At 40.1% G+C, this 72089-nt stretch overlaps 1 protein-coding gene across 3 annotated transcripts; it reads left to right on the top strand.

Moving 5' to 3' along the window:
- Positions 1-53723: 53723 nt before the first annotated feature.
- NMU (neuromedin U) lies at positions 53724-70330 on the top strand. 3 transcript variants are annotated; one of them, XR_012633480.1, is made up of 11 exons: positions 53724-53899; positions 57165-57223; positions 61088-61135; positions 61234-61293; positions 61833-61862; positions 61965-62015; positions 63958-64032; positions 68625-68678; positions 69316-69353; positions 69454-69493; positions 70017-70330. XR_012633480.1 is itself a non-coding variant. In XM_074903836.1 (10 exons), exons 1-9 carry the CDS (start codon positions 53755-53757, stop codon positions 69487-69489), a joined length of 558 nt encoding a protein of 185 aa, XP_074759937.1. In that variant the 5' UTR covers positions 53724-53754; the 3' UTR covers positions 69490-69493; positions 70017-70330. The 3 variants fall into 3 exon arrangements, 2 of the variants coding, with proteins under 2 accessions (XP_074759937.1, XP_074759936.1); XM_074903836.1 differs by lacking the exon at positions 69316-69353; XM_074903835.1 differs by lacking the exons at positions 68625-68678; positions 69316-69353; positions 69454-69493; positions 70017-70330 and adding an exon at positions 65570-65680.
- The last annotated feature ends 1759 nt before the right edge of the window (positions 70331-72089 follow it).

Genomic DNA, 72089 nt, shown 5'->3' with positions numbered 1-72089 from the left:
GGCTGAGAAAATGTTAGGATACCAACCAAATCTAAAAATGCTGGGGAAAAAAGTAAAGAGTAACTGAATTGCTTGGTGATTTGGATCCAATTTTTTTGTATTTTTGTTATAGTTGCACAAACGGATATGGAGAGCAGGCAGGGTATAGCATCCCAGGAAATAGGAAACCTGAAAGTGCTGCAGCTTTACGATGGAAAACCAACTGACCATGAAATTCCAGTGTAACCTACTGGGCAAGTAGCCACAAGAACGGATACTAATCTGTGAGTGTATAAAAAAGAGGAATATTGAGCAAGACCTGAATTAAAGAATAACATTGAATATTTGTGAAGACTGAAAGATGAGCTGCAGAAATGGCTAAAGAATAGGAAAACCTAGTCTGCCTGCTGTTGCCTGAAATAATGGTAGAGCAGGATTCCCCAGAGATGTGGAGAAATAGGACGAGCCCTTGAAGCAGTGATCTGAGCTGGTAGTCTGGCTCAGGCTGGCTTCCTGCAGGGCTAGGTTTGGTCCCTCAGCATCCATCTCACAGCTAATTTGCACCTGGGCACACTGGTGACAGGCAGGTGTGAGCTGCCTGCGTGAAATATCCCAGAAGTTGAAACTGGACAAATTCAAGTAAAAATAAGGTGTGTTTCTAAATGTCAAGTGCTATTAACCATTGAAACTACCTCCTTGAGCTTGCTTCCCTGCTAGTGGAAATATTTGTAGCAGAGACACTTTTTTTCTTCTTAAATTTAAGAACTGAGGCAGGAATTAATTTCTCCTGGTTTCTCTGTGCAGGTATTTTTCTATTGCAGCTTTTGTTAATTTTGAAAAACAGTAAAAGCCCTTCAAGTAATTATTTGAAAATTTAAATTACTTGCTCTGTAATACATTTCTAAATGAAAAAGGTTTTGCTTTCAAAAATTAGTAGGATTTTTTTTTTTACTAGTTATAACCAATGAGTACAAAAAGTAGACAGTTATATTCTCAACATAATATGTGCCTATCATTAAATTTATTCTACTGTGTTTATGATAAAATTTTTATATTCATTCCACTGCATTATTTATATATATAAAAGTGTAAGGCTTCATGTAATAGTATGTTTAACAACTTTAAAAATAATTTTACTAAGAAACCAGTATCTCATATGATTATTCTATTCTGTCATGTTGATTAATTTTTAGCAATTTAGACAAGACAATTATCATTTAAAATGATGAAATAACTTTAAGTGTAGAAATGCTTAAAATCCTTGACTTTTCATAGGCAAAAATCTACCTATGTGTTAAAACTGACCAAAGCCAAACATCATTCCCTGGTAAATATACAGCCACTGAATACATTTTATCTGGAAAGAACATAAATACCTGAATGCACTGTGGAACACGTTGAAGTGTTCATGATAACCATATTTATGAAGAAATTATGACCTGTGGCACATTTGGCCAAAGTGAATAATGAGCTTGTCTAGAGGAACCAGTGTAGGAACTTGTACTTTCAACCCACACACCCTCCACATTGCTGTAACAAGCTCTCCCTCTGAAGGACGGTAGCTGTCGGTGATAGCACAGCCCTGGGCTTGAGTGCACATGTCCCTTGCAGGCACAGTCAGAGCTAATGTAGTTACGTGGCTTCTGGACTGGTTTGCACACAGATGGCTTGAAGCGTGGGCAGAGCAAACACACAGTTGCATCCATCTGGAGAGATTTGCCCTGTAGTACTGAGAATGGAGGTGCCTGCACAGCCTTCCAGCAGTAGCAGGTGTGGTCAAGCCTGCCCAAACATCTGACTTTGTTCTGATTTGTATGAAACTTGTTGAGCTGATGATTGCAGTTATACAATATCGCTTCCTGGTCTTGACAATGGAAGATGTCGCCCATCTTTTGTCCTACAGAATTTGTTCCTATGACTCAGCCGAAGTCAATGGGTTCAAATACAGTGAGAAGGAAGCCTTGGTATTTTTGATGGCACCAATGCACATCACAGGCTCCCTGCTGCATGATCAAACATAGATTTGAGCATACTGTTGTCTTGCTGGAAGTTAGGAAGCTCTTTCAGGATAACCTCACAGCGGCTTATCAGGGATGTACAAACCTCCAAATAGATGCAATTACACACCTAATTGAATAAAACAGGTATTATTTCATTTCTGTATTACAGAATAAACTGTGGGTAAGTGTGTGTGTGAGCAAGAAAATGAATTTTGCAGCAAAGGTATGCCTCAAGCTTTTCTTTCACAGGAAGAATTTTACATTCACCAGGTCCACTTACTACCAATCTGGCCATGAAAGTCAAAACACAAAATTACTTCAGTTCAGAAGTCTTGCAGACATAATGGCCTCCTCCAGGGTTGGTTCTGCATCCCATCTCCATGGACTGTGAAGGGTACTTCAGATCACCCTCTCTGTGCATGCTATTTGAAAATCCTTCTCCATCCTTCATGCCAAAGCAGGAAGCTTCCCTGTTGTCTTTTCTCACTCTCCCCTGGATTTTATCTCACTTTTGGGAGAAGGGATGGGAGCTTTTTTCACCCAGCATTTCTGAGCTGGTGACACCTTAAAAAAAGGCATAGGTTCATTCCTCTTTCCCTCCAATTGCCACCGTTACCCCCAGAGTCTCCCTTTTTATGCTACATATGGGGGAGGGATTGCCATGGCACCAACCTTTGCTGATTCCTTTTTGTCATAAGAATGAAGTAGTTTGTGAGGAATGACACCAGGAAAATTATCAGATTGAGTTGTCATCGCTTTGCAATGTAATACAGTTTTGTTTAGTTAAGCAGCAGATGTATCACAAAATTAGACTTCATAAAGCCTATAGCAGGTAATTTCTACTGTTATTCCATATTTGTCTGATCTTTACAGGGTGATTTTCTTCCTTTCCATGGTCCCAATTTAATTTAGAACAAAAATAGTCTGGATTTTGTGGGACAGCAGCCCTAAAAAATTAAATTTTTTAGGGCTTCTGGATATTAAAAAAAATTGAATCAGGCACCTTATGAGTACATTGGTCCTTCCTCTGCAGATCTTCTTAAATTTGCCATACGACAGTATAATTTCCAGATACTGCTGCTTGGGTAGAAAAGAGTAGATCACATGGAAAACTGACATATATATAATTATTAATATACAGAATTTTATTGTGACACCATTATAAAACTTCAGTTGTGTTAAAATGGATAGATTTAACAAATGCAGGCAGTGGAATGTATTACGATATGCACACAAATTTTCTGCTGTCATCTCCCCTTTTCTCAGCCTTGTTTTCCCACTGTCCCCTTTCACCCTGACATGGCTGGTTCCAGTAGCAGGGGCAGCTGCAGGGAGCCATTAGCATCCTGAATCCTTTGTGGAGAGGAGTGTGTCAGTGGTGGTTTCTTCCTTCTCACTTTAGGATCTGCTTAGCATAATTTCTGTATGTGCTGTACAGCTTGCTCTCTCTTCATGGGTTCACAAGGCTAATTTGCATCTGAATGAGCTATATATGCTGTGTTTTATGAGTTAGGTGCTTGGTCTCCAGTACCTGCATTTTTATTTTACAGTCACAGTTTGCTCTGCACAAAATAGCTCTTATTGTTACTATCTGTTAGTTATAGAAATATGTACGTGTTGCACCACACACTCACACAAAGCTAAGCAAAAGCTAAATTGAAGTGGGTTATAGTAACCTGGTCATTAGATAATTACAGCTACAGCTAGACAGGTTAAAACAGAGACCCAGGTGGACTGAGATGAGTCTGGACAAAGACATGGGGTCTGCAGGTCTGTGCAAACACCTCTCACATCTCTGAGCAAAAGCTAACCGAGGTGTGGTGGAAAGTGTGGTACTGCCTCTGTGTTTCAAGCCCAGTTCTTATTCTTACTTGCTTTATGTATTATGAAAGACCTGAAGATTCCAGTTTAAAAGAGTAATTAACTTCTATTTCAGTAAAAATGTAATTTTGTCCAAGTGCTTCATAGCAGAGTAGGAGGTTTATTAACAATCATAAAACCCTGTTTCACTTTCCAACAGAAGATTCTCACTGCCCTTGTCAGAAAAAAAGAGACACTTGTTCACTGCTCCTTGTGGAGATCTTACACTCTTGCTAGTAAAATGTAACAAAACCAAATATTAAAAGAATACTTTTTCTTGAAGCAATAGGGAGAATTTGTTAATAACTAGGAGCAAATGTAGCCAGTTCTAATAGCTTAGAAAATCATTGCTTTGTACCATTATTACAGTATTTATCTGCCTTGATATGCCACCATTATATTGCTAACATTTTTCTGGGTTTATACCACAGGTTCTAGCTTTCCAAGTGCAGTGATGCTGCTTCTGATTTACCCTTCTCCAAGTGACTGGAGAACAGGCTCTTAAAAACTCCACCTGTAACTAAAACGTGTACTACATGGCTTCTAACACAGCTACACAAACGAGCAAGGGTATTTTTCTATTCTTGAAACTTCAAATTTCTCCATGAACTGAGAAGTATGTTAAAAAATTGTTTTCAAGTCAGCTTTTTGCAGTTTGCAAAGCACAGATTTCTTCCACTTCTATGGTGTGAAATTGCCCTAAAAAAATTTGAAGATTGCTTTACTTCCAAGAATGTGTTCTTTTTCTGCTTTCTTTAGGACAGGAACAAAAATTATCCCAGAAAATTCAAACGGTCACTCTAATATTGGAAAGTATGATAAAGATACCTGCTTTCCAGAAGGTACATTTAAGCCATTGTAAGGCATGGTATTGAGAATTTCTGTGAGGATGCTAATGAAAACCCTGACAGCCATGAAACTGAAAAGAATAGTATGTGAATGTGGCAAGCAGCAGAATAGTTGCATATTTCAAATGACAATACAGTCCTTGGTGAAGAGTTTTGCCCCTGCTTTGAAAGTGGTCACAAAATTCTGTCTTTTGTTCTGGAGTTTGGGCTCTGAAAAGGAGCTGTGAGTTGGAGCTTTTCATGTTCTGAATGGGGGTGGATGGCTGGATTTTCAGGACAACATATTGTCTTGGTACCAAAGTGGTTCTAAACACCAGGGGAGGATACTGATCCCCTCCACAAACCATCATGTGAATTAAGTACCTAAACGTGAATAGAGGGCTCCAGACTGAGAAGAGGGCAGCAGGGAATGGGCAGAGGAGAAGTGTGGTGAGTTTGCTACTCACCTTTTGGGCCTGATAATGAATTATGTCCTATTTTAAGGCACCACAGACTCAGCAAAGCCTACGCTGGCCTGTTCTGTTCCTGGGTGGACTTAAGTTGTGGCTTTTGTTCTACAATATACCTAAAGTATAAGGAGTATTTATGGTCCATGGCATGTGTATCCTCGGTGATGGGATATTCCTCTTCCCTCTCTCTCTCCCTCCTCCCCTGCACAATTAACTGTTGCATTGCTGTTATCGCAGGAACCAAAATCTAGGTCAGCCCTCCAGCCATATAACATAGGTTACCTGATGAACTGTGATTTGAATGCTCTTCTAGACAATAGGAAATGCAGGTTTAAAGTCTCTTAGGCTGAAAGGATCTCCCCCATTTCCATGTTAGGGCTTTCATATAATGCAGCATCTGCATAGCTTTATGCAGTCAGGCTGAAGGATTTTGCTCATCTGCCCAAGAGCAAAGCCACAGGTATTTAGAAGTGTCAGCACATGGCTACATTTCGCTACTTAGACTTGAAGAACTCATTGAAAACTGGAAGTAGATTTAACATTTCATTAATCAATGATCAGAGGTTTGTTAACTATGAAGAGTCTTTCAAGACTGGAAAGATGATTGATGTTACATCAAGAGCCATTGGGGAAGCACTGTAGATTTCCAGAGCCAAGACTTATGGCTAAAATTTATACTTTGATTAAAGGCTGATTAAAGAGCCCAGAGCATGTGAAAGGGAGAGCATCTTCTACAAACATAAGTGTCCTGGGTAATTAGAGCAACCTCAGAATATAATGCTGGTATTTGTATGCTAATACCGTAACTAATACTGTACCTTTATTTTCTTCTTCATTTAATTTGTTGGGAAAAAAAAATCTATATTCCTTAAAGCAAAACTGTAGGGACACCTGCAGTTATCAGATGAATTCTTGAAACTTACAGAGCAGACTGTCTCATGCAATTTTTTAGACTGTGAGACTCAAACACAAATCAGAAAGTTTTGTGGTTTTAAAATTACTAGTAGTTGCTAGGTTGACCCTCTTGCATGTTGCTGCATAAATACTGATAAAATGCATAACTGTAATGTTTTACTAAGCTTTAGCCTGGTACTAACGTGAGCAGTTTGACTGATTTGGACTGTAAGCTGCTCCATTTGAATATTGCTGAAATAGTGACTCTTTATTATGATTGTGCTTTTTTTTGTTTGTTTGTTTTTGTTTTGTTTCTTAATTCATGCAGTGCTGATGATGTGTATATGGCCAGATAGTGAAGGTGTCTAAGAAATATTAATCAGGTGGCACTTAAGCATATTTTAGGTTGGTATGGAAAAACTGTAAGTATGCTAAAGTTGCTAATAAATCTTCAGCCAAAACCAAACATAAACACACAAATTTTTGGAAAAGAAAAACTTGACTTTAGAAGTCACACAATTATTTGGAATTAATTTTAAAAAATTAATACACTAATTTTTTGCTTGAATGTACTCATCCTATCCTGGTGTTTGAGCTGCAGTATTACACCATGAGAAATAAGGACATCATGTCTAATTGATAAACTGATGCCAGAATTTATTTTATTAGAAGGGAATTAAAAAAGTCAGAGAAAATGAATCATTTCCTAAATTAATTAATGTATCACTTACTAACTGTCATTAAAACCTTGTTAATTTGATCCGGTGACAAAGCTAATTAAGAAGATATACATGCTTCTAAAACTAATGAATATTTTAAGCACTTTGTTCCTTTAACATCTTTGTCAATTGGTTTAATAGACAATGGCAGCACCATGTCATTCTCTGCTGGCCAGAGGAGCCTTCAGTGACCCGGCACTGAGTGGTAATGAGGCGCTGCAGGCAGATCTGATAGCAGGCAACCCTTCTTGGAAGTGACAGCTCTGTTGGAAAGCTGAAGGGTGAAGGTAGAATTTATGTGCAAGGGCAGATCTTCCTCATCATCGGCACATGGCTGAAGCCAGAGACTAGTATTAAGTCTACTTAAATGCAATTATGAAACTATGTAAAACGTAAAAGTCTCGTCTTCCCACTTACCTGTTTAAAATATTGTTAGAGGATTTGTTCTGTTGCCAGTAACAATTTCAACAGACATTTTTTCCTACAGGAAACAGGTCCTCTCCTGTGCTCAGCCTTATGTTCAAGGCCTTATTGCCTTATAAAATAATTCTTTTACCTGTCAAACTGTACAGTCTCTTTTGGGATGTTTTTTTCAGCAATGTAGGTGGACATTTTACTCTGATATTCTCTCCATGTGATTATTTTCACAAGAATTTAAATTTTTTATAAACACAAAAATATGTGTAACTAGGAAGATCTCATATCCAGTTTTGTAGTGTAGCCACATAGAAATCATATAACTATTAAAACAGACTTCCATTTTGTTTCATTTCTACCATAATTTAAAAGCACATTTCACTATTATTCCCTTCTCCTTTTTTACTTAGTTTTTCCCCAGAATAATAAAAAAAAAACAAACAAGACCCATGCGACCCCTCTCTCCTCGATATTACGGGTATTACTTATTGCTTCCTGAACCATTTTTTAAAAGGTTGGATATTATTTTGAGCCTGATGGTCAAAACGTGGATGTTCTTCACAATATTTTATGTACCTAGAATAGCTGAGACATTATTTCTATACTATATGCCTTTCATCTTGCTGAAATCTTCAGGCTTTTAGTTCCAGTGTCTTCACTGACATTAGCTGTAATGCTTTATAGCTGGTGGAGATCTCACCATAAGATTTCGTATGTGCGTGTGAATGTATAGTGAAGTGATCATTTAAGAGAAAAGTCAAATACTAAACAGAATAGTATAGGTTGTTCATTATCAAGATAAGGTTATAATTAGACAAAGCCAATATTTATAAAAATATATATTTATTTGGGTTCAATCAATTTAGGGTGGGAAGCAATAGGCAAAGCAGCGCTGGGTGCATGGAGAGCCGCAGCTCTGCCACACGCATGCCGAGTTCCAAAAAGCAGCGTTTTTTATACTCTTGTGCCGTTGTCTTTAAGCAATCTCCTCCCGTCAGATAGTTGTCCTGCTCTTTTCCATTGGGTCATTTGGGTTGCTGGGGTGCATGTCCTCCTCCTATTGGGTCTTTTGAAAGTCTCGAAGCCTTGGTCTCCTGGTGCACTTTTCTCCTATTGGATCTTTTAAAAGCCTCATAATCTCATCCTTTTGGTGGGCTTTTCTTCAAGCAGCAGTTACATGTCAGCTCTAGGTGGGGTTTCTGAGACACCGTTACAGTGTTCCAATCCGAATGGCCCACTTTACATTTAATTGTTTAACATTTACAGATCATTCAAGTGTACCTACCCACCTTGCCCAGCCTAGCAAATTAGTTACAATAGTTTATTACAATAATAATAACAAACTAGTATAGCTGTTACACATTGAAAAAATTTAGCCATTACCTTATAAAGAAAGTCTTGGAGGAAGAAGATGAATGGTACAACAGTGAGCATATCCTCATAATATAAATAAACTGCAATACTGAATAGGATCTGAAGACACTTCATTGTTTGTGCCATATGACTGGGGCATGGAAACGTCTGGCAAACTAAAGTAACTTGATGCTTTTCTATGTGTCTCACCAGATAAACGTAGAAGTTACAGTCAGATGTGTAGCTGGTGTCCTTGTGCTCTAAATCAAGAACTCAAGAAAATGGCTTGCAAAGCCAAGAGTAACACCCAGTCAGACTTTGATCTGACAGGGATCATACTCCTTCTGTGCTCTCCTGAGAGCCTCCCAGCCCTCTGCATGCACGTTGGAGGCAGAGACAGCTCATGGGCAACCTTGCAGAACTACGGCTTGAACTGCAGGAGCATTCGAGGTCTGCTGCTGCTGCAGTTTGAACTGCAAAGTGAATAACAGGCTATTCTGGCACTTAGTCATTGGTTTCTGAAAGCAGTGGTTTCTACCCCACTAACTTTCTGTATTCCATTTCACAGCATTTTATAAGCCTCTAGAATGTTACCAAGAATGCTGTAAGCCAGAATTAGTGGGATTTTTAGGTTGAAAGCAATTTTGCTTTATTGAGTAGTAAAATAATAAAATGCTTTTCCCTGTGAAGCTTGTCAACATGCATTTAGGTAAATTAGTTTGGAAACTTCTTTGCTCATTAATGGAATGGAAACATTGGTTTTGAGTGCTCAGCTTTTCACTAATCTGGGGAATGTTTGGTTTTCATGTCATCATGACTGCTTTCACAAAACCAAATACAGGCTTGATGGACAAGATTTTTAAAGATGTTTTCTATGTACAGTCCCTAGTGGCTTTAAATGGAAATCTGGCTGTTTGGTATAGCTGAGACTCTGGCCATTTCATCCTGCTTCAGAGACTAATACTTTTGTGAGGAAGTAAAGGAGAGACTGAGGTCTTGCCATTCACTAGTGAAAACCTGTAAGCTCTTGTTTTGCTGATTAGGGATACCAGTTAAACTCAGACACCAGAGTGAGAAGAGCAGGCGTATTTTACTAGAAATAACTAAATAATATTACAGAATAATACAGAAAACATACAGTAAGAAAAGTCAGAATAGTGCACTTAAGTAGGAAAATACAGGGTAATGCATCAAATCGTTACTACCCGAGAGAGAGAATAGTGATTAAGAAAGATCCATCACCACTTGCATACGTTCCCATCACCCAGCCCCGCAGTGGCTGGGCAGCCCCGGTTATAGCGAGGGTTTGCAGAGCCTGTCCTGGCAAGGGGGAAATCCTACGCGGTGCATCCACCCGTAGGTGAGGCTTCCAAAGTCGCTGTGAGAGGGTACAGCCTTATATACCCAAAAATCAGCAAGACAGAAGAGCTGGCACCTTTGTTTTAAGCGGAAATATTTGGTTTCAATCTCACATTAGGTTCCCCCCAGAGCTTGGCCAGGGCTCAAGGGAGAACCCAAAGGAGTTTCTCTGTTTATCTGATGGGATTATGCGCAAGGTCTCACATCAGGCCTCAGGGACAGACAGACACCTGTCTCCATGACTCCATTATTCTATTCACATACAAAGGAAGGGAAAGACACATTGCAGATAGCTACATCCTCCATGCATATTTCATTAAGGATTCCATCCTGGGTTAACAGTTTCGGTTCAGAGCCTGTTGCTCAGGCTTCAACACTCCCACATTTTACATCAGAATAGGAGGTTTATTATCTGTTGGCATAATGGTTATCAGTTATGAAATATACAGGATTCAGCTATAGGTCAACTCTGGCTTGGGCCTATTGTCCAAGCCTTAGCACTTCAACAGGTTTAAGTAAAATCAAATTATATGATCATCCATATTCTATACAGATATTTTGCCGATCCAGTTAGGGCAATTTCCTTGGTTTGAAATGATAGAAGACTTATATATATTCTTCTGAACTGTTAGATTTCAGGCAACGTGTATTTTGCTAGCCAGACTAAGGCACGGTTTAAAGAAAAGCTGCCGTATCTTCAGCTGCAGTTAATTGCAGAGGAGAATTATCAGTCTTCCAAAACCAGAATCTGATTTAACACATGTAGTATCATGGCATTTCTCAAATATTTCTGTGACACTTTAAGAAACCCTGCACTTGGGAGGAGTGAGTGCAGCACATGTGGTAAAATACCAGTGCACTGCACTTCTGGCTACCATGTGGCACATCCTCACATTTCAGATTGTAGCAGAGTAGGGAAAGCTCCTCCTTAAGTGAGACAAAAAGCCTGGTTTTGTAACATTGTTACAAGTAATGTTACTGAATTTTGTGTGGCCCTAAGCAAGCCGTCTGTGGTGCTTCCACCAGGGGCTAGAGACTGTGAAGTGAATACTAACTCACATCTTGAACAATACAGTACGAAGCATCATCTGAAGTTAAAACTGGTAGCAGAAACCATGATGAATAGCTGAAAGATTCACACCACAGCCCACACAGGAGGACCTAGGAAAGTGTCTCAACGTTATTATTTTCAATCCTGCAGTAATTTTTGTTGATGAAGGATAAATTGTCCAAGATCTGGTACAAACACCAAACAAATAAGGTCCATAGTTGAAGTGTTTACAATCAGAAAGGAAGACTTTTTTTTTTTTTTTTTTTTCTCAAATATTTATTTTGGTTGGAAAGGGCTGATTTGTTGCAAGTGAAACACTTCCACTTTGAAAGTGAAAAAGCGCAAAGTGAAAAAAAACAACAGAAAAAGACTTAGGGAGAACAAGGAAGCTAAAATACACTGGTTGACATAGCAATCACATAATATAAGTCTGGCACTAAGTTGTTTTTAGACCTGTATACATGCAATGTTAATAATTTAATGAATATTAATTTAGGCTACAATTTTTGTCTCTAGTTAAACTGATTGATCTCCACTGTTTTATACTTGTTAAAAGAAGGGATATGTTATTAGCTTTTACTTCAGTCTTTGTACATTGAGCATGTTTGTGTGTGTGCTTCTGTGTGTGTATGAATGCTATGAAGAGTTGAAGTGCTAAGGCTTGGACAATAGGCCCAAGCCAGAGTTGACCTATAGCTGAATCCTGTATATTTCATAACTGATAACCATTATGCCAACAGATAATAAACCTCCTATTCTGATGTAAAATGTGGGAGTGTTGAAGCCTGAGCAACAGGCTCTGAACCGAAACTGTTAACCCAGGATGGAATCCTTAATGAAATATGCATGGAGGATGTAGCTATCTGCAATGTGTCTTTCCCTTCCTTTGTATGTGAATAGAATAATGGAGTCATGGAGACAGGTGTCTGTCTGTCCCTGAGGCCTGATGTGAGACCTTGCGCATAATCCCATCAGATAAACAGAGAAACTCCTTTGGGTTCTCCCTTGAGCCCTGGCCAAGCTCTGGGGGGAACCTAATGTGAGATTGAAACCAAATATTTCCGCTTAAAACAAAGGTGCCAGCTCTTCTGTCTTGCTGATTTTTGGGTATATAAGGCTGTACCCTCTCACAGCGACTTTGGAAGCCTCACCTACGGGTGGATGCACCGCGTAGGATTTCCCCCTTGCCAGGACAGGCTCTGCAAACCCTCGCTATAACCGGGGCTGCCCAGCCACTGCGGGGCTGGGTGATGGGAACGTATGCAAGTGGTGATGGATCTTTCTTAATCACTATTCTCTCTCTCGGGTAGTAACGATTTGATGCATTACCCTGTATTTTCCTACTTAAGTGCACTATTCTGACTTTTCTTACTGTATGTTTTCTGTATTATTCTGTAATATTATTTAGTTATTTCTAGTAAAATACGCCTGCTCTTCTCACTCTGGTGTCTGAGTTTAACTGGTATCCCTAATCAGCAAAACATCTGTCTCTAAATCCAAACTTTTTCCTCTATAAGATCAAAATGAACCCATCATTTTATATACAGAAGAAAATATTATTCTGAATGGTAGTGCACTTCAACTTTTCTATCTCTTGTTTATAGATACATAATGCAAAATTGTTAGTTCTTGCACTTTGTCCATTCTCTGATTGGATTTAGTTATAATTCTGGATCTGATATTTGTGCTAAATACAGATCACATGGTGGTAAATGCACATGCAAATTTGAGCACTATTTGACAACAATCATGCATGGGAGTTTCTAGGAAAAGATTTTTGATTTGCTTAGAAACCACTCGTGGTTTGGTTTGGTTTGATTTTTTAAGTCTTCCACACATTAGTGAGGCAGCTGAGTGCACTCTTATTCCTAAAAAAAGAATCCCTAGGAAAACACTATCAAATCCAGATGAGTGACACTTGCCATGATAAACAGCCACCCAACAGAGAGTGTGATTAGTGAAGAGTATGCTAGTCTGAAGGCTGGGAGCATCTTAAAGACCAAACACGTCATTGAACAACTAGAGAGATGCATGTGGCCTTTTTCACCTCAACTTTCTTTTTGAAGCTCTGGATGGTGATTATTTTCTCGGTGAATAGATGTTTTCAGTTTCAGTGAGTGAAAGGGAGATGATGCTCTGGTGTATGCTCATGGGAAATCATTCACTTGTAGGTGTACGGGACCATGGAGATGTACAACGTGCCTGTGAATGCAGGTGATTCTGCAGATTATGGTCCCACTCCAGCAAACACTGTGGGAAAGTTAATGGATGACTGATCTTCAAACATCAGAGCCTGCCTATTCAAGTTACACCAAATAAATCTGAATTAGTTTGCAACTTTTGCTATATTTAATGCTGAGATCCTACAGGTGGCTTCACAGGAATTTACTTTTTTTTTTTTTTTCCTAATATTTGTTATTGCTAAAGTCAAAGTTGTTTTAACTTCATTCATTCCAGCAGAGCAATAACAAAATGAAGATGGTATGGTGCTCAAAAATGCCACCTGTTGAAATGTTCCCAACTGTTCATATATCTTTAAAAGTCACTTATCTGCTTTACACCTTTTCTATACATTTACTGACTCTGCTGATTAATACTTTTATGAGTCTGATTCTTATTGACCACAAAAATCACTGATATCAAACTTACATTACTACGTCTCTGTTCAATATGTCATTATGACAACTTGTGCTCAATTACCCAAACCAAGTTCTGCAAACAATCCAAATGCTCTAATCTAACAAAAATATCATGCCTTTTATTTTTGGTACTAGCTAACAAATGTGATTAGTATAACTTCCTGGAAAATAAAATAGTTGCAGTATTTTCAACATGCCCACGGCTCAAAACAAGGCAGGCATTAGCAAATTAGCATGACAATTTTAAAATACAAGTTTAATGGAAGTTTAAATACAGATTTTGTCTAGAGAGTTAGCTGTTAAACTAACAACGAACAAAATTATTACCAAATTACTTCATGTTAATATTATAAAGAATTTATGGGCGGTAAAACAAAGGAGAAAGATGATTGACCATACGTGTGCTTCTTATGGGTGATGGCTGGTAGCTGTGCATACATGTCACAAGGCAAGATCTCAGACAGATCCTGTGTTTCTCCTAGCTTGCAGCGTGATAGAAGTATTGAACAATAGGTTTTTTTCTTGAAAAGCCAATTTAATTATTTTTTTCCATTAAGAATGATTCCGTTTACTTGCCTCAGCAGTTCACCCAGGTTGAAAGGTTCTCCAACTCACCTGTGGGTTCAAGCCCTGGTGTTTGTGCCCTCCGTGGAAGTTGTAAGATGTGATGCGTATGTTGAGTGGTGCTGACATCTACATGGTTAGTATATGGCATAGAAATAATTAATGTAGTGTCAGACACAGACTGAACAGCAGAGGGCAAAGAGGTTAATTATCTGGTGTTTGTCATTCTCCAAGGCACAGGAGGTCAGCAGACACTGGTGATTCCTAGGGATTCACAAGCGGAACAAGTGAAAGAATTAGCAGGAGGCTGATTTCTGAAACCAGCAATTCCTGGCACAATACTACTATTTTAACCATCCCACCCTTGCAGCTGAAAGGGATTGTAGGTTGGACTAGGAGGTTGCTGGATGGCTGGCCTGGCCTTCTGCTCTCAGTCCATAAGTGTCCAAGTGAGTCTGTCTGGAGGCTTGCACAGCTCAGCAATCACAATCCAGGTGTGAATTTTGGATTCCTGTTGTACCAGGCTACATATCTTTATGTACCTTTGAGGCTCTTTTTTCCTCCTTTGCACTGTGGATAAATAACTGCTTGTCCAATTAATGTGGGAAGCGAAATTAAGAACCATCCTACTTCAGAACAACACTGTCTTTGTTTCTGCTCCATCTGACATTAGCTTGGCCTACCTCTCTAGGGAGCCATAATCCCTTCTTAACCACAATGTTCACTTAAAGTACCTTGCAGTGCTTGTTTAGCATCTCATGGTTCCACATGCAGTTTGAGATTTCTGTAATGCTGTATGCTGGATTTCTTGGCAGGTAAAAATTATTTTGCAGTTACACCCTGTTTACTATTTTACATTGTCAGATGTACAACATCATTTAAGTATACTGTAGCCTCTGTCTTCACTGTCTTTGGTTTCCTTAGACTGTATCCTTAGGTCCAGACTCTGTATGTTATGACTTATTTCAGAGCAGCACTGTGGAGTCTGCTTCAGGCAATTTCTAGGCTGTCCTGCCAGAATAAATTGTCACCATAACTGGGGGGTGAATCTGACTCGAGGAGATCAGCAACATTTGAGGTGGATCGGTATTTGACTAGAAGTAGTTTGCTGAAGTTACTGTAAACGAATCCACTGAAGCATGGAAGTTGTAAACTGTGATGTTTATATATGAACTATGGGAGAAATAATGGATTTTTGTCCCAGAATATCTGTGTTACATGAAAATACTCATAAGATATCAGTAACTAGAAACAGAAGCAATTTCTACCAATATAAGAAGTGAGTATTTCTCAAAAAGAAGACTCATGTGATTTTCTGGAAGAACACAAAGAAAACTGAAGAGGCTTGGAGAAGAGTTTGATATTACTAATACTAGCAGTCCCAATAATAATACAGTGAAAATGGAAATTGTAACAAAATACCTGTAAAGTTTCACATTTGTGAGGAAACATTTTTAGAGATGGCAAGTTCTACCAAGCCATCCTGCATCTTGCAGGTCAGGCAGGAGACTTTGCAATATATGATCCAAAATCCTTCTGCACTTGAGCCTGGGAACAAAGGCAGAACAAGAACGTACCCGCCAGTGTTTGCACACTGGACTGGATGGTCATGGAGCAGCAAGTGGAACTTGTTAAGGCCTTGTAATAAATGAATGCCAGCCTCAGTGGGGAGTTGGCCTTTGAGGTGCATGCTTAACCACCTTTCTTCTCAAGGACAGACACTGACTTTTCTTGTTCTACATGGAAAAGTGCTTTGATCCATTTTGTTTGTGCACCTTGGCTGTATTAAGTATCAGAAACTTCATGTTCAAAGGTATGAGAGCTAACCAAGAAGTTTATGCACCACTTTGCAGAGATGCCCTTTTCCTTCTCATATTGAGCCTACAGTCAGCCCATTCCAGGTCCAAACTGAATACCATGGATTAGGCTTCAAGGACTATCAGAAGTGAAGAAGGATTTCATAAATATTTTCAAACCCTTTAGTATAAAGACAGGAATCCTTGTTCCCCACAGTTGTGGAAATCTTGTAATTGGAGGGAATTTTCACTTGTCTCCTGTAAGACAAGGACCTACAAAAGGGAAGTCTGTGAAGCAGGTCCTTGTTCCTACAGGTTGCTTTACCTTGGGCTGCTCCACAGGATTGATCACTGCAGACACTACTGATACATAACTCAAGAAGAGGGCAGAGGTGATTTAAAAACAAACAAACAAACTAACAAACCACACCAGCATTTCCCACGTCATATAATTGTCAGGTATCCCAAGAGCTGGCCAGTATAATTGGCTTGAAGACTGAACAAGACACTGAACAACCAACTTCTCATGACTACAGCACTGGGCTTCTGGCATATTGCCCCAAAACCTGACAGAGCCTAGAGCTCCTTGTAGGTACTCCTGGAAACGATATGCAATCAAGTGGTGTTGCTCATTTGTGAGCAAAGCCTGGATGAAATATTACAATATGCATGTGAGATGTATTCCGCGTGTTCAAGCAAACACCTTTCCATTGTTTGGGAGCTTCTTGCACTTCATGGGCTTGTAGTTCAGCTACAATCTGTAGGTTAAAGTTGTGTTTGTGAGCTTGGCTTTAAGTAAGGAAGATGCATTGGCATCTTCCAGCTCAGGGTGGGAGAGGTTTCTGGTTCATCATGGTGAATGTGAGCAGCTACCTTAGATCAGCCATGGAGGAAGGCTGAATCCTTCACCACAGCTGTCCAAACTCTGCTCCAAGACATTGTTCACAGAAATACTGATCTGCTAAGGAATTATCTAGCAAGCATAGCTCTCAGAAAGGTATTTGTCTTCCAAAAGAGTCTTGGAAAACCTATCTATTTATTTAATTTGTTGCAAAGTATTTTTTTGTCTCTTTCAGGATACAATACAACAGATGCAAAAAACTTAAGGTACTAGATAAATTAAATTGTTTGTCTTCCTGCTCATGTCCTGCCAGTCACAGTTTGAACTAAATTTTTATTTTGGAGTAAAATTCTGTTCTTATTTACACCTCCATTTCTGCTAAAGCCACAGGTGCATGGTTTTAAATACATTATGCCTGGGAAGGATGTAATGAAAGAGGTTAAATTTGCAGGAAGAGAAAAGAACAAAAGTCAAATACGTGCTCTAGTAGTAAATTGGGAGGACTTGGTAGAGCACTATTTAGCCTCAGGTAGAAATTTGCAGGGTGTTATTTTTATTTTAATTATGTTTCAATTGAAATTGTTTTATTTACGTTTGAAGGACATGGGGAAGGTAGGAATGCAATGAATCAAAAGGTATCCCCTGTTTTTCCAAAACAGGAAATCAGAGCTTTATATTAAAATCTGTTGTCACACAAACAAAGTAATACTGCAATTAGAATGTGTTGTATAATGTAGATACACTAGGAATTTGTGCATACTTCTATTTTATTGTCTATTTATGCTATTTTCATAGACTATATATTTTTTTGTGACTTGGGGTTTTTTTTGCTTTACTGTCTTCTTTGAGCAAACCATCTGCAGCTTGGTTTTCATATTATCAGCAGCTTGAACTGGCCTGTTAAACTTCCCATACTTGGCAGTTGTCTATACATAGATATTCAATGAAATATATAGATTATAGTAAGGGGAAAATATATCCTCATGAATCATCAGCAAAGAAGTTGTCTAATATATTTTGCATAAACTGTTATTTTATAAAACTTATATGTATGACTTCTATACACTGCCCAAATACCATATACCTTCTTGAAAATAATCTTAATTTTTCAGATCTAGTGAACTCCTGTGGGTGCATGTATATGAAATATAATCTATGTTAAACCAGGGTATAGTTAATAGACCATCATATTTAACTGAGAGCATGTCATGCCTAAACCTGAACAGCCTCTTTTCAGAACTAAAGACAATAGATGTTTTTTCGGTTATTAATTTCAAGCCAACACATGGTTTGGAAACATGTGCTGACATAATGTTTTCAAACTGTCTGCACAATTACACCCTTTCTAAAACACACTCTTAATAAAAAATGGCCTCAAGTGCTATGGCTTGAGTCTCAAAGGCATGTACATAAAGATCCTTCCTGGGCTAGAAAGCTACACGCAACGTCCAGTTTTCTAATATCTTCAGAAAGAGTGAGATGAACTTCTACCCCAGAGGTAGGAGTCATATGAAACCAAGGCTTTTTTATAGGAGGCAGGACAGACCCTGGAAAAGAAAAATTCATTTTTCTTCACTGTCAGTCAGTCTCTAAAGGCTATTACCCCTTGAAGAAGGTGAGCAAACCTCTTAACAATGTGTTGCCATTAACAGCTACTTTATTGTCATCTCTTTTGTCATTAAATGAAGACTACAGGGGCTGAAGATGAAGATTCCCTTTCCTCATAATTTCTACTGAAAGAATACTGAACTGCAGTTTTAGGTATTTTAGGCAAATCCACTATCACGTTCAGGGCAAGAGAAAAGTTGCATTCAAGTTCCATTAATGTGACCTGAAAGATAACAAGATAACAGTACCACTGAAAAAGAGAGATCTAAATAAAGCCAAATAATTTCTTTTTCCAATGAGGCCTTTAAAGAGGCACTTGAAGAAATAGACTTAAGGAGTCTAATTATTTTACAATGTGCTTCTAGAAATAGAAGGTGCCTCTTGAGAGTTGTATAACTGAAAAAATTATTCTTACTATTAAAATATCCCACAGGATCATGCCTGGAATAACAACCAGGAGAGACTGATTCATTAGTGCTATACTTGCTATGTATGTGTAATGTCCACAGGTGTCTATAGAGAGAGAATCCTAGAGAAATCTATATTAGCATATCCATCCAGCCTGATGGTTTTGTGGTGTATTTGTGTCTTGTGTGCATGTGTGTTTTGGGAAGATATTAGCTGTCTCTTTTGTTAGTGTTGTCATTGAAGTAGTTTCACTCCCTGCTTCTGCCACACTACATCATTCTGTAGACACCCTCTTGTAGGCCTCCCCACTGTCAGAACTTCAACCACAACGTGTGCCAGTGACTTGTCCTCCTGTTCAGCTATGTACTACCACTGCCATGCCTAGGGAGATGCAGCAGCTGTGATTGTGCTTGCTGCACTGTGGCACGCAACAGGAGGAGAATTTGAATGGGTACCTCCCCATCCTTGCATCTTTCCACATTCTGCATGTTCAGTTCCCATAACAGGTATGGTTTTCAGGGACATCCTACCTGGTAACCTACAATATGCCCTCAAATTAACCTGTTTGTGCTTTTGATGCAGAGCTTTCAGTTAACTGTCTTCAGTGAGGGAATACTAACAGAAGATGATCTTTAAACAAGATGCTGCACAAGGCACTGTGAGAGAGGCTTACCTATTATATATGGTGCTTGTTGCTGTGGTGTAGTTATTGTACCATCATGGTAGTACAAGGGGAACTACATTTTAAGTTCATGACTTTTGTCCTTCCTAGCTCCCCAAATTAAACAGGTACCTCAGCTGTGTCTTGAACCCACAATGAAAACTAAACCTGCACCAATCCTTCATTTCTGCTGCCTGAGAGTTGTGACCTGAGTGAAGCCTGGACAGGGAGACCGGAGCAGGCTCATGGTCCCATAGCCAGGACCAGGACTCTCCAGTGCTTAGTGGGGTAAGGACAGCCTTACACAGTTCAGATGTCAAAATCCCAAGATGTACTTGGGAAACTCTCCCAACAGCTAACTACACCTTTTTATTCAGTCAATGCTAGTAAGAGCTCTAAGATTTGACCTTAGGATAGTGATTAAATAGTGGTTAGTTTTTAAAAAGTATTAAAAAACCCTGCTGAAGTAAAGCTCCATGGCTGTGCTTGTGTGTGTTCATTATGAGAAATCAATTTTACCCAGGGCCAGAAGGACACTGAGAAGGCAGGCACGGGAGCCATGCTATAGTGAGCTGCCATGATGAGGCTCCAGGCAAAGCTGGAGAAGTTGGGAAGCATTATAGGAACTTCAATTATTTTGCATGTGATGCTGTAATTCATGTGATTAGTAAAAACTCATGCCAGCAGAGCTATTGAAGCGTGGGATATGATGAGGGATGAGCAGTGACAGGAGTGACAGAGGTCCCCACATGAAGACTTTGTGCTGTTGGGGAAGCTGGTCCTGGTTCTTGGTTCCTACCATGAAGGGCACCGGGGGTTGCTCTTCTGGCATCCCTCAGTGGTGCTCCCACCCAGTGAAATGCTGCCAGTGCAGGCATAGCATAGAGAAAGCACAGAAGCAGCTCTCCCAGGCTGGGCAAATGGAAAGCCAGCAGTAAAACAGGGCTCCGCTGGGACCTCTGAACAGGCAGGCAGCTGGGTAGTACTGAAACACAGACTTTAGGAGAAAGCTTTTTCAACTTGAATACTTTACTGCTGATGTCACAGAGTGTAGATCTTTCATGGTTTACTTGTTTAGTGGAGATAAATTTATTAGATGTGACACAGTGTGAACATGGGAGTGCAACAACAGCAGTGAAGGAAAAACTGCAAGGGCAAATAGTTCAGGACAACTTTCATACTCTGGTATAAAAAACCTCTGTTTTCTCCCTTGTCATACTTCTGCTTATTATTATTATGCAGCAGGCTGAGGGCCATATACTGTTCTTAATTGTAGCAGGAAAAAACTTAATCTCTGAACCAAGTGTGTGCTGAAGACAGGCAATGTCCTCAGGACCCTCCATGCTGTGGTTAGACTCAGGGTTCACATGTAACTCAGAAGAAACTGGTTCTTGGTATTCTGTCATTTAAGGTGCTTCATTTCACACACTAAGCACTTTTTCAGAAAGAAGCTCTTTCCTTTAATAAAAATGAAAGGAGCACCATCTGTGACATGTTAGCTATATGGGGGCATGTGTGTGTGGACATTCCCTAGGACACTCCAAGCTGCAGCCCTGGTCAGGTCCTTATATCACTGATTTTTACCCTAATTGTACTACTGCCTTTACTAAGTTTTCCAAATCCAGTTGCTTTTCCAGGGAGCCTGTCCCAGGATCATTTCCAATGGGTCTGAATCAGGAGAGGACTCCTCTCTGCCTCCAGCATCCCCACAGCTCCTCTCCCTCCCACAAACATCTTTTTTCAGACTGTCTGGTAAGGTATAGGGGCAGTTTTAGTATTTACCATTGAGGTTTTAGGATTACTTTTTCAGCCCAACTGACCTTGCAACAATGCCTGAAATTTTAGTGGGAATTATTCTATACTGCAGACTTCCATTGATGAAGTATTAAGTATACAATTGATGAGGCCTTATAAAGCGCCTCAGGACGTTCAATGGACAGTTTGCCTCCAAAAGACTCTCACATAGTATATCAAATTTTCCTTGGGCCTGTAGGGGAATGAGATGTTACTGCACTCACCTCTCTGTGTAAATCTGTAGTTCATTTAATCATCTATGATTTAGAAGATTCTTATCATCATTAAAAACATGTTCAAATATGGCATAATTTACTTACAAATTTTAGTGTGGGATTGTACTTGTAGCATGGAAAATTCCTTGTGTTCCTCTCATAAATTAAGTAGTGCCCAATTTGTATTCCTTTTTAACAACTTTCCATCTCCAGGGCAAAGGAGAAGAGATGTAAAAGAGAAGCCTGTGAAAATCAGATGAGGAGCATCATACCTCCAAGTATGCCAGAGCCCTTTGTCACCTTAGGATCAAACGGCTTGACGCTGCACCCAGATGTATAATACTGTATATGATTTGTGGGTGAGTGTATTTAATTTCTTCCCTTGCTTGGAAAGAGAAGGGAAAGAAAGGATACATGCTAGATGATGGGCTACACCAGAGCTGGTCCCAAAAGACTACTTTTTCTAAAAGGGTCTGGGGGATACTTAATGTATTAAGCATTACTTGTAGTGTCACCGCTTCATATATATCATAGTTAGACTACATAGTCTAACTACTAGTCCAAGTAATTTATTAGTAAACTCAATCACTTGCACTAGTAAGTTTAGGGGAGGGAAAATTTAAGTACTGGCTAATCTTAAAAACCTGGGTGTGAGATGCTTGTGGCACAGCAAATTGCAGCAAGATGGTTTATAATAGTCTAGTTATCTTTGAAGCCAAATTTTACTTAACTAGCTGGGAAAAAAATAATCACAAAGAAAATGTAGAAAATAACAGTTCTTAAGCCAGCCTGACATCTGTTGTCCCCCATTTGGGGAAACTATCTGAAGAAATCTTGGCCTTTGGAGCAGTATGAAGACTGGCTATTGGAGTAACATACAGACGAACTTGTCAGCTGCTGTTCTTGTTACGATACACAAATGCTATCACCACACACCCAAGATAACAAAAAAGCCATCTTAGCCAAGTGAAGAGAAATTAAATTGACCAGTTCTATATTCTTACTCATTATACTGTTAAATATTTGGTAGTTTGGTTAGGTGTCATAACAGGGGAGAATATTAGTTTGGGGAATCATAATGATAATTTTGAGCTGTCCTTTAGTGTCCTGCAGTTCCAACTCCAACAATTTAAAATGTTAAAAATGTAAATGGGTTATTGTAAAATTTAAATGTGTTGTTGGTGTTATGAAATAAAGGAATTCAAAGCAAGCTGAAAATGGTTATTACTTCTATTCAGACTCATTATTAGTGTTACTAAATCCTACAAACAGCCATATTGATGGTCACTTCAGTGTTTGTGCTGCCATACCTGCTTTGTAAATATTGTCCTAGCTAAGTAAGGTATAGAACATGTACTTTTCCTTTCCTTTAAAGTTAACTGAAAGCCAGCATGAAGCCTTGTAATGGATGATTCTTGCTTGCAGCATATCATTTTGTTGGGAGATAATGGACATGTGAACAATCCTACACATGTGCACGCTCGGCAAGGACATAGAGCAAAGAACTCAGCAACCAACTCCAGGAGATGGGTTGGGCAGAGAAAGACATTTGAGTGTGGCGCTTATTATCTAATCGTGGGAAGGCTTGAAGCACGTGGACAAAGCTAACTGTCCAATCATAAGGATTGCACCATGTACCATTCGCGTGCACAGGAGAAACCTATAAAAGGGCTTGCTTACCTTCAATAAATGGGCATTGCTTGAACATACTGGTCGTGTGCATGTCCATATCTCCCGCATCTGGTGCCCGAACAGGGACGCTCAAGATTGGCACAAGTCTTTGCTGAGGACTCGACGGAGATGCAATCGAGGGTGCAAAGCCGGTCAAAACTGATCCAGACCCTCCCCCGGGGTCTGAAGGTGAGAAGCAGCGCGCTGTAATTTGGGTTGAAGATCCACGAAAAGAAGTGGCGGCTGGGGAGGAATGGGGTCTGTTCTCGGCAGGGACAAGCAAGCAGTAGTGAAAGTCCTCCAAGATATCCTCTCCATGAGAGGCATAAAATACGATAAGTCCACCCTGAAAGGCTTGGTGAAATGGAGCCGGGAAAGAGGACTTATCTCCAGTGCAGGTATCATATTTATCTACCTGGGAATCCATAGGAAAAAAGCTTTGGGACTCGATCAGTGAAGGGGGAAGTTCTGCAGAAGAAGTGAGCGCCTATCCCATGCTCTGGAAGCTGATTCGCGAGACAGTAGAGGAGCTGAGCGATGACTGCGCGGCTGGGAACTGCGCAGCTGGGAACTGCGTGGCTGGCGACCACGTGTCTGGCGAGCGCATGGCTGGCGAGCGCATGGCTGGTACTTCTGCCTTTGCAGCTGTAGAAGCGGCTTCTGGCTCTGATACGCTGCCTCTGGTGCCTGCGCCACTGGCAGATCCCATTGCGTTATGTCAGCCGAAAAACCCGTTTGCCTCATCGGTGGCGCTGGCGGGGCCGCGGTGGGCAGCGGGGGTTAGAGCGGGAGCTGCGCAGGCGGGAGCCGGAGATGCCGGAAGTGCGCCTGGTGCCGCGCGAGAAGAGAACGAGGGCAGAGCGGGGGCGGCCCCGGAGCCCAGCGGGGGGCGGGGTGCGGACGGGCATGTGGGCGGGACCGATGTATCACCGCCTGCGCCTGCCGCGCACGGAGAGAAACCCCCCGCCTCACGAGTCAGCGTTTCAAACACAGAAACTCCACTCTTGCAACTTATAGACAACAAATCTTTGTTGCCTGGGCACTGGAACCAGTCAGAAAAAGGTTTCCCCAACTAATTTTATTTACCATTACATGGATGATATATTAATAGGCAGGGAATACATGCAATCAAAAGTTATATTAGGTCACTTGCAAAAGGAACTGTCCAATAGAGGTTTGAAAATAGCCCCTGGAAATGTACAGTCTACCTCTCCTTGGAAGTATTTAGGGTGGACAATAACCAATGCCACTATTCGTCCACAGAAATTAAAAATTAACACAGAGGTTCACACATTAAATGATGTCCAAAAAATGATTGGAGATATCCAATGGGTCAGAAATTTATGTGGTATTACCAATGATGATTTAAAGCCATTAATGCCATTATTGAACACTACTGTTCAAGCTGATAGTAAAAGAACCTTGACACAGGAACATGAAATTGCTTTGCAGAAAATTACAGATAAGATAGAGTCGTGTCATGCACAACGAATACAATTGGAACTCCCAATGCAACTGATGATTATCAATAGTGGAGGAAATAGACAATAGCCATGCAATGGAACTCAGAACAAAGACAACCATTGAGAATCCTAGAGTGGGTTTTTACTGCACATACCCCTAAGAAAACCATAACTACAAGAGCAGAATTGGTATCACAGTTAATTATGAAGGGCAGACACAGAATTATTGAAATTACAGGTACTGATCCTCAAACTATTATTGTCCCACTAATACAAGAATATTTAGAATGGCTGCTTAGACATTCTGAAGCATTACAAGTTGCTCTTGAAGATTATACTGGCCAACTGTCTAATGTTTATCCAGCACATCGATTACTATCGTTGTTAATGAACCAAGTAATTGAAAATTTCCCAATGCAATCAGAAGTACCAGTTCAAGGGTTAACAGTTTTTACAGATGCAGGGAAAAAATCAAAGCAAGCTGCATGTACCTGGTTAGAAGGAGAGGAATGGAAGTATCACCTCATTCAAGGCCAAAGAGAAGATTCCTTGCAAACATTAGAACTCCAAGCAGTTTTGTGGGCATTTTTGTCCTGGCCAAATTTGGGATTAAGTGTAGTGTCTGATTCACTTTATGTAGTAGGAGTAGTAAAAAGGATTGAATGAGGACAAGTAAAAGAAATAAAAAATAAACACTTAGGGAAACTGTTGCAACAACTAGTTCACACTCTTGATCAGAGAAGCATTGTCTACTTTATTACTCACATCAGAAGTCACCAATCCAAAGAAGGATCAGGGTATGGAAATGAACTAGCTGATCAATTGGTTGCTCCAGCCTGGTCTGGGCCCTCTCCAAATTTGCTTGCACAAGCTAGAGAATCTCACAATTTTTTACATCAGTCAGCAAAAATGCTGCATAAACAATTTAAAATTCCTCTTGCAGATGCGAAGGGCATTGTTGCCTCTTGCCCATCCTGTCAAAAAATAGGGTTTGGCCTGGGAACAGGAGTTAACCCATGGGGCCTATCACCTTTGCAATTACGGCAAATGGATGTTACTCACATAGCAGAATTTGGTAGGTTAAAATATGTACACGTTGTTATTGATACCTTCTCCATGGCTATTTCGGCTACAGCTCAAGCTGGAGAGACAGCTAAACGTGTTGAAAAACACTTATATAGTTCTTTTGCTGTCCTTGGAGTGCCAAGAATGATCAAAACAGACAATGGTCCAGCATATATTTCTGGACGCTTCCAACGCTTCTGTATCTTATGGGGCGTTAAACACTGCACAGGAATTCCATACTCTCCCACTGGACAAGCAATCATTGAATGAGCTCATCAAACTCTGAAGCAAATGCTTCGAAAACAAAAAGGGGGAATGTCAGGTATGATGCCAGCTGAACGATTAAATAAAGTTTTATATGTTTTGAATTTTTTGAGGCTTACAGGAGAACGTCAGGAACCACCAATGATGATTCACAGCTTAGCAATAAAGGGTGATGCTGAACAATCTATGGGCACACAGCAACCGGTAGTTATGTTTAAAAACTTAAATACTGGGCAATGGGAAGGACCTGTTAAAGTACAATTAACAGGCAGAGGTTATATGTGTTTGCTTACAGATCACGGCTTACGGTGGATTCCATCTCGCTGGGTGAGGCCTTGGAAAGAAGGTGAAGCTCACAATCCTAAGCCTTGCAATAGTTCTGACAGTGATTAATGCTCATACATTCTGAATGTGTTTATTGAAATCCCTTCCAAACCAGTAGGGGCCCAAGTTACATAGGGAAGTTAACTATGTTCACAGGATAGTTGAAGAAGTTGTTACAAGTTGGAATTGTTGGAATTGTTGAAATTGTTATGTTTGTTATTATTTTGCCATGCTTAGTTTGTTGTATTAACAATCGTTGCAAAAAAGCCCGCACGGAATGTGGATTGCTCAAAAACAAAAAGAGGGATATGTTGGGAGATAATGGACATGTGAGCAATCCTACACATGTGCACGCTCGGCAAGGACATAGAACAAAGAACTCAGCAACCAACTCCAGGAGATGGGTTGGGCACAGAAAGACATTTGAGTGTGGCGCTTATTATCCAATCGTGAGAAGGCTTGAAGCGCGTGGACAAAGCTAACTGTCCAATCATAAGGATTGCACCATGTACCGTTCGCGTGCACAGGAGAAACCTATAAAAGGGCTTGCTTACCTTCAATAAATGGGCATTGCTTGATCATACTGGTCGTGTGCGTGTCCATATCTCCCGCATCATTTTGTGACATTTGGTTAGAAAAGAGAGGGAAAGCAAGGTTTGCTGGAGAACAAGGAAATCTGTCCTAGCAACACAGAATTATTCACCTTTAAAGTGTCTTTTGTCAGTACAGTGTAAGTGCTGTAGGTTGATGCTCTTCCATGTCCCACATTTACATGAAGTAACTACTACAGTGCCGAGATATCAGAAAAACAGTGTGGTAGCCTAGTCTCTGATGCACAATGGTCTTGTACTGGTGACCAGTATAAGCATTTCATTTCTTAGCAGAGAGAGGGAGAGGGGCTCACCTTGCAACTTCATCAGCCTCTGTTTTCTTATTCTGAAAGCAGTTCCTGAATGCATGATTTTGAACTCAAATGGTTAACAAATCTACTTCTCTAATTTCCGAGATGCTGCATCTTTCACTACATCTGATTTCTACTGGCAGTGTAAAAACTTGATCACATGTACCTATGCTATTCAGTTCCAGTTTGTTTTATTTGACCTTCTGCTGTCCAGAACTTTGGACCCTATTGTTGGCATCACACCAGCTGGTGTCCTTGGAAATGATCTGGTGTGAAAGTGCAAGATTACAGGGCAATATTAATTAAAAAATCTTTTTCTTTGGCAATGAAATACATTTGGATCTGGTATAAATGTGTAAAAATAAATATTGGGGTATCTAGACTTTCTCCATGCATAATTTTTTTTCTTATTGTAGTATTTTTCTTTTCAATAATATTTTTTCTTTCCAATAACAATGCAGCTTCCTTGAAGTTGGAGACTTTCACACTTCACTGCTGTAAACAACATTACCTAAAACCCGTTTTCTTAATGTCTCAAACATTTATCCCTTATATCAACACATGTAACTCAGTAAAGATGGGCAAAGTGCTGAGGTTTTCCAACATCCATCTGATTTTGGAGGGAGCAGCAGGGAAACCTGTAAAATTAAATCAAGTTCACAAGCTTTTGCAAAAAACAATAATGTTTTCCTCATTTTCTTCCTTCCCAAAAGTGATTCATATTTCTTATAATTCATTTGCTTTTTAGCAAAAAAAAATTCTTGGCTTTAAAGTATTAGCAATAAAAAAAACTAATCAGACACATTATTTTCTGAAAGCTCACTGAATTGTTTCATTAGGAATATATTGAGAATATGAAAGCAAACAGCTTTTTGTTTGTAATAGGTGTGTGGGGTGATTCTTTAAATTGAAACAAAGAGACCACACTTCTTTAACAATATATCATTGCATATTGTCATAACCCCAATTTCCAGCTATTGCTTCCCATGGATATTACATATTTGAAAATACAACTGAAGTTGAAAACCTGAATTTAGGGCCCTAGTGTACATCACAAGCCTACAGACCTCACTTTTTAAATGGCTTGAACACAACATTATATTCCAGTTCCTTGGGTCTGGACTGTTAATGTCCCACTGTCTCCTTGACCACACATGAGGAGTGTTAAGCAGTGTCCTGCATTCAGAAAGGAGAGCCACAGTGGCAAAGGTTGCAGCCCTTATGAAAGACATTTCAAAGACGTAGATCTGCCCAGAGAAGCGACATCAACACACTGGACTCTCAGGATCGGCTGAGTTCAGGGACATTATTTTTCAAACTTTTTTTTTTTTTTTTTTCTGGTGGGATGGAGATGGTGCACAAGTAACCTGATCACCCCACATGTCTGCAGTAGCAAAAGAAGAAAGATGTGCTTTTACATTGTTACTGCAAGATCAAGAAATGCTCATGAGTAATTAGAGATGCTGAGAAAGTAAAAGACTTATTAGAAAACCTAACCTAATTTTTCAGATTCTGGGGTAGACTTATTTCTAAGACTGTTTTTTTTTTCTAAACTGTGGTAGTTTAGACCCTGCTGGGACTCGAGACCACGTTATCGTTGTCCCTCCCCCACCATCAGACCGGACGGGGCAGGGAGTGAGATACAAACCCCGAGGTTGAGATAAGGAAAAATTTAATACAACAGTGTAACAAATAACAATCTGAACAACAACAATAGCAATAACAATAATGATAAAACAGTAACAATGAACAGGACAAGAGGTATACAGAGATATACCACAAGGATACAGCAGCAAAGGGGAGTGATGACGAGCAAAAGCCATTCCCACTCTTCCCGCTCTTGGGTGCCCCGAACTTGACATCAGCATGGTATTGAATAACCTGGCTAGAGCTCCCTCCCCACTGCTGGGGAAACTTAACCCTATCCCAGCTGAACCAGGACATAAACAAAGTTCGTCTTCAGATAGTGAAAATCTTTATGTAATGCCTATTGTAAGATGTATTATAATTCAGGATCAATCAGGACCTGTAAACTGAAACAGATGAAGAGGCTTCACAAATGTCTTAAAGCTGCTGCCTACAATGTGTGGGACATGGTTTGCAGCTACAAAAGATTGTAGCTGGGGACATATCAAGGGATCATATACAGCTGGGAACATATCAAGGAATCCTAAAGAGAAGGCTTATATATTTGGACTGCAGAAAAGGATGATGTCAAAATAGGGGAAAAATGTGGGAATAAAAAAAAAAAAAAATCTAAGTAAGGAACCTTTATTATCAAAGAATGAATGTGTCATAAAATATTATTCCTAGCTTTGGGTACTCTACCCATTGCACAGGTGTAACATACATATTTCAGTTGCTTTATGACGGTTATCAATATGTAAATTTTAAAAATGAAAAAACCCCAAACATTTGAGTCATCCATATATGGAATTAAGCTTATTTGAGGATTAAGACTTTCTAAGTGTCCTTCAGCTAGGAAAGGTGGTAAATCTTTCTAACATATAGAAGCACTTACAGTTTTGCAGAACTTTAATCTGTAAATGTGCAATGTGATAGAAATAAATTCAAAATGACTGGAGTATGTCAGTTTCTGTGGAAGAAAATATCCCAGTGGCTACTTCTGAATCAAACTTTAAAAATACAGAAAAAGTAGCACTTCAATCCCAAAACAGACCAAAAGATTAAGACTGACAGTCATGAAATCATGCCCTCTGAAATGGGAAAATTGCAAATGTCACTGATCAGTCGTTCTGCAGAAGCAACCAGGGCATATTACTCACTTGATGTTACCGGGAGTTTCTCATAAGTGCTGCCTGCCCTTCAAACACTCTTGGAAGCAGCAAAGAGAAGGATCCACTCTGCTTTCCCACATAGAAGCCTTCTGACTGTGTACAGAGCCTTGTACCAGTCGAAGGAAGGAGCTTTTCATCCCTAGTCTCTTTTTTGCCTGCCTATTACCTATAGCTAACTAACGTAGAGTGTGTGTCATGGGTTGTATCTTTCTTTTTGTGGACTGGGGAAAGGGTGTATTCTTGCATGTTTTGAAATAGGAGTCAGGGAATTCAAACATGACATGACTGTCCTTGTTGGCCTTTGATGAATAATTTCTAGTTATGTTTTCCATATTTGAGAAAAGTAATATGTACTCTGTTTACATTCTTTCTTGGGGGACACCAGGAGTAATCAACCTTTTTAAGTATCTGTTGCTGTAAAAGTACTATCCTGTACAAACATGTTGGTCCATGGGACTAGAAAACGCACACGAAGTTTCAGAAAAGCATAGTCCAGAAAAGGAAGGAGGGCATGTCATGTGTCTTTGAGTGTGTTTCAGTTATAACAGCACTACTACTAAAGTAATATGTTGTTAATAAAGCTTATAAAACTGCCAAATATGTAACCATGATTCCTTTACAGAGTGCTGCTCTTAGTCTTCCCTCAAATAAACACCACTGTCATTACCCAAAACCTGTTCCCCATGTTTGGTCACTCTTTCTAGGCTTCTCACAACTTCCTTCTGCTTCACATGGAATTTAAAGAATTGCATCTCCATTGGAAAGGGAGAAGGAATTAATTGGCAGCTTCCTGCAAGGGCCCACTGCCAGCTTGTAGGGTTCAGGAAAAGCAGACTCTTGCCACCATGTTATGGATGAGTGTGTAGAAGTTTACAAATGTTTGAGGCATATGGCCCTGAACTGCACCAGTGCATGGGATGAATGCACAGGAGACAGTTGGCTTTCTGGTCATCCTCCCTCGGGGCCTGAACTCCAACCTATGGGTAGACAGCCCTGTAAGTACCTCTTGAGTTGTTTCAGCCAGTGAATTAGTATCATTTGAGTCATAGACACAGAATCATTCAGGTTGGAAAAGACCCTTGGGATCATCGAGTCCAACCATCAGCCCAACTCGACAAAGTTCTCCGCTACACCATATCCCCCAACATCTCATCTAAATGACCTTAAATACATACCACCTCCCTGGGCAGCCTATTCCACTGTCTGACCACTCTTTCTGGGAAAAAATTTTCCCTAATATCCAGTCTGAACCTCCCCTGTTGCAGTTTAAAGCCATTCCTTATTGTTCTGTCACTGTGAGAAGAGACCAGCACCAACCTCTCTATAATGTCCTTTCAGGTAGCTGTAGAGAGTGATGAGGTCTCCCCTCAGCCTTCTCCTCCTCAAACTAAACAGTCCCAGCTCCTTCAATTGCTCCTCACAGGATTTGTTCTCCAGGCCCTTCACCAGCTTTGTTGCCCTCCCCTGCACTCGCTCCAGAACCTGGATATCTCTCTTATTGAGGTGCCCCAGACTGGACACAACACTCCAGGTGTGGCCTCACCAGTGCAGAGTACAGGGGGACTGTCACCTCCCTACTTCTGGTGGTCACACTGTTTCTAATTTTGTTGGCTTTCTGGGCCACCTGACCACACTGCTGGCTCATGTTCTGCTGCTTGTCAACTAAAACCCCCAGATCCTTCTCTTCCAGACAGCTCCAGCCACACCTCCCCAAGCCTGTAGCCATGCAGGGGGCTGTTGTGGCCCAAGTGCAGGACCTGGCACTTGGCCTTGTTGAAGCTCATCCCATTAATGTTGGCCCACCGGTCCAATCTATCCAAGTCTCTCTGTAGAGCCTCCGATCTTCATGCAGATCGACACTTCTGCTTAACTTGGTGTCATCTGTGAACTTACTGATGATACACTCCATGTCCTTATCAAGATCATCAATAAAGATGTTAAACAGAAACACTGAGCCCTGAGGAACACCACCTGTGACCAGCCACCAGCTGGATTTAACTCCATTGACCACCACTCTCTGGGACCGTCCATCCAGCCAGGGCTTGACTCAGCAGACCGTTTGCTCATCCAGACCGTGAGCAGACAGTTTTTCTGTGAGAATTCTATGGGGAACTGAGTCAAATGAGTCAAAATGAGTCAATATGAGTCAAAATGAGACAATACCCACAGTTTTTCCCTCATCCAATATTTGGGTCATCTTGTCATAGAAGGAGATCAGGTTTGTCAGGCAGGACCTGCCTTTCATAAACCCCTGCTGACTGGGCCTGATCCCCTGGTTGTCCATTATATGTTTTTAATGGCACTCAGGATGACCTGCTCCATGACCTTCCCTGGCACTGAGGTCAGACTGACAGGTCTATAGTTTCCTGGATCATCCTTTCTGCCTTCTTGTAGATGGGTGTCGCATTTGCCCCTCTCCAGTCCAATGGGACCTCCCCAGATAGCCATGACTTCAGGTAAATCATGGGCAGCGGTTTGATGAGCACATCTGCCAACCCTTTCAGCACCCTTGGGTGGAACCCATCCGGTCCCACAGACTTGTGTGCATCCAAGCAGAGTAGCAGGTCTCTGAGCACTTGCTCTTTAATTGTGCTGACCTCTTTTTCTGCTGGGTGTCCAGGGAACAGCCAGTTCCACTGCTAAAGACCAAGGCAAGGTAGACGTTGAGCACCTCAGCCTTTTCCTCATCCTTAGTTACCATGTTTCCCTCTGCATCCAGTAAAGGAGGGAGATTTTCCCTAATCCTCCTTTTGTTGTTAATGAATTTATAGAAACATTTTTTATTATCTTTAACAGCTTTAGCCAAGTTGAGCTCTAGCTGTGCTTTGGATCTCCTAATGTGCTCCCTGCACAAATTCATAACATTTTTATAGTCTTCATGAGAGACCTGGCCCCTATTCCAAAGGCCATAGATTCTCCTTTTGTTCTTGAGATCCAGCCAAAGGTCCCTGTTTAGCCAGGCTGGTCTCCTTCCCCAGCTGCTTGTTTTTCGGCACACGGGAACAGCCTGCTCCTGTGCCTTTAAGACTTCATGCTTGAAGTATGTCCAGCCTTCCTGGACTCCCATTTCCTTCAGGGCTGCCTCCCAAGAGGTTTTGTTAATCAGACTTTTGAACAGGTCAAAGTCCTGTGGAAGTCTAAGGTGGAAGTTTTACTAACCCCTCTATTTGTTTCTCAAAGGATCGAAAACTCAGTCATCTCATGATCACTGCACCCTAGACGGCCTCCAGCCTTTACCTCCCCCACAAGCTCTACCCTGTTCACAAGAAGCAGGTCCAGGAGGTCACCTTCCCTGGTCAGCTCACTTACCAGCTGTCTGAGGAAGTTATCCTCCACACATTCCAGGAACCTCCTGGATTGTTCCCTCTCTGCAGTGTTGCATTCCTAGCAGATACCCAGTAGGTCCAACACAAGAACAACAGCAAGTGACCATGAGATTGCTCCCAAATGTTTATAGAAAGCTTCATCCACCTCACCACTTTGGTTGGGGGATCTATAGCCGACTCCCACAGCAGGATCTGCTTTATTGGCCCTTAACCTAATCCAAACACTCTCAACCCCTTTATCACTGTACTTGATTTATGAGCTGTTTTAGCATTCTCTTACATACAGGGCCACTCCACTGCCTCTCCTTCCCTGTCTATCCCTCCTAAAGAGCTTGTAGCCATCAATTGCAGCACTCCAGTTGTGTGAGGCATCCCACCACATTTCTGCTATAGCTACTATGTCATAGTTCTCGTGCTGCATCGTGGCTTCAAGCTCCCTGTTTGTTGCTCATACTGTGGGCATTGGTATAGATGCACTTGAGATGAGTTAGTGAATCCAACACCTTTTTGAGTGTGGGCCCCATTTCCTACCAGACCCTTCTCAGGTGTTTCCATGATTTCTAAGCATCTATCCCTTCTCTCAAATGAAATGGCAGAGAGAGAACCCTCACCAGTCCACCATCCTTCAAACCTTGACATGCTTCCCTTGAGCTTGTCACCGAAATTCGGGATAAAAAAACTTATCGACACCAATTTGATGCAGATAAGCAGACACTCCTTTATTGACGGCCAGACGTGTAGGGGAGTATCCTCACCAACAACATGTGCCAGGCACCAAGATCATACATCTTATATAGAACTTACTCATACATATTCATTAAGTCTTCATACATAAGCATACAATCTCTAAGAAATCATTAACATATTCTCCTCCCATTTCCGATTCTGCACAGTAAAGGTTAGAAATGTCCAGAAATGGGTCTGGGGTGTAATGTGAGTAGGTGGCCCATGAGTCGGTGGTCGCGATCTCCCCCTGCCGGAATTACCTTTTGCTTAAGGACACAGTTTTCTTGGCAGGTACCTGCAAGCTGTTACGGTTACTTCCCTCAGTTCCCATTAATCCTGGACCTTGACAACTCCTTGCATTCTTCTAGTCCTATGTATGTATTATAAATCAGCTTACAAATCATCTTGTGTTTTGGTTACCTATGTTTTAACTGTTTCTACTAGACAATTGCGGCCAATCCCTTCGGCCTTGGTACGGGGCTGTACAGGGAACATTTAGAGTAGCAGCTGGTTGTTAAGTTCAAAATACAATAAATGTAAAATGATTTTTACTAAAATATCTTTTAGTTCCACACTTATACTAAAATCAAAACACAATCAAACACAATTTGATCAGTTGATAATAAAATCAGTAACAAGCTTATTCCTAACATGCCCAGTGATCTCCCCATCCCCCCTCATATCTAGTTTAAAGCCCTGTCAATAAGCCCTGCTAACTCCTGCCCCAGAATCCTTTTCTTCCTCTGGGACAACTGCATCCCACCTGTCTCATTTGTCACCAGCAGACCAGGTGCCTTGTAAACCTCGCCATGGTCAGAGTACCCAAAATTCTGATGGTGGCACTAGTCTCTGAGCCACATGTTAATCAGACGTGTTTTCCACCCTCTTTCAGTGTTTTTCTCTTCCACTTGAGGGATTGATGAAAATACCACCTGAGCTCCTGAGCTTTCAACTAGCCACCCCAGTGCCTTGAAGTTGGTTTTGAGTGACTTTAGACTTCTCTCTACCACCTCATCATTACCGTCATCATTACAGTCTTAACTGTATTTGTAATCCTTCAATTAAAAGATTAGGTTTAAAAATGAACAAGTTTTTAATGACAACAGATAGTTGCCCAGGCAATTAGACTAGTGAATATTTCCATGCAGCTTCTATGGCATTTCACTGATACTTTTGTTAGTGAAAAAATAATACTTCCAATTTCAGTTTCACAAGTTTGGGTTGTTATCATGTTATATCATTCTGCACATGGCGATGACTGTGTAACTAAAGGCTGGTTTCATAATACAAGGCAGTTCACCCTGTAGCTGTGCTTGCCCTTGGCTATCTGCCCAACACCTTGGTTAGCTTTGAGTCACCTGCTGAATATTCCAGCCTGAGACATCAGAGCAGGTGCTGGCCACTAAGGAAAGTCAGTGCTGGTGCTCCTTTGCCTTACTGCATCAGCTGAAAAATTTTTGCAGCTACTGGGGAGGAAGGTGGAGAAAAGCTATATTTACAGCATAGAATATTGTATATGTAATATACATATGCATATTGTACGTGCAATATTCTATGTACAAAATTCTACAAAATCTCAATTTTACGAAAAAAATGTAGAAAAACTCTATAAGCATCATAAAATATTGTATATGCATATAGAGATTTTTACATATAGACATATGTATATAGGTACATACTATACATAGATTATTGTATATAGAGCTCAAGCCTTAAGCCACCAGGCATTAAGATTGTCTGGAGCAAAAACTTCAGCTAGTGTAAATTCAGATAATTCCACCGACATCTCTCTTCAGCATAACTGTGGTTCATGAGAACAGAACACCGGAAAAAAAAATTTCTCATTTAAATATTTTCAAAAGTCAGAAGCTGTCTCTAGATTCAGAGCATTCATCACAAGTGCCTAACATCAGGATCTGTCAGGTCATGTATGTCTAGTGAAATGTCTAGTGAAATGTTAGCTCTTCAACACTGACACACACTGAAGTGGTAGCTTTAAAATAAAATCTTCCAGAACAGAATATGTTAACAACTGATTGGGCCTCATCATCTGTTATATCAGTTTAAAGTTAGTGTAGCTCCCTTATTTTGTTTCTTCACCTGTGTCAAACCAGAGTAACAAAGCAGTAGATGTTTTCATCAGGGACTGACCGACCCATAAAGCAGTGCACATATGCTATGTCTGTCTTCTTATAAATTCAACTATTCAAGAGAAAATTGCATTTCCATTAAAAAGTCTATTACTATACTATACTGGATTAAATATATTTTCCTTAATTGCAATCCTCAGTCTCTTTCTTTCACTCTTATTACCTTTCCTTCGGTGACAGTTTTTCTTGTCATGGAAAGGTCATGACATTTCAAGGTGTTCACTTCCTGAAGCATGACTCCTCAAAGTAATGAGATTCAGTTATCTGTTCAGTAAAAATCTGCCACAAGTGAAAACAAGCCCAGAAAAAGCAAAGCTCAGAAGCATCAACTCATGGTCACTCTTGAAGGGGCTGATGGCTGCTCGTGTTCCCCGTGTTATTACAAAATTACCCAGAAAGGACAAAAGAAACATATGTCACTGAGTGCTGTTTTCAAACATCATGTTAATTTACATAGTGATTCAAACTTAGACAAATTTTGCTTTGTTTTAACCTTAAACAATGTTGCGTCAAAAATTGTTGTAAAGAGATTTTCAGTTCCTTAGCGAGTATAAACAGATTTCAGACTGCATATGTTAGTTTGAACTTTCCTGACTGAAATGTTTAGGCCTTTTTATGGGTGGTTGTTGCTCTGGAGAACAACACAGGACTTTCATCTCAAAGGTCGGTCCTTTTAATGCTGGTATTTCCAAAATGTATAACCATGGCACAGTAATTTAAAATATTTGGGCCTGATTCAAAAGATTAGTTGTTTTCTGTCCCATTTTTATTATTGCAGAAAAATTGCATAGAATTCCTATTTTAATTTAGCAGTGCTTTTCATTCACTTTTCGCCTGGGAAAGACTACATCACATTATTCTGCAAAACTGTGCTCAGCCCACGGCAAGTCTGAAACTAACCTTCACGTGTCCCCTTTGTGCCAATGTATTCAGAAGTAGTAATCCATCTTCTGGAGAGAGAAGTGTGCTCTAGCTCTTTTAATCCCTACACAGCCTGTTACCTAGTAATATTTGTTAAATAATCCTTGCTGAGAATTTCAGTGTCTTCTCAAGAAGAGACAAAATTTGACAGTATATATTAGGTGGAATTAGCCTATTAGATAGTCTTTTATAGAGTATTATGTATTGTAGCCTGTTTCCCTTTTATCTGCTATGATTTAGGGAGATAATTTTTCTTTTGATAATTTCCTGTCAGTTTGGAGCCCATTTGAAAAGAAATAAATCTGTATTTTTAAGCATGCACTGCTTGAATTAATTTTCGTTTTTGTCTTGGAGTTTCCAATGTCATAGTTTGACTGGAATCATTCTGACGTTCTTGCTTTCTGCAGTCTTTACTTCTGATATTCATCAACAGAAACAAATAATAACTTTTAACAAATCTCATGTCACCAGTAAAACTGGTTTTTTACATAGATTGTATGTGTATTTGAGGAATTCTTTTGTTGAAAAAGACAGCAATATAAAATCAGAAGTCAACGAATTTACAAAGGAAAGTCTCATTAGTGGAGATTGGATTGATTTTTCCCTGAAGGATATGACACCATAATGCTTTTTCTGACAGCTAAAGCTTTTTTGTCCTAAATTTCTAAGTGTAGTTTAAGAAAAACAGAGAAAAAGCATGTCTTCCTCAAGGCTGTCATTTTTACAATTTTTAATCTATTAAAAATTTATTCTGCTTCATTCCTTACCTTTGCCAGATAGCAGGGCTTGACTTTTAGGTGATAACATGGTGCTCTTTATAACCTCAAATCTAGTCCTCTACCTAGGCCGAGCTTCATCTGGAAGATCGTTACCTGCAGCCTTGATTAACCTGCCATGAGTTTGTCCTACTGCTTCTGCCCATCCCACATTCAGTTTTCAATAAACTAACCAGCAGTAGCTTCTCCCATTTATTTAAATAGAGAGTGACTGAAGTACAGAATGTGTGCAACATCCACTAGTGGAGCACAAACAGATGTTCTTTTCATGAGTTGGTTATACATCTGAGAAGTAAAGCTGGTGGCAGACAGTATCTCACTAAATTGGACTCAGCCTGGCAAACTATTAGAGCCAACCAAAAAGGCTGGAACTTGAAGCATTACATCGCTCTTACTTGGCTGAACACATGCTTTCTGCTGATAATTGCACTGTAACACACCTGCACGGCAACCAGAAGGCATAAATGCAAAATGTTCCTCTTCTACATTGTGACTCCTGCAAGCATGCAGATCTTTGCCAGAAATATATGCATGAGTCACATTTCATTTGATGTGATGAAAAGGAAATTATGAAATAATGATAAATTTTTCTACTGTCTTTATAAGATATATTTAAACTGTCTAAGCTTCTCTTAATTCAATTAGAAGAAAATAATGGAAGGCATGAGAGTGTGAAAGGTCTATTAAAGGATTTCTTTCTCTGTGTGTCCATATGTGCACATTATAGACACATACATACAGCCATATTATGTCCACATAAAATAAGCCAGTAAGCCATTTTTTGTACTTTTACTCTCAGTCCATATAAAATGTCTCTAAAAGTCTGAAAATAAAAACTCTTTCCAAAAGATTTTGTCTTTTTCCATCTGCCTATTACTGATTTTGTTTCATTTTGGCAAGGTCTGAAGTTAACCATACCCGCTTTTCTTTGATTTTCTTAGCACTCATGTCAAAATATATCTGTTTCTGTACCAGAATAATCAATTTTGCTTTAGGAATAGAAAGTTTTAACTATTATTCCAAATCCAGCCAACAGTCTTTGGTGCACATATGTGCCACTAAAATGTCACTTATTTAAAGTAATGATCTCAATAGTACAGCACTTTCTTTAAAACAAAATTAGTTATCTAGCAAACATTCCTGAAAAAAATACAGGTCTGTCCTCCTAACTCAAACTGCTTGTAAAATCTTCTAAGCAAGAACTAATATTTTTTCAGATTTGTATTTGTATGAAAACTAATACCCTTAAGTGTCCTTTTTATAGCCCTTACAGGCTCACTTCCATGATAAGAATAACAAATAATGATCCTGCTCACTCCAGGGCTGTCACTTGAGACACAGAGTGCAAGAGTGGTGCAGATGACTTGGTTTTATTTGCTGCTATGGAGAGAACTGTCACTCATAGTAGCAGTAATTGTGGTAGTTAAGGTCTGGTGCTTGGAAGATATCGCGTTGTACGGCAAGATAAGACGTAGGCAGACGGATGTGACGTCATAAACCCAGGGTATAAAAAGCGGTGTTATACAACAATAAACGCCATTTGCCATCCATCACATTGATGTCTGTGTGCAGATGGACCGAGCGGCCTGGAGTTGGCCGCCGTGTTGCTTTTCCCTGAGCCAGGTCTTTAAGCATCATTAGGCAACAAATGGTGCCGAAACCCAGGAAGGGGGAAACGGCTAGCTAGGGAAGACGCCCGGTGTTCCATTGCTGTAGGGAGGATGCTCCCATGACCAACAAGGAGGAGAGAATATGAGTTCTCAGGACCAACAAGGAGGGGGAACGTCCTTGAGAAGTTCGCCTTGTGAGGGTCGGATTGCAGTTCCCGAGGACCCGCGAGGATGATGGAAGCTCTCGTGAAGGTTGTATCACAATTACACAAGTAGTGGGGAATCGAGTGCAAGTCTAAATATTTTACTCGTGCTGGCATGAGGCTTTTACAACCCTCGGGTTGTGGGAAAGACTTTAAATTGTGGGGGAGGGTTAAACTAGCCCTTAAGAAAGCTATACAGAAGCAGAAAACTTGGAAGGCGGCAAAAAACTGTTTATTGGCCAACCCCTAGATTAGGTGTTGGAGCAGCCACTCAGACTACTAACCTCCCAAGCAATACTGATTATATTGAGCCGAAGGATTCGCAGGAGGGTGGTACACCCCCTCAATCCTCAGACCCCGATCTGCTTATTCAAGGGGAAGGGTGAAAACAAGTAAAATCTTTCCGGGGCGGTTTGGTAGAGGAGGCAAGGAATGCCGCAGAAATATCAGAATCAATACAAACCTGGGACCGATCACCACCCTATGTGCCCCAAAATGGTGCCGAAAAAAGAGGGGGAGGACAAGATGAAAATGGTCCCGACGAAAAGAATGAGGAAGTGCCAGCAACCACGAGCAAGGCTAGAGGGGAGGGGTGTATGGGTGAGGAGTACAGAGTCGGAGAGAACAAAAGGAAAGGTGGGGGAAGTGTTCCGGGAGGGGTGGAGAGTGCTGGCAAGGGGCGGAGAGCCAATCTAAGCGGCCACCCAGAGAGACACCTTGATAAAGCAGGGCCCTCCTCTAGCAGGAGGTGGGGCGAGCCTAGGGGAAGGAAGCAGCCCGCCCGTAAGGGGAGTGGAAGGGAAAGGAGTCTAACAAAAAGGTACTGGAGCCCAGAAATGACCAGCCAGTCGAGTTCCGACTCTGGGTCAGACAGTAGCGAGGACGAATGGTTTACAGCTGACTTAAAGGAAAAAGGAACGGAAGCAGACAGAACTAAAGGCCAACACCCCCCACCCACCCACTCTAAAGAGAATCCACAAGAAAAGCAAACCCCCCTCATGGACTGGAGAGAAATAAAAATGACATGCGTCGATTTATTCCCACCGGCAGCTCTAGCATTCCCGGTCCGGGTGACAGACGGGGAACAGGGGGTTTACTCGCCCATAAACCCTAAAGACATACAGGTGATTGGTAAAGCAATTGCCGATAAAGGTCTCAATTCCGCCTTAGTCTCCACCCTTATTAATGGTGTTTTTGGGGGAAACGACATGCTCCCATTTGACATAATACAAACTTGTAGACTAATCTTTGACGGAGCAGGGATGATTGTTTTTAAACAAGAATAGGATGATATTTGTAGAAGATTATTGGCTCAAGTAGCGGGGGCAGGCCATCCCTTGCATGGATCTAGCTTGCAACGTCTGATGGGCACAGATCCAGCGATAATTACCCCTCAAGCGCAAGCTCAAGGCCTACGAGCCCAGGAAATTATGACAACTACTCGTGCAGCCAGAGACGCCATTCGCATAGTTTGTAGGGTCATTGCAAAGCCGTCTTCTTGGTCTACTATTAAACAAAATGAAAGTGAGAGCTTTACACAGTTCATGGACCTCCTCCAGGCAGCGATCGACTCTTCACCATTACCTGCAGAGGCAAAAGGCCCAGTTGTAACAGAATGCATATGTCAACAATGCAATTCGGCAACCAAAGAAATTTTCCAGCCCTGGATGGAGCGAAGCACTCCCGAACCCGCTTCCCCCTCGAGAAGCGACCAATTTTATGGCTCAACCTATTATAGCTCAACCTGCGCCACAGCCCCAACGGCAACCATCATTCAATACATGGACGATATCTTGATCGCCACGCCGTCAGAAAATCAGGTGGACCACTTGGTGTCAACAATTTCAGAAACCCTGAAAGCAAATGGGTTCGAAATTGTGAGCGCGAAAATTAAGAAAGGACCATGTGTAAGCTTTTTAGGAGTAGGAATTACAGGTTCTTATATAACCCCTCCTCAGGTAAAAATCTGTCGGCACATTGAAACACTTTATGATATGCAACAGCTAGTAGGGTCTTTACAATGGCTCTGCAATATCGTCCTAATTCCCCCTGAAATCATGGCCCCCCTGTATGATCTTCTAAAAGGAAAAAACCCATGGGAGAAAAAAGCTCTGACGACAGAAGCAGTGAACATTTCTGATTTAATCGAACAGCAGGTATCGTCAAGCATGCTCGCCAGATGGGACCCGAATGTACCACTTGATCTGTACGTACATTTCACGTCAGGAGGAGGAATAGGAGCACTAGCTCAGGGCTCCCCTGAAAAAGCCCAACCAATACAATGGATAGCCCTGGGAAAACCATCACGTGCTTTCTCTCCAGGGGTCGAGTGCATTGGTAATCTCGTCATGAAAGGCAGAAAACTCACCCTAAGACACTTGAGCATCGAGCCCACCATAATATACTTACCCTTCCGTAAGCAGCTCTCAATGCAGTCAGTGACAACATCAGAGTATTTAGCTATAGCCCTTACTGGATTTGGTGGAGAAATCCGGTATGCCACAAAACCTCCCTGGACTCAAATGTTGGCGGTTGTAGACGTTGAACCCCCATCTAAGGTCATGGACCGACCTCAGGAAGGACCAACAGTCTTTACAGATGCATCTTCAACGATATCGACTGCCGTAGCAGTGTGGCAATCAGGAGACGAATGGCACTGTATCAAAACAGCCGATTATGAGCTTTCAGTTCAACAGCTAGATCCAGCAGCTATAGTACTAGCATGTGGGCTGTTCCCAATGGAACATCTCAATATAGTGACTGACTCCATGTTTGCAGCTAAACTTTGCCTAGCCATGTCAGGTCCTGGCGTGACAACATCCACAACAGCGCTAATGCTCAAAGAGGCACTCTCTGCCAGGAAAGGCACCATTTCAGTTCTCCATGTCAACAGTCATAGTCCTGTTAAAAGGTACTTCCAAATCGGTGATGATAAAGCTGACACTGCTGCAAAAGAATTACGGACGCTAAGGGAGGCCCATCAACTACATGAATCTCTGAAATCGAAATTAGAAATATTAGCAGAGACAGAAGGCTTTACCAACGCCATTCCCTCAGAAGACCAAGTACGTCTTTTGGCAACCGCCCTGCTAACATTAAACCAATTCCCCAGAGAGAAGAGGCGCATAGCCCCGCCCAAAAATACTGGACCACTTGAGCATTAGAAGAAGGTCCACCGGCCACAGTCAGAAATGAACTGGGAAAATGGGAACAGGGGTGGAGGCTAGTTTTAACAGGACGGGAGTATGCCGCAGTTAAAAAGATGGTGAAATTAAATGATGTCCTCTTAAGTCTATGAAACCCGACCTCTAGGATGAAACTAATGAGAACTGTAACTAAGTTTTTATTTGCAGGACCTAATCATCGGGCACCCCCGTAACCCGTATGCTCCTGTGGCGAGAGAGGAGAGTGAGTTGGAGAATACCCTGACTACAATGGATAGCTCTGCTTCACCAGAACCCGAGTGTCAGCTGAGACGCCCCCGCAAGGGGCTGCTGAGATGTCTTTGTGTAATTTTGCTGCGGCGATGTTTCTGTTTAATTTTGCTTTCAGGATTCATAGTGTCTTGTGGTGCATACGAACACCAGCCGTGGGAATGGGCATTATTGAGATGGGATCAAGAGATACTGCAAACAATCATTACCCTGGGGCCTCCTAGCTTTCAGGTAAAACTTTGTGACCTAGTCCCAGTAGAGTCCTGTTTATACAAGTCAAGCTATTACATGTGTCCCAGCTGTAACCCTGGCAAATCTTATCGTAACGCCCCTGATCAGTATTATTGTTCCTACTGGGGATGTGAAACTATAGCCCCAGACTGGGTGCCGGGAGCAGGGCCAGACAAATACCTAAAAGTACAGTGGGGACCTCATAAATGCACCAGGTGTCCAACCGAACTGCAGCTGGCTCCTCGTCGTCAGATATGGGCGGATCCTGAGGGTTCTGAAAATTGGTGTGAATACCTTATATTAAATGTAACCAACGAAAATGACCTGGGATGGACTGTCGGCAAAACTTGGGGCGTCAGACACTATGAATCTAGTACAGACAGGGGGAATTATTATTTCTATTAGAAAATGGGAAATACAAAGCAGCACAGCAATTGGCCCCAATGTCATAGCCAAAAGTGACAATGATGTCGAGCAAGGAAGAGAAGCTTGCCATTATCCACCCCTATCTTGACTACTCCCCTAGTAGCTAAACAAAGAACTCCTCCAAGCGAACCGAATGCGGGCCCTTACCGCTTACCTGATAAGCCATTCCTTAATGTACTGAATGCTACCTTTTGTTCATTGAACCAGTCAGATCCAGACCTCACGAGCTCCTGCAGGCTGTGCTACGATATGAACCCTCCCTTTTATGAGGGCGTTGCCCTCAATGCCTCCTTTTACTATTCACCAGACAATAATCCAACTCAGTGCAGGTGGGACACACTACGGAGAGGGATCACCCTGAACCAGGTCAAAGGCCAGGGTGTATGTCTGGGCAATACCTCTTTGGCAAACTGGGGTAGTTTTGTTTGTGTGAAAACTGTTAGGGTCAGTAGAGCCTACAAACGGGCAATCCCGTCTACATCGGCAATGTGGGTCTGCCACAAGTCAGGAGTAACCCCCTACATGTCCCTTATTCTTTTTGATAATTCTGCCGACTTTTGTGTCCAAGTTATAGTTGTTCCTAAGGTCCTGTATCCCCCAGAGGAAAACTTATATCACTATTTTGAAGAACCTCACCAGACTGATAAAAGAGAGGTACTAACAGGCATCACCATTGCGACGCTGCTCGGGCTAGGAGTGGTCGGCACAGCCACGGGAGTTTCAGCCCTCGCGACCCAGCGCCAGGGATTATCCCAGCTACAAATGACCGTAGATGAGGACCTACAAAGAATTGAAAAATCTATCTCCTTTTTGGAAAAAGTCTCTTTCCTTTCGAAGGTCATTTTGCAGAATAGGCAAGGGTTAAACCTTCTACTGTTGTATCAAGGAGGTTTTTGTGCCGCATTAGGGGAAGAATGTTGTTTTTATGCAGCCCACACAGGAATCGTACAGGACACCATGGCTGAATTGAGAGATCTGCTAGCCCAAAGAAAAAGGGAAAGAGAAGCCCAACAAGGATGGTTCGACTCTTGGTTCAAACAGTCTCCATGGCTATCCACCCTCTTTTCCGCCCTGATCGGCCCACTTACTATAATACTACTGGTACTAATTTTTGGGCCTTGCATATTGAATAAGTTAGTGTCGTTTGTGAAAAGCTGCTTAGAAAAGGTTAACATTCTGTTTATCAATCACCAGCAAATGCTCTAAAGCATGCTCACTTGACACTCAATATATTACCTCCTTAGTCGGTCATTTTAAGTCTGAAGTCTAAGTATTATCTATAGCCTTAATGTTTTGTATGTATGCTTTATTTTTATATTTACTGGCGTTAAGAACAAAGAACTTTAAATATTTTACCTTTAGAAACAACCTTGGTCTTCCCCCAGAGTGCTGGCCAGGCTCTGGGTAGAACCCAACAGGAGAATTAGAATCAGATGTTTCCACTTAAAGGAATTTGCCAGTCATTTTGGCCTGTTGATTTAAAGGCCGGACCTGCTTGCAGTGATGTTGGATGCCTCCCCTGCGGATGGACACATCACGTAGGGTTTCCGGTTTGTAAGGAAGGGCATTCTGATTCTCGCTGCACCCAGGGTTCCCTAGCGATTGCGGGTCTGAATTTTAAAATTCTTATTGATTAAGTGCACTATTTTATATTTTAATCACAAATAATACATTTAGTTTACCTTTTTATCAATGATTGCAGCTGCTATGTAATTCCAGCCTTTATGAAACATTTTTTTAGATACGCTGTGTTTTTTAAGGTTTATCTAACTCCTAATCGATATAACCTTCCAATAGATTTGACACATATTGTCATATTATTAGAATAGCATGGGGGAGGAGGGAAATGTGGTAGTTAAGGTCTGGCGCTCGGAAGATATCGCGTTGTACGGCAAGATAAGACGTAGGCAGACGGATGTGACGTCATAAACCCAGGGTATAAAAAGCGGTGTTATACAATAATAAACGCCATTTGCCATCCATCACATTGATGTCTGTGTGCAGATGGACCGAGCGGCCTGGAGTTGGCCGCCGTGTTGTTTTTCCCTGAGCCAGGTCTTTAAGCATCATTAGGCAACAAGTAATAGCCTATATTATTCAGCATTTGTGAATGTTTCTTCATGCTAAGTAGCGTTTTTCATAAAGAACGTCACCTTCTGTTTTTCCAGGAGGAACCTGTGTGACCCACCACATACTACAAGCAGGTGGATTTTTAATGAGAGGATTTTTAACATGCAGTTCATGTTGCTTTCATTTGGATGTTTGCTCTGTGGAGTCATTCTTACTACTCATACACTGTAAGTAGTTATGTATATATCTGTATGTATATTCATGCAGATGCTGAAGTATGAGCTAATTATACAGAGACAGTGTCATTTTTTTCTTCCAAAATGTAAGAACTTCTGTAAGGAGTTAATCTAGCAGCTCTGCTAGTCCAGCCAGTCATAGTGGTCAGATGCTGTTGAGTAGAGACAGAAACATGGCTACAGCTTCTCAGCGTAAACAACTATGGGGTATCTTCAGTTAGTTGGGGTTTTGTTGTCTGGAATGAAAGAAGAATGAATTGATTTAAAGTTTATTACTACATCTTCCCAATCTGTGCCATGTGTAATATACAACCTAAAGAAATACTACAAGTTAATAGTGTGGTACAGCAAAGAAAGCACTAACTAAGGATGAGGGTTGCTGCTATGCTGTACTTGACAGACATATACATATAATGAAAGTATTGTACCTGACGCAAGAATCTTGCCATAAAGCAGTTTTGAAGTCAAGTGCCTCAAATACCAAGTCCAGGGCATACTGTTAGTGAAAAAATCAGCTCAGAGGTCTGCCTCAAAGTACTCCATGTAGCTTCTCTTTCTATTCAAAGACTACTCATAAAGTTTGGACTGCTTGTAAATTCATGGCTTCCCAGTGCACCACAGCTCTGGATAATGCTGGGGTTTGAGCACAAGCTCACAAGGCATTTGACACAGGATTAGGTTCACAAGTCTTGAATCTTTAAAGGCAAGTGTATGTTCCTGCCAGATGAGTGCTAGAAGCATCGAGGACTGGAAAGAATTGCAGGAATCAGCATGTTCAACTTACAAGCAATCATGAATACACAGCATTTTGCAGAATATAAGTGAATCTGAAAGTGAAGTTGGTGACAGCCTGAAGGTCAAAATCTAGAAAGGGTGGGAAAGGGATGCTGAGCTGATCAGCAGTGATATATTTGAGCAGTCTGCACAGAAAACTACTCTGTTTTTAAAATAATAAAACCATGGTGTGTATAAAGGTTTTAGACATTTCTACGTTGCAGGTTATTATTGTAAAACCATTGAAAAGCTCATATGACTGATCATGCTGTCTGGCATTAGACAGGTAAGACACATTATGAAACACTCCTCATGATATTTAATTATCAAGTCACTGTCATGTAGGCTTATGACTGCAGTGCAGTTGATCTCAAGAGAAGTGAATAGAAGAATTTCCCTTTCAAAATCCAACTTCGCACAGAAAACCATATTATCTAGTAAACTTCAGAATTAGAGCTAGCAGCATCATAGGCTCCGAACCCCTGAAACTAAGCAAAGAGAAATTTCTTGAGTTTCGAGATTTGGAGGGCAAAGACTCTGCTGATGGTTTTTAGTCATTCTTCTGCATTTGGTGGTTGGTATAATAAAAAAATAGTTGCAGGCTCTGTCCAGAAATAATATCCTGTCAGGTAAGCTGCCTTGCCAATTAACCCACAGTAAGATCAGATTTGTGGTGCTGGGAGAAAAATGACGGGATTGCTAGAATTGATTTTTGTTCACCATTATTCTGACATAACAAAATCTATTAAATATTCTTCTGTTCATTTCTCTATTAATAAATTTGATTTCTATGTAAAACTGACATGTACTGACTGCTCTGGTCTTAGGAGAACAGTGAACAGATAAGCAGGCCAAGCAGCAGACCTCTAGGATCCCGTTGCTTATCACTTTAGACAGAGAATCTCTGAACAATTTGGGCTGGAAGAGACTCAGGGGGGTTTAGTTCATTTTTTCAAATTCTTTACTTACGGTCTTTTCCTTCAGACTTCTGAGCAAATGATTACATGTTGCATCTATGCAAAGAAATTTCCTGCAGTTAACATCAGTTGTATCTCACTAGCAAGCTGGGAGGAAACCTATGGTGAAATATCAGAGTTTAGACAATATATAAAATTCAGCCCTGGATTATATTTTTTTCTGAAGCCAGTGGGATTCAAAACTTCTGGAAAATATATTGCAGTTTTATAAGTAAAATTTTCAGGATGCCTTTCTTCCTGCTCTATTTATGTCCATATTGTGAATAAATTAGACTAAACCATTTCAAGGTCACAATATTAGTTTGTCCCTCTTTAAAAAATAAATGATCCCATTGTAAAACCAATTCATCTCAGAGCCCTGTGGAAAGCAGGATGACATATTCAAAGTTTCACTACTCATGCATCTTTACTTCTTTTCTTTCTTGTTTAAGGTCTTTTTATAAAGTTATAAAACCTGTAAAGTTTGAAAGTGATATTGAGATTTTATTATTTTATTAATTACGTGTGAATAATTGACAGGGTGCTGGAAATCTGGTTTCCCCAGATAAATCTGATCATCACAGCCATTGATATATTTTGGTATGTATTTGAGAAAAGTGAGATGGAAGTATCATGAAGATTAGCCTTTTTTCAAACAATTTATGCAACATATATGTAGTAATGATAGTAGATGATTACTGGTTTCCTTTGAACAGAAATTTACATTTTTTGAACAATCATTAGGACTTTACAAACAAATAAACTATTCTGTTTCCAGTCCCATGTTTTGTATAGAATTAATGAGGAATGTTTGTGGAAAATTTGGAAAAGAGTGTGAATGTGGTGGGAAAGATTTATCATCTGTGACCAGTTCCACTTTGAAAACAAATGCAGGTCCATAAATTTACATGTTTCTGCTGGGTGTATTTCTTATGAAATCTGCTGACTCCAAAGATGGAGATTAAATACCATGGAGTAGGCAAGGGATGTCTAATGAAATGCAGAGGGGTTTATTTCCATAGGACTGTTTCAGAAACATCTCAGGATATAATAAATGAGATACAGAGTCATGGCTTCCATGTCTTACTCCAAGAATTAGTTAAAAGTCACTCTTCAAATATTTTCGCATTGTTCATATCTACATATATGTTTATAGATCTATATTGTATCCCTCTCTAAGTTTCAGCTTTCCATGCTGAACAGTCCCAGTCTTGACGAACTTGCTATGACTGAACTACTACAATCTCTGCATTTTCATCTGGAAGGAACAATGAGATCATAGTTGCAGTAATCCACATGTGGAAGGACTAGGGGCTTGTGGAAAGGCGGAGTAGTGGGTTTTATCTTGAGGATTTCCTCTTTTTTTTTTTTTGTTTTTTTTTTTGTTTTTTTTTCCCAGATCTTTATAACAGTAGTAATAGTATTTATTTCCTAATGATTCATAACATCCTATTTCATTTTTTTTAACTTCACTGAGAAGTAAGATGATGTCCATATAGAACGACCCATGGTGATTTTGGAATCCCTTTTCTATATGATGGTAGCTAGTCTGTTGCCTATTGCTGCATAGAGTTTTTTTTCTCCACATGCATTACTTTGCACATAGGAACATGGATCTTTCTGCTGAGACTACAAACAATGCAAAGATGAAATTTAGAGATCTATTCCACCATTAAGGGTTCCTTGCAAGCTAAAGGAAAGGAATTATGCAGTTTGTGCCCATGCTGTGTGTCTGTGACCGTGAGGGAGACTTCAGACTCCCTATACAGAGTGAGCCAAATTCAGCCCCAATTTAAACAGGTACCCACAATTTTGGAAAGATTATTATGTTTTTGTTGAATTTGGTCACTGTCATCTGTTAGGTAAATTTTCTTTAGCCATGAAAGGTCTCAGACACCTCTTTTTTACTCAAGGACTTTTTATACAAAATATTCTGAAACTTTTGAAGAGAGCCCTGAAGATTTGCTGCATCCCATCACTGTTCCCTAGTGAGAGTCTTAGCTCAGGGGCTGGGCTTCTGTGCTCATTTCCAGTAGTTCAGACAAGTTCCCCTCACTAGTTCATTAGAGGCTCCTAAGGTAATTTAAATTTTACTTAATCATAAAGGAAGAGCTTACACATTTTCTTGGATAAAATTAAATAATAATATTCTGAGAAAATACAAGGCCTATCATGCCTTATATGGCTTGGGTTTTATTGTTTGCTTCCTATTTGTAGGGAGATATCCCTAAAGACTTCTGCTGGAGTGAGTATCTTTGTGTTAAGACAACACTGTAAAAAAAGCCCATTCAGAGATGCTGATTCTTGAATTGAATCTACAGTGACACTTCTTCAGGATCTTTTTCTGTTCTGACACAATCTTTCTGTGCATTGTTAGTTGGGAGAGAATACCTTGAAGAAGTACAATATCTGAGCAGGCATTAATTAATTATTGAGACTTGCCTCTACAAAGTTTAATTCCCTAGAACATAAACAAGAAGCAAACCCATGTACGCAATTTCTTCATTGCACAGAAGGAGGAAAGATATTAATGTACCCATCTGAAGTCGTGAGAGGCATCAGCATGTTTGCACATAATGACAAACACTCTCCAGTAAGTCTGGGATATATTGTTGAAGAAAGTACAGTACAGATAAAAGCTCCCTTAGTGCTTATGTTCAGATGTAGTCATAGAAAAAACAGTACGCATTAATCTCTTCACAGGCTGTGTGTGTGTTTATGCAGCAAGTGAGCGGATTCAGTGACGTACCTCCTGACCTTGCCTTCACTGAAGATGGCGAAGATGATGTTTTCACATACTCAGCTGTTTGATTTCCTTTCCACTAGCCATAATTAACATTTATTCAAGCAACATTAGGAAGAATATAAATATTTCAAAGCAGCTAATTACAGTATCCAAAACATCCTGCAAGCTATTCGTTTAATGAGGATGTGCTTTGTTCCTGCAATAGTGTAACATTAATTTCATCAAGCAATTAAACAAAACAAAACCAGATACATCAGAAAAAGACTTTTTTTTCTCCCGTTTACAAGAATGCTCACTTGTATTTCAATGAGTTCCTTGTGTAAAGGTGACCATCATAAGCTATGTAAACCTCCTATAAACTGTGATTCAAGTTTGGAGAGCTTGCTCTGTCAAAATTTGCACAGATTTCAGTAGAAATATTGTCTTGGTATAAACTTGAGCTTGGGCTTAATGCAAATATAAATTCTTGTTAGAAGTTATATTGTTTTTTCTTATATATAACTAAGGGGAATACAGTTATGCCCAAATCATTTACCTTACCCATATATCAGGAAATGCAAAACTACATTGATGCTCTTAGTGAAAAGGCATAGTCTAAAATGAAATGCAGTTCACACTAGGTTGGTAGCACTGGAAAACTGTAGCCTGCTAGGATTCAGATAATGTAACTCATGGAGCAAATAGGATTGCATGTTCAATGGCTACTGCTTTTGCCCATTAATAGGAATCTGCTGAAAACACAATTCAGGCTTCAGATGAAGGATTACGGAGCAATACAATTCCAAGCATAGAGAGAAGTTTGTTGTTTGTTGGTTTGGGGTTTTTTTGTGGTTTGTTTTTTTTTGTTGGGTTTTTCTTTGTTGTTGTTTTTTTTGTTGTTGTTGTTTTTTTTCTGGTAAATGGAACACCAGAATTTTTCTACCTGGAAATTTTTCTCGTCATCTTCAAAATATCTTTTAATATGTTTTTGTGCAAGTGGACTCAGCAAAATTTTTCAGTCTGCAGTATTAAAACATATTGCAGAAAACCACAATTTCTGGGCTGATCAGAACCCTTTCAACTGAAAATAAAGTTTAATTTAAGAGGTATCTTTCCTTCACTATTCTTAAAACATGCTGTACCATTCAATTGATGCAGTATGTTTACAGGTATCTCACTCTCAAGACTGTAATTTGGTTTTATTTCACAATCTATTAAATATTTAACAAGAAGGAAATAATTAAAATTCATAACAAATTAAATCCTTCCTTAGGCCAAGGCTTAGGACACTGATTCATGCATTTGAATCAAGATAGATTAGGGAGATATCTTTCAGTGCTGATGACTTCCCATTTATGATAATAACTTCTAAATAAACGTCTTCCTTTTTTATTAACAGAAACCAGAACCAAATGCAATTCCTCTATTTGGATTGTTTTAAAACAACTCTTTTAACTAGGTAGATAGAAATACAGTAATACATATAAAACACAGGCTTCTTTAATTTATGTACTGGTCTAATAACTGGCCTTCCATTGACACAAGGATTAGCTTTGTCCCCAGTCATATTAAGGAAAGCTTTGCTACTGAATCAGATAGAGAAGATACTTCTATTACTAAGAGAATTTTATAGCATCTTAGCATGCTGCTTGGCAAAGCTTTTAAAATTTTGATGGCCTGTCACAGTGTTCAGGGTGGCAAAGCACAATTTGTAGCACATACAACTGATAAGGTTAAAGGCAAAGAGCAGACAGCAATGCTACGGTTACAAATCAAAGTTATCTTTTGTTTCATAGTAACAGACACTGCTCTTGTCAGGCAGCTTTATCACCACCCACCATTCACCTCCTAGTCAAAATCCAATGAAATGGTGAAAAAGAACTGCATGTTGTTTTGGAAAATAACAATCTCTAATATTGTACCATTGTGTCATTGCTGGATCATGATGTAATATTTCCTTTGAAAGTCAGAAAAAAGCAACGAAGCACAAAAATAGGAGTGAATGGAAAAAGAAGGGGAAATAAATCATAAAGATAGTCTGTAAATTGGGAGATGCTGCCCTGAAATGCTCTCCATAGCACCTCAGCGTTGGAGCAGCACCTCAGCTGGACAGGATCTTCCTAGAGCACATGGTGAGGGAGCAGAGACAGTCAGAGACGAGCCTTTGGAGAAAGCCAGGTCCTCCTGCTGGGCTGAGTGTGAGGAGGGAGCCACTGGGGCTGGGCATGATCTGCTGGCTGGGGCACTGGGAGGCGCTGGTGGCCTCGGGTAGCAGGGCTGGTAAGCCAGGGCTGGCTGTGTTTCAGGGGTGGCTGGACCACCCAGTTGGGGTACTGCCCAACTGTTTTTACAGATTTGGGGTCTGTGTACTTTTGAATATCTTACAACGCAGTTGCTTTGGCTATCTATGGGCATAGATGACACCTGGGAACAAAGTCTGCAGCTGTATTTTAAGTAAAATGCCTTGCTAAACACAGAGTTAGGATTTAGATCACCAAATATCACCGTATTACTGAGTTCTGTTTCATGGTGAAGCATTTTGTGTGTGTACATTTAAGGAATAGGGAGTCAGGAATCAGTCACCCCCTGCAATGGGGGGGTCCCTCAGAAAACTCGGCGGCTGGCAGGTCCCAGGGCAGACGGGTGCGCATCCCTAGAGCCCCAACAGTCCAGCCACCGTCTTCTCCCACAAGCAAGTTTTAACTCCCAGGTTCAGCTAGTTGGGGACAAATCCGTGTGAGATTTCCCCATTTTAAATCGTGCCTCTTCTCCTCCCCACAGAGGGCTGGGACAATGTCTGAATGCTGCCCGCTGCCACCCCCATTCCATCACTGCGAACTGCCGAGAAACGGCAAGAGGCACCCTTCGCGCCAGCCTCCGCGACTGCTGCCAGGGCTCAGGGGCTTTTACACAGGTTTTTCGTAACATGGGTTTTTCTTCGGGAGGGGGTGCAATAAAGGGCCTGGAGCCTGCCCAGCCCCTCGCCTCGATGCCGGGCAGAGGCACCCACCGCCCCAGCAAGGTCACAAGTGGAGCTGCCCCCGGGGTGCGAGCGGGGCTGAATCACCCCGGCGGGGCGGTGGGGGGGGTCTGGCCGGGGGGAGCCGGGAGGGCGCCTGACGCGCCCTCCTTGACTCAGGCTGATGCTCGTCCACGTGTCAGGGAGATTTTAAAAGTTTGGGCAGGCGGCGAGGGCATGCCCAGAAGAGCGGCTGGCAGGGAGGCGGCAGCGCAGGGAACACCGCGGACATGGGAAGCGTCTGCCACCAGCAGCCCCCCGCACCCCCCCCCCAGGGCAGCCCGAGGAAGGCTGGGCACGGCGCGGCGCTGCCGGGGTCCCCGATGCTCCTCCTCCTCCTCCTCTTCCTCGCCTCCTCCATATCTGCTTGCAAAGGTGAGGAGCATCCCCCTCGCAACCCCTTTCTGCACTGTCAGCCCTGCAATACTGGTGGGGGGGCAGGTGACCCCGGCAGCCTTCCAGCCTTGTCGGGGGGTGCTGCAAAGCGAGCCTGCCGCCGGGCTGGGACCGGGCGCGGGGTTGCGGGAGAGGCAGAGAGCTGCGCGGGGGTTCGCACCTGCTGGGCACGGGGTCGGGGGGCCGTTTTGGGGGACTTCATGTGGATTCGTGCCCAGGAGGATTACCCTGTTCGGGCAAAACTACACTCCAGCAACTTGGAGAAGCGGCTCTTGTTAAAAGCGGTTTCATTTTAAGTATAATTTACTCTGATGTAAAAGCTAAGAAAAGAGAAACGAGGTGTGTCACAGAAGTGCAGGAAAATTTAGGACCCTCTGGAAGTCACTTAGTCCAACCTGAAGCAATATATATTGCACAAGGAACAGCTGGGGGTGGGGTTAAGTGAGAAAGGACAGAACTGCTGAACTCTTTAGGCATAGAGCTTGACTACCTTGGTTTTATTTGAAATGTAGTCTTACTCCTGAGAGTTGCTATTTTTGTGGCAGAGAGTGCTTGTAAAACAAGAACAGCTAATGGGTTTTTAAACAAAACATACTCTCTTTTCTATGCTATTTCCCCACTCCAGATAGATTAACTACTTATACCTTGTGAAGTGACACTGCAAAATAAATTGCAGTGCAAGGAGTATTGTTTGTGTTATATGTGAGTTGCTTTCATCAGGAGTTTTTGTTCTGATTTGTTGTGTTTTTTTAATATCAAGAATTGAAGAAATCTAAGTTCAGTATACTTAGTATTCTGTTAAAAATATATTCTGAAGATGTGGAAGAGGGGAGGGAAGGAAAAGGAGAGCAAGGAAGGGCAATGGCACACAGTATTTCATCATTGTTCCTATAGAAATAATTGACAGAAGCTTGTCTAGGGAGAGCAGTGGAGAGAGGATGTAGGAAGTGAATGGCATGTTGAAAAGTGGCTGAAACTGTGCACCTGGCTTTCTGATGCCTTGGAAGAAGTTGATTTTTTAGAAGTTGGCAGAATTGAAGGATAGGAGAACAAATGTGTCATGGACAGTGTAAATTTGGTAGGAGGATTTCCTCCTCCATGTTCCTTTTGAATAGAATTGCTTTCCTCAATAACACTTTTTTTTTTTTCTTTTCTCTCTCTCTTTTTTTTTTTTTTTTTCCTCCCTGCTATGGTCATTTTGTGTACATTAGAGAATCACGTATTGTTTCCCTGTGTGTGCAGTTGTGTCTGTGAATGAATGAAGTTCTGGGGGGACTGAAGCACTGTTCTGGATGGGGCGATGGTGGGACACCACTTGGCACTGGGAGGAACACACTCCTAGGTGTGAGCACAAAATAGATGGGACTGCACATGAAATAAGAGTTTTGTAAAGAAGTGGAGAAGGGTTAAGGAAACTTAGTTCCTAGTAAAATAATTGTATCTCCTCTGTCCAAACTTTTATACTCCGGGGGGAAAAAAAAAAAAAAAGCTCAAGCTGTAATATTCAGGCTTTCTTGTCTGTTGTCCTAAGCTTACAGGTTATTGGATTTCTTCTACTCCCCCTGGAAAGCCTTGGGAACCAGGCAAGGGCAGAAGCAGTGTTCAGAGCCAGGCAGGCAAAGGTTTAATGGAGGTGGGTTAATTTGAAGGATTGCCCAGTTCCACTCTTTGCAACCAGGATACCAGTCCCAGGCAATACTCCAATTTGAATATACTAATTTAAGAATAGAAAACAAAGTAAGAGAATTTTATCAGCTTTACTTTATTTGGTGTTTTTCCTTGAACTAAAACAAACATCTAAAGAAGCAAATTTTTCACTGGAAAGCAGTTTTCTTGTTATGTGAACATCTCAGATATTTCAAAAATATCCCGCTTCTACATAGTGTGAAATTAAGAGCCCCTCTATTTTATTTATTTATTTATTTTTAATACAAGCTTCCAGAATAATTAGTCACCTTAAGTCTGTGCCAGTAGCAAAATGTGGTTTTGAAATCTACCTGTTAATGCCTGGAACTAACTACTCTAGTAATTATTGTTATTAGTGGTACTACATTTTTTTCATAAACAAATGGAGATAATTGGCATTCATACCCTGTTCATATGGCCATTCTAGATAAGTCTACCTCCACCTATTTTTTTTTTTTGTTTGTTTAATTTGGTTCAATTCTTTGAAAAAAATGTGACCACAGGTAATTATAGACTGGGAGGTTATAAGATCTCTATTTATCTCTAAGATAAATTAGATGACTTCATACACTTTCCTGCAGTGCTAGGACTGTACAGATAAAGTCCCACCTTCACCAGCACCAATCTCCCTCCCAGGTGAGTTACAATACATCTCCTCACTGATATGCTTGCATGGTGTCTAGTGTACACACAATTTAGTGATGCTCATTTCTATTATTTACAGATATTTTAAATACATTGCTATTAGAAATGTACTGCCAGGTAAAATAACGATGTGGAAAGGTGGATATTCTGGGAGCTGAGTTGGGAGGGACCCAGAGACTGACTTCCAGATGGAGAAAGGAACTGCCCCCAAGCCAAGCACAGCATTGCTGCAGCATTATGCAATTAATAACACATTTAATTTCCTAAATGACTGAGCTTTTCCACATCACATACACCAAACAGAGGAAACAAAGCCAGTTACACATGTACATTCTATCACCTTCTCAAAAACATCCTGTCCATATCATGGGTATTATTCATAGCATGTGTTTAATTCTTTAATTGTAACATACAAGAAAGTAAGAGGTACGATCCAGATTCTCAACTTGCAATACACGTGCTGGAGGTGAGCTGAGTTCTCAGAAAGCTCCTCGAGGTTGTAGATGCTGGAATGTGTTTTCCTGAGCAGGTCTTAGCATTCGTGATCTGCCATGCAAATTTTCTTGCCTGCTACTTATCACTGAGAACAGACTAATGCTAGCCTGACCCTCAGTGAAACCTGCATAACTTCCACAATGTTTATCGCTAAGAGATGTAGGTGTTCATATCTGCTGTGACCTTGTGAAGAAGCCTCCAGCTGTGTTGCTAACAGAGCAGGTAGATACTACTGAACAAACCCCACAACACCTGGGGCAGCAGACTTCCTTGGACCACACAGCTCTCAGACTCTGCAGTTAATCAGTGTGCTAGGTATCCCATCGTGTTCAGAGTTTTTATTTAAATCACTGACACAGGACATTTATACAAAATACCTTTGCTGTACAGCATTACTAAGCATGGTTTGTGCTTCCAGGTGCACCAGTGCCATCCCAAGCACTTGAAGCAGATGAGGATTTGCAGCTGTGGAAAGAGGTAAGCGTCATCCGCTATATGGTATCCTCCCATTTCATCTGTGCCCATCCTTGCTACAGTTGCACCTCACTCTCCAGTATTTCTCTTGCATGGAGTTCAGGTACTTCTTCTTCCAGTCCTGATTCTCCTGTACATCTCCTATCCTGACATCAGTGAAGAAGTGAAACATCTTCTTTTCCAGATTTTCTGAACAGTTGTTCTAGGAAGGTGTTGAGGCTGGGTGTTGAGACGTCGTTCCAGGAGAAGACTGTCTTGGCTCAATGGAGAGCTACATTTGAGAACAGTTGTCATTTAACTGTGAATGAACAGTCACTGTCCCTGGAAGCAACACAGTGTCCTGTCTGATAGTTTTATAGTCCATACACGATATGCAGGAGTTGTTTCAACTACCTCTTGCTTCTTCAGTTCTGCACACAGGGCTGGGATACTGTATTTAATCCTAATCCTAGGCTCTCAGTTGACTAGTAAAGGATAATGTGTCAACTAGCCCCTCTAACATTTTGCTACTGATCACTACTATAACTTCCACTCTCATCTTTGAAATTAACATTCGCTTTGACTCTAGGATGTGACACGTGTGTTAACATGGGCTCTTCCCTGCCCTTTTGGAACAGATGGAGTGACAGGACATGACATGCAGAGAGGGTTTAGCCTGCAACTCGCAGGCCCTGGTGTTGCTGTAACCTTCAAGTATTCTGTTGACATTTAATTTTGTAGCTTCTGATAACATTAGAAGGCGAGTGACTCACCAGGGTACAGATGCAGGGAGTAAATTTCTTCCTATTGCAGCCATTACAGGAGACACTTCCCTTACTGTCAGCTCCCCTTAGTTCATTTTGGAAGTGTTTTCTCACACACCAACATATGTCTAGACTGGCACTTGAACAAGCGCTGGTGATACTTATCTCCTGGGGAAAAATGGTCTTTTGGGAAGTAGGGTCCTGATAGCTTTAAGGAGTTCATGAAAATTATTTACTTTCTGGATTGAAAAATGCTATTTTAAACATTTCTGCATTTATTGCTAAGATTTGCTAGTTGTAACACAGGATTTGTCCCTATGCCAACTATAGGCAAAGGCAAAGTTTCCATTGATTTCAGTGAAAAAAAAGTATGCATAATATATTAAATGCTGTGTAAAATTGTGTAACATAAGCAATATAAAACTTACTGTTATATCAAGAATAATGCAGGACTGGAGAGGGTCTAAGGAAAGAGAATTAGATGCATAAGTGCATAACCTAAATCAAGCTGAATATAACCTAACTCAAACTGATTACAGAATCATACCAGCTCACCAGACTCTCTTGGAGTGAAAAGAATCAGTTCTTCCCTGTTTGTTACTTTATTAGTGTTTGTTACTTTATTCAGTTTGTTATTTTATTCAGAAGCCCTGCTGCTAAATTAACATAGTATTTTCCAGGAATGACTCGGAGTTTATAAATATGGGAACTTTGTAACTAATTATTGTGCTCCTGTACTTGTCTCTGGCATCCTTTTGTTTCTTTGTTATTTAATCATCACCAAACAACGCATAAGCTCACACCCTCAGACCACATTTCTGAGATTGCAGAGAAAATTACTGAGCAGATGCATCAAGGATGATTGAAACTATTAAATTTTTTAAAAAGGAATTAACAGAAACCATGGCTTTTCCTCAGCCCTTGCTTTGTTCATGCAAGCTTCAGCTGAGGGATACCTTACCTTGCATTGTGTCCAACACAAAGCAGTCTCTGGCTTGTCCTGCTACTGAATTATGGTCATTGTCTAAGAGTCACCTCCAATGACAAAACAGGCAAATAAACAACAACAAAAAAACCAACCCTAACACTACAAAACAAAATCCCTCACCAAGAAGAAACAGCAAAGTTTTAATTTAGGTTACCAAAATGACTTCAGTTTAGTTTATCTCATTTACTGCTGATTTCTCCCTCTACATTTTCTTACTCTGAAAGTAGTGAAGCTGGACTAATATATCCAGAGACAAACAACAGCAAGATGAAGGGAAAAGAGAATGGGAAAGATGCGTTACCAATAAAAACTATTTGAAGGGGGAATTCTGTGAGCTATTAGCTTTCCCACTATGTCTGCTAATGCTTTCTCATAGATTGTCTCTAGAGAAATGAATCATGTCTTGTCTTGAACTACCCAGATATGCATTATTTGCTTATTGCTTTTTTCATTTGATGTTTTAATTGCTAAAGAGTGCTGTTTAGGGCTTTTTACCTATAACAAAATTATAAGACTCATTGCATTGCCTGCTCTTTATTTTATTTTATGCAGTCTGTGAACAAGATGATTGTCAGAGCTTTCTGACACCTGGACTAACAGTATCAAATATTCAGTGGAAAAAAATAGCACATACCAATGGAAGTTGCTATTGATACAATTTTAAATTTATATAATGAAAAGTTAAGCCTCTTTTTTGGTTATTATTAAACTGTGCAGCTTCATTTGGAGTATTGGAGATTTTGTTCTTCTCCTTACAGAAAGTTTTCAGCTTTGGTAATATTACTTTTAGCATTTGTAATATTACTTCCATTAATTCAAATATCCTTCATTCCATTTCTTCTTCCTTTCCGATTAATAACTCCACCAAAAATGATTCTGTATTACAGAATTCTTTCGTCTTGGAAAACACAACAGAAGGAGGATGTGATTAATTGACTACACAAGGTCATGAACAGTAGGGAAACGATGGGTGGGAATCACTTATTCATTACTTCTTCCAAGACAAGACCATGATAGCACTGAATGAAGATAACTTTGACAAGACTGATCAAGACAAACAGAAGTGGTATTTCATGCACTGTTTAGGAAACCCTTGCCACAGGACTTTACGGATGCTAACAGTGGTTCAGAGAGAGATTCATCAAATTCACAGCACAAAAATTCACTGAGTTTTATTACAAAGGACCTGCTTCCAACTCACAGTGCTTGCACTACACATAGTTGGTGATTGGAGATCATGGATTTAACTCAACCACTGGATTTGTCTTAGGCTCTCCCTGGGTGTTGACATTTGACCATTTTTGGAGATAAGATGTAGAGCTAAACAAATGTTTCTTTTGATCCAGATTAAATGGGGGTTGGGACTTCTGGATTTGGTCTGGTTTTGTGTCTATGTGTGTCACGTTCCGTTCTGTGCTGACTGTCTAAGTTAGTCAGCAATTACTTCTTCCACAGTGCTCTTTGAGTTTAGATCCCTTAAAATATACTGAATACATCTCTTACTAGTACTGTGATTTGGGAATCACCTCCTTTGAACAAAAATGGGTAAGGCGCCTCATTTGCCAAACAAATCAGTACAAACCTCAGATATTGGTTGCTTGGTGACTCGAACAAGTTGACTGGTATGCATAAGATGTGCTGGCACATATCATAATCACTCAAGAGATGTGTGTGTCATACACTTGCAGGGATGCTGGAATCTAATTGGAAGAGTTGTATTTGAGGGCTGCTCATTGAATCACTTGCTTTAGTTTTGTCATTTTCTTCACAGTTTTTATAATCCAAAGATATCACAGAAGAGATTTAAGTTCATAGTCCATATCCCAGATGATTCAAATAATAATTTAAAATATGACTTAGTCTGAGAAGGTTTCAAATAAGAGGGGCATGACACAGGTAAGTGAATAAAGAACACAGATATGTATATGTTTGTTTGGATAATGTATACATTTTTTTAATGTGGTTAAGGCCTTTTTTTTCCCATGAATGAAAAATATTTCATTAATATACCTATAAGGATTCCATGGTGGACAAGCTTGCCATGGCTTTAGCTGCACTGAACTGTTTCTGAAAATACATATTTCACTTGTTTTTATTAATATGACTTCTTAAAAAAGGACTGTGTGAATTTTACAGATAGACGATGCATGTTCTGCCTACCTGTCTACAGATTCTCAGCTTCAGGTGAGTCAGACAGAGGTTACTTTATTATTTTGATGCTATTCATTATATGCAGTAGGATTGGAAGTGTGATATCTGAGTTCATGTTTTCTTTGTATTAGGTGTCCAATACAATGGAAGAACTTTGCTTTTTGGTCATGGGATTTCTTCAGAAACCACAGGTAACATACAGGAAAGACTATTTAGCATTTCTGAAGCCTGATCTCTCAGTGTGCCAGTGAATTCTGAAGACCCAGTATATGAAATGTCACTCAGTGCTGGGAGTAATACTATTCAGTTCTTAATCTGAAATGCCATGTGTCCAATACTTATTAAAGATAACAAGGACACTCTAATGTTTGGGAAATAATCTTCAGGTTGGATACAAGGTTTTAGGTGGTTTTATTGATCTAGATTAGAAAAATCATGAGCTCTCAGTGGAGAAAGAAATCTACTCAGGAGAGTCTAGGCATATACAAAGGATCATCCACTAAACCCATCTACTCTCCTAGTGGAGAATAAATCAATGCTCTCTACAGAGTTTGAAAGAAGTAGTAACAATGATAAGCAAAGACATGTAATATATCTGCCAAGAAAGTACAATATTCCAATCCAGTATTGAAAAGTTTATAATGTAATCAAAATTGTCCTTTTTTTTTTAAAAAAAAAACCAAACAAAACAAACAAATAAAAGCCTCTCTACTGATTGTTATTCCCACAGGGTTTAGATGAAAAAGACAACACCAAAAGGGTAAGACTTCTATGTATGTTTTATGATACACTAAAATTGTCAAGAAAATCATAAGACCCTTGCCCTGTTTTGTAGTAAAATCTCACTTTTTTTTTTGAACAGTTCTTATTTCATTATTCTAAGACTCATGACTCAGGCAACTCAGACACCATGGTAAGTGGCATAGCACCTCCCTGTGAGTACATGTGTGCTTGTACTAAAACCAAGGTAATGTTGCTTTTTGCAGCAGTTTCTCCAACTGTACAGCATGCTCAGAACTGGGAGTTTCACGTTTAAGATACAGAACATGTTTTAATAACATGGAAGAGGATCATCAGTACTGTGCAGGTGTGGAAAAAACCCATGACTAAACATCCATGGAATCCCAACTGCATCTTAATCTTGTAGTTTCAACATTTAAATATAAGACCAAGTATTTTTTTCTGGTACTGGAACATAATATATGCAGTGAAATAATGCAGATTTGTAGAAGCTGAGAACATGACCATAAGTATTAAGAACACTTAATGATTTTTATTAATTATTAAATTGTATGTACTTATTTGTGCACATCATAAATATGTATCAAGCAAAATAGTATTTAAGACTCAGACTTTGGATTATATTTTAGATGAAAAATATTATTTAAAAATAGCCTAGTATTGTTGCTATAAAAATATTCTTATAAACCAATATATAAACTATGTGTGATCCATTCTTGCTTTTAAAGTGCAAACATAATATGTTATTTCTGTGCATCTCTGTGGCTTTCCTGTGCACGATAGGATTTTGAGAAACTTAAACATATTCATGTTTTCTCATTTCTTAGCAATCATTCTTAAACATTAATGTCCATTTTTGCCTTGTTCTTTACATGTTTTCAGAAACATGTGGCATATTTCCCAGAAAGTGATTTTGCTGATACTGGGGTCATGATAGTGCTTCTCTTGAGGTTTTAATGGTAATCAGGACACAGTGAAATGAGCTATTTCTGCTGCTGCTCCTGCTTAAGAGGTTACCGCATCCTACTTTGTCCCCATCCTGAATACCTTTGTCCCTGCCCGCCCCCAGAGATTACTTCTTTCTCACTTCTTCTGGTTTAGCTGTCTTCTAGCCCAGTTCTCAGAGATACTAATTTCGGTGAGACCCCTCATTCCTTCGCTTTATTAACCTCTCTCCACGGACTGAAAGGCAGAGCCAAAGTGGCCAGCTGAGTTGCCCTTTAACTCCTCCACTCACATCAAACTTCTACTTCTTTAGATATTATGCTGCCACATTGCAGACAGTGCAAAATTGGCACCAAGTAGGCAAGTTCATTTTACCTATTTAGTACATTAACATTTTGGTAGCTCTAGTTATTGCATATATTATAATTCTCTTTGTTGTGTTACTTTTGTAAGAACTATTGTATCAAAAATGCATTATTTTTAAATTACATTTACATGAGCTGAAGATTTAAATGGGTGCACGCTATGCTACTGTGCTTAACTTATGTCTGCACATGTTTGCTTATGTCTGTAACCATAAAGTCTTGTTGAATGCAAGGGATTTCACAACTGGACCTTGTCTTTTAGGCAGCGTGTCCAGTGCCATGGTTACAAATTTTACTTGAGAATGGATCCCTCCTGCACAATATTTTGTAGGAAAAAAAAATAAATTCTTGCTGCAATTTAAATTATTCTGAAGAAAATGAACTTTTCAGTATAATGGAGATAGAAGCTATCAACTTCCATAGTAGATAATCATAGAAATGTTAGTGGGAGTACTGTATAGAAACATCCTCTGTACTACTCACAGAGGCTGATGAAAATCTGAATATCTGCAATTGCCTGGGCAAGAAGTCTGTAAACACTTCTGAACTTTCAATGAGTAAATGTGAGGACGCATAGCTTTTCCTTCCATCATGCTGTGAGTCACATTCATAGTGTAAATATAAGTGTTGGTACCTGTTTGTTGTTAAATCAGAATGTTAAAAAAAAAGTTTCTCAATTAACATCTTCAGACCTTTACTGATGCACATTTAGTCCATAAGCCAATACTGCAGGAAGAGATTTTTTTTGCATCATAAGGTCTGAATTTCATTGTTGCTCATGTGTCTGTGTTCGTGTCCTCTCAGTCGTCTGTCCTGCATCCTTTGCTGCAACTCATTCCCCAGCTTAATGAGAGAAGACTGAAGAGATACAAAGTGGACGTATGTAATCTTAAACTCTGCATGCTTGGATTCTCACATTTTGTGATTTGTTAGCTCTTCTAAAAATGTCCATGTAGATCTTTCTGCTCATAACATTTTTATTTTCATGATTTAATATCACACTAGTCTATTTTCATTAGAAACATGAGATTTTTCAATTCTTTATTTATGGAAAAATAATCCTGCTGATATTTAACATTTAAAATCAAAAATCACTGAAGTAATATATGCTTAAAACAGAACAGTAATACATGAAGTAATATATGCTTAACACAGAGCCTATGTATCAAAATGGATCTGTTAGTTCTTTTATAAAAGGAAAATACCTTCAAATATGTCTATACCATTATACTGCAGTTGGGTTATATTTTCTAGGGGAGGTTATTTTTTTTTCCTGTTTGGAATTCAAACCTTATCTACTCCTTAAACATATATTATTTATGACCTACAGCACTAAGAATTTCAAAATAATTTATAAGCAATTTTACTGTTAACTAATTTTACTGCTAAACAGTAAACTATACTTTATAACACCTCACAAATGAAATGTAATAAATTGTTTCTATTTAAGACCTCTCAAGCCATCACGTGCTAAACAATTTAAAGGCTTATTTTTTACATCAAAGTAACATCAAAGTCCATACTTTACAAATCCTTAGGGGGAAAAAAAAAAGTATATTAGCTATCTGATACAAAGTGTAATCACATACTGATATCCTTTCTTTAGGATAGTGTTTGGAAATATTTCTTGCGAAGGAAATTAAAAAACCCAACTAAACAAAAAAGCTGTAGTGTTTGGGAATGAGCCCAGAGCAGGCAGATAAAACTTTGTGGCAAAAGGCAGTTTGTCATGCTTCTTTTTGTAAAGGACATTATTTTCATCATGTTTTTAAAGTAGACATGAATGAATTATGATGAGTATTATATGTTTCCTTAGCCATTGTTTTCCCTGTCTCATTTTTAAAAGACCTCTTTCCTATTATTTGTATTACTCTACTCATAATTAGTAGTACACAGAAATAGCAACAGTTGGAATTCCAATCATTCTACACTGTGATAACTAGCAGTCTTTCATTTTGCAGTCATGATGTTACATTTATGCTTACATGTTAACCCAGCTAAATACATAGACATGCATAACTAAGGTCATTATTTCAGTGGGACCGTCCACACCCTCAGTGCTGGGCTCTTTGCTACATAAGAACTGTAGTTCCAGCTAAAAGTTTGAACACAGAATTCAACTTCCATGTTTTGTGAACTACAGGTACAGGAATCTTCTAGATTAGTCAATGCTATTGTGGATAACTGGATTAGATTAAAGTAGATGGTGCAGTAACTCAGTCAATCCTTAAGCAGAATAAGGGTGATAGTCTAACTAGGATTTGTCTGAAGAGGAATGGAACATAGAACTGTCACAGTCATATCATAGTAATAGTTTCTAAGAAAGAAGGCATAATAACAAAAGCCACACTAGTTCAGACTATATTCTCATCAGTCCAGTATCCTGGTTTAACAGTGTCTTGCTGTGCATACACAGGAAAAAGGTGGGAGACCAGAGGAAGTGTGGAGTGACCAGTCCTCGGGCATACTCTCTAGCTTCTGGCAGGTGCATCCTAGACACTTTCCAAGCTGAAGGCTTCATCTGGGCCATTATGTAAAATAGTTATTAATGGATTTAACCACCTTTGATTTTTTCTCATATGTTTTAAATGATTATTTATTTTGGAATGTTTTATCATTTGGAGATTAGGCTACAGAGTGAAGAGCTCATTAAATCCCAAGGAAAATGTGTGATATTAAATACGCACTTCAATACATTTTCTTCTGTAAGGCTGAAGCCAAGAGAAGTAATGACATGGTCAACACTTACAGAATACAACCATTTAAAAATATTAATAAACCAAATACAAAATCTAAGGAAACAATGAAAACAGCTCTGAGTTGAATTGCATTTTATAGAAAGCAACTTCTGAAATTTCCTCTTGTCAATTCCTACTGTGAGTAGCAGTCACCTTGTTAAAGGTGCTATTTACTGGTGTCCAGTGCATAAATAACAGACATTTACAAAATGCTAGCTTCTTCTGGAATCAATTTCATTTGCAGATTCTTTTGGTTTGGTGGTTTTGCATGCACCTTATCTATTTTAATGTCATAATAAATCTTTGAAATTCATCCATTTTATGCTTATCATATTTGTTTATATGGCAGATTTTGATGTATTTTAGTACAAGAGTTTAAAATCCTCTCTAAATGTTATTGCTGAGGGTCATAGCAGTTTATAAGAAAGTTAAGAAAATACTGAAATAATCTAACATCAGTAATAAAAGTAGTGCAAGTATTCCCTGACTGTGAGAAATACATCTATCTTTCCCAGAAGGGGCAGTGGGGAAATGGCACAGGTGAACTTTAAAGACAGTAGAGATCAAAGCAACTCTGCCTAAGACGTGCAGAGGAACTCCGATCCTCTGGGGAGCAGGAAGGCCTCATGTTCCTGTGGCTGCCCACCTTTGGTTGGACTATCGGACTCTGGTGCCACTGACTGCTACAGGAAGGGTTAGCTTGCTGCTGATTTTCTTCCTCCTCAACAGGGAAGAAAACCAAAACCTGCTATACATAAACACACCCACCTCTCTCCCCAACCAGACAAGGAACTGAAAAGGTGGATGAGTGAAGGAGGAAACATGCTTTATTAAACTTACTCTTTCTTCACAGTTTGGACTGACACAGATTTTGTCATGAATTTTATTCCTCTTAAGCTATATCCTGGCTGATACGATATGATCCAGGAAAGAAGACGCAAGAGCATTTTGTTGACAAGTCAATCTAAGAGACAGAGCAAGATAATTTCTAGAGGGCAGGCACTGAAATAAAATTCTAAATAACCGTACTTCACAAATACATATACATGTATACATATATACATGCAGGTTTGTGAACACACATGCATATATGTTACAGCATGTATTAATTATTTTTTAACATCTCCAAACCCTTGGAAGTTTAGAAGGTGGGTGTTACAATGAAGACAGATTTTTTAGCTTCAGTTGTTTTTTAATACCAAACTTCTGACATGAAACCACACAAGAAAACTATCTTCTTTAAGAAACCTTCTTTAAGATGTATCTGGCTGAAAGCAGAGAATAACATATTAACACAAATAACAATTCCATATTAGTAATTGTACTCTTGATTCCCTTTATGTAATAGATCAATTTCCTTAACTTGCAGCAACTGTCTATTTTGTTTCTGTTTTTATTTTTGTTCATGCATTGAATAGAAAAAGTAGAAAAATAATGAAATAGAAATACCATAAAATACTCCAATGGCCATGTACAAGACTCCATTAACAGACAAATTTTTATCCTTTTGAAATATAAAAACTATAATATTGAATGGATTATAGATCTGAGATAGGCATTTCAAACCCAGGTAATGCTAGAATGAGATGGACAGTGTAAATAAAAATCATACGGATGTTTTATGTAAATCAAAGAAACTAGAATGAATAATGAGAATATACTCCAAGAAATAAGTATAATGGTATATGTGGTGAACTGAAGTCAAAATTATAAACAAGACTCAAAAAGCTTCCCTGGATTGAAGCTACTCCTGTGTTTGGAAATGATGGGAGTTATCCTGTTTTACACAATTCTTACAGCGTTAGAGTAGCGCATGGAGTGATTTCTTTCTATGACAACTCAGGTTATGATCATGAGCCAAAAGATCACATTACCCCAGTTTTAAATTGAGAAACACTATCATTGCTAAATAAATTCCAACTAAATTTTATGTTCTGCTAAACAGAAGATTTGAACTATTTTGTTTCTCAATTGGCCTGTCTCCCCCACCCGCAAGACAGACACTTCACTCATATCTGATACTACCACAAGCAATGAAAATACTGGGATTAAGTTTATGTGTTCTCTAATCACAGAGGCCTCATTAGAGCAACTGGATACTTCATGCTTTGTACTTGTTACATTTAAATGGAATTTTTATTTTCTTTATGGTTCTTTCTCCCCTCTTGCTCTATGGATCAGTAGACAGTTGTTTCTCAAAGTGTGCAGCACTAGCAGAATAGAATATCATAAGCGCTGGTCTTTTGTTTGGGAGTTAATGTGAGAGGTGTGATCATGATACACCTCTGGGAACAGTCTGGGATCTCATTCTTGGGAAGAGTGCAAGTATTTCTGATATTTAAGCTTTTCATTGCTATCCTTCTGCAAGGTGCAAAGACCAGCTCTACTCTGTCTGTAGAGACTCTGATAACCATAAAGACACTCTGCTTGTGTCTGGGTAATGAAACCTGGAGAGTCGAAGGCAAAGGCTGCTCGTCATTACTAGTACCGCTCTAAAGCAATCTGAACTGAGTCAAAACTTGAAGAATGTGGCCCTCATTCATGTGTTTTCTGCTCTTTCTACATGACAACATGAACTTCTTGTTACTGACATGGAGAAATACATACAAAGCATACCTTATAGGGCAAGAATATATAGTAGTACTGAAGAAATACTTTTCATATGTACATAAAGAACCCCTCTATATGTATTCATTTACAGGAGTAGATACGATTTAAAATACTTTTTTTCAGGAAGAACTTCAAGGACCTGGAGCGATTCAAAGCAGAGGCTACTTTTTCTACAGGGTATGGTTTGTTTCACTTTTTTTCTTTTCATTTAGTGATGAGTGTTACAAAGAAAAAGTAGAGAAACCAGTGAATTATTACATTAAGAATTACTGTGACTGAGGAAACTTGCTTCACTAAGAGCATCCCACCATATAGGACCAGATCTGCTCCAAATATTTTCTTGGCTTAAAATAAAGGCATATTAGGAAGTTTTTGTACACGTGTTAATGTTTGCGTATACATAATACCATGCCATGTCTTCATAAGTCATTGGTTATTATGTATAGAATTCTGTAAGTTCTAGAAAATATGCCATCTTGGACAATTTTTCTAAAGCATTGTTCGATATGGTACATTTGCATGTGATATACATACAATGCCATGCTTATACACTGTATCAAAACAGCTACAGGGCCTGACCTTCCCATTTTCCTTGTGTTTTGACCAGTAAGATTAGAAACGAGGCTCAGAAATTCTCATGAGAATGAAACTACTTAATTTATCTTTGATGCCATAGAGATTTTTCACTCCATTTTTGCAAATCTGAGCAAGTTAAAGATGGCAAGTCAACTTTAATAATAATTATCTAGATTTTGTTTAATCTTTTTTTTTCTATTTAAATAAGAAAGTGGTTAATGAAAAGATTTTTTTTCAGGTTTCAGGTTTATCTTAATGTTGATCATGTGGACAGAAGTGAGAAATTTCCGAATTTCTATACATACTGATTTGGGTGGGGCTTTTTTACGGAAATCAGACAGTTTTATGGACCAGTTATTGGATATTTGTCTTTCAGCCACGCAATGGAAGGAGATCAGTGGATTTTCGCTAAGGAGGTATCTATTTAATGCTTTTAATGACAATCTATATAAATAGGGCACAATATTTATGTTGAGGAGTAGTCTCAGAAAGCCTTGTCAGCTTAAGATTTCTGCAGACAAACTTCTCCCAGATGTGCTAAATTCACACATATCTTTAGGTGAACTGAATAAAAGCTGTAGGTACTTAGTTCCTAGAACAGAAAACACAGAGCTGTTTCAGGCAGCAAGAAATGGAAAATATCCCAGATCTGTAAACATTTTGGAAAGTTAACAATGATAAGTGTATGTCAGGAAGAACTGATTCAACTACCTATTAAATACATACTGACATCCTGGGGGTAATCCTCCTGTTCTTACACAGAAAAAACCCTCACACTGAAACTAAGTACTTCAGGATTTAATTTCAAATCATTTGACTCTCTGGAGAGATAAAAGCACAGTATTATAGTGCTCTGCTTTCTAATAGATCTTACATCTCTTGTCATATTTTAAGTGCTGTTATATCATACCAACATCTGAAAATTTTCTTATTTTTCAGGATTTTACATTCCTGACCTAGAACTAATGCTGCAGGAATGCTGAGTACATGGACATACTGTTTTCCTTATAAAAATTATGCGTTACTAATGTACAATTAAAAATCATTAGAATGTAAATGTTATTAAATTTGATTGCATTAAGGATTAAAATGTTTCTTTACTTTGTTGATTATATTAAAAGCATCCTAAAATTATTTGTTTCCTAGTGTTATGATGTTTACAACTGTGTGTAAAAAATGTCACAGTGTATGCATGCAACAGACATTGCCTCTAACAACATTGTTATGTACATTTATTTTACCTTATAAATAAAGGCACTCAGTTGTTTTAATGAGAATGTTTGCAATGCAGGCTGCTGCATTTTTTTCAGAATATACTGCATGTGATTTGTGCAGTCTTTAAAATCACAGCTTGTCCAGGCAGGGCAAACAAAAGATGTGGTTTGCTTTCCAAGATGATGGTCTTTACTCCTGTATTTCCTTCACGGTTGTCTGTGGACTTCTGGCAATCTGCAGGATCAAGATAAGTGCTCTGCAGGTTGTCTACAGAACTATATTGATGATACGGGAGTTGGCAGTTCTCAATAAGTCTTAAGGTTAATAGTGTTTCATTGGCTGAAAAAATATGAGAATCTCTGTTCCCTTAACTAATGGAAATTGAGTAAGTTCCATGTTTTGAAAAAGTATCTTTACTTAATTCATCAAAAATAAAATTATTTTTTTAGCTATGAAGAACACAGATGCAGTATGGTTCTCATTCACAAGATGAGTTAGCTGCATTGTTCACATACTTCCAGAATTAGAAACCATTTGAAAACTCAAGTGGTTTTGATGTAGAATTAAAGAAATTCCACTCAAAAGAACAAGTTAGCCTCACAATCTTTCTAGCTTCTCTCTCTGAGTTTGTTTTCACAGCGGGGTTGTGTTAAAATATGATGTTAAGGTTGTAATCCTGTTGAAAGTAACTAATCGTTCAATGTAGAAGCAGATTATTGTTTTTAACATTGTATTGGCTAGTCACAGTTTGAATTGACCTTGGTATTACTACTCCTGCTTCTGCAAACTTGGATGAGCAGCTAAATTTCAGAAGATAGCTGTGAAAACAGATGGCCTTGGAGGTGGAAACGGGCTTAAGACATCCTTGTCCTCCTCTTCTTACCCACCTGTTTCCACTCTGCGTTTTGCTGTGTGTCCACTTGAACTGGTGCAATTATTTGTGAACTGAGGATCCAGTTTTATATGACCGCTGGTCAGAACCAACACGTGGCCTTCTGCCTCAAATCACTTATTGCATTGTATGATATTAAGTCAGGTGATTTAAGTTCTCTTTCCCCCACTGCCACTGCCTTACCCCCATGGCCGGCCGCTGCCGCTCGAGAATGCAGCGGGGGGCGCAGGCCGCGGCCGCCGGGCAGGGCGAGGGGCAGGGGGCAGGGCGGCCACCTTCAGGCACAGCCGGCCCCGAACCACCACCTCCGCCGGCCCCGCCTGAAGGCCTCTGATGTTTTGTTTGTTTGGATTCCGTTTATTCTTGTTTGCTTTCCGGGGTTTTTGTCTTCTGAAACGTTTCTAAACGGATCAGTTTTATCATCAGTTACCAGCGGCCGACAGGGCAGAGGGCCGGCGCCCGCCGCCCTCAGAACGGGTGACGGCGGGTGTCCCTGCCCCAGCGGGGGTGTCCCTGCCCCAGCGGGGGTGTCCCTGTCCCAGCGGGTGTCCCTGCCCCAGCGAGGGTGTCCCTGTCCCAGCGGGTGTCCCTGCCCCAGCGGGGGTGTCCCTGTCCCAGCGGGGGTGTCCCTGTCCCAGCGGGTGTCCCTGCCCCAGCGAGGGTGTCCCTGTCCCAGCGGGGGTGTCCCTGTCCCAGCGGGTGTCCCTGCCCCAGCGAGGGTGTCCCTGTCCCAGCGGGTGTCCCTGCCCCAGCGGGGGTGGCCCTGCCTCCGCGGCTCAGGCAGCGGCCTCCACGAGGGGAGGCAGTCGGGGCGGGAGGCAGGCAGCTTGGGCGCACAGCGTTCCCCCAGCCCTGCGGGCAGCGGCGGGGACCGAGGGCGATGAGGCAGTCGGGGCGGGGACGCC

Source organism: Athene noctua, chromosome 4 (assembly GCF_965140245.1).
Source record: "Athene noctua chromosome 4, bAthNoc1.hap1.1, whole genome shotgun sequence".
Lineage (NCBI taxonomy): Eukaryota > Metazoa > Chordata > Aves > Strigiformes > Strigidae > Athene > Athene noctua.
The sequence above is the reverse complement of the archived record's forward strand: the minus strand, read 5'-3'. Positions and strand labels throughout refer to the sequence as shown.

What these genes read in the sequence shown, in the direction of transcription:
- NMU (XM_074903835.1), top strand. Translation starts at nt 53,755, where the DNA reads ATGGGAAGCGTCTGCCACCAGCAGCCCCCCGCACCCCCCCCCCAGGGC. An exon ending in CTCCATATCTGCTTGCAAAG is followed by an intron (nt 53,900 to 57,164) that starts GTGAGGAGCATC and finishes TTGTGCTTCCAG; the next exon opens with GTGCACCAGTGCCATCCCAA. An exon ending in CTACAGATTCTCAGCTTCAG is followed by an intron (nt 61,136 to 61,233) that starts GTGAGTCAGACA and finishes TCTTTGTATTAG; the next exon opens with GTGTCCAATACAATGGAAGA.